General features: G+C 41.0%; 1 protein-coding gene across 1 annotated transcript; it reads left to right on the top strand.

The window, feature by feature from the left end:
- Positions 1-12,492: 12,492 nt before the first annotated feature.
- On the top strand, positions 12,493-47,734 carry LOC114284577 (uncharacterized). The gene is made up of 4 exons (XM_082914212.1): positions 12,493-12,717; positions 13,174-13,299; positions 47,111-47,276; positions 47,373-47,734. The coding sequence occupies exons 1-4, from the start codon at positions 12,508-12,510 to the stop codon at positions 47,609-47,611; spliced, it is 741 nt and encodes a 246-aa protein (XP_082770338.1). The 5' UTR covers positions 12,493-12,507; the 3' UTR covers positions 47,612-47,734.
- The last annotated feature ends 24,355 nt before the right edge of the window (positions 47,735-72,089 follow it).

Genomic DNA, 72,089 nt, shown 5'->3' with positions numbered 1-72,089 from the left:
TAACTTGGAAAGCTGTAAGCCCGTAGGGCATTTTGTTATGAGGTTATCATGTAATACTTATGTCTTGGAATTCTAATGAATGAAAGGAATGCGGTTAGTTTAAATGAAAATGCATGTCTTATCTGATGGGTTTATTGTTATTATTTAGAGGGCGTTACAGAATTACTATCATTTTGAGATCAAATTTTTTTTTTTCATCTAAAGAAGTAAATCTTTTTGGCATCAAATTATTTGGCCGCAAAAAGTGCATTTGTTATCGACATTTTCAAAATTGTCAGTAAAAGTCTTTTTTTTGACTTTTCAAGACAACCTTTTAGCGACAACTCTTGCGACGGCAGAAATTGGTGCCCTATTTTTTTTGTAACAAAAATTTTACTTTTAGGAAAAAAATTTATTCCATAAAATCCAAAAATGTTGTAGTGACCATACATTCCAGTTATGAAGATTTGTGGTCTTAGTTATAAATCATATTGGTGATTGGTTATAGAGTTTTGTGGTTACATGGACTCGGGTACGAGTATTGGATATGGGTGTATGTCTAAGCATTAGACCTTCATAAATTTAAATCTTAGAATTTTGGGATACGTATTCAAAATTGAATATGGGTGCGGGGATGCGTCATATACACATATATATTGCATATTATATAATATTCTTAGATGAAATGTTGCAAATTATATAGAAATATATGCTTGAAATTGAATAGGATTAAGAAAAATATGAATTTTTTTTATCTAATTCATTTGGGAGGCTAAAAGTATTGTTTTACTAGCAAATGTGAGTTTCTTCTTCTCATATATTGTCACAAATTAAAGGATCCGAGTGTCTAAATTGGGTACGAGTATCGGGCACATATTCCACACCCTTACCCATGTCATATCCGGTGGACATGGGTATTGTGGGGGAGATAGAAGAGCCCATGTAACATAGGTGGTGGTTGGTTATGAGACGTTTGTGGTGTTTTTGGTTATGACTCAAATTGGTTTTAGTTACAAGACTTTGTAGTGCTTGGTTGTGAACCAAAGTGGCTTTGGTTATGAGATTTTATGGTGTTTTGTTATGAACCGAAGTGGTCTTGGTTGTGAGGTTTTTGTGGTGTTTTTGTTAGAACCAATTTGGTTTATTATGATCTAAATTGGTAGAAGCTATTAACCATTGTGGCTCAAACTTCTGGTGTATACCATATGCCCTGTTTGAGGGAGTGTTTATAGTAACACTTCTCGTATGTATATCCACCAAATTGGCTTTGGTTATGAGGTTTTGTGGTGTTTTGTTATGAACCAAAGTGGTCTTGGTTATGAGGCTTTTGTGGTGTGTTTGTTACGAACCAATTTGGTTTTGTTATGATCTAAATTGGTAGAAGTTATGAACCATTGTGGTTCAAACTTTAGGTGTATACCATATGCTCCTTTTGAGGGCTGTGTATAGTAATACTTCTGGTATGTATATATATCGATATTCTCTTTAACAACTAACACTTTTACATTATAAACTGTCTACATAATTAAGTGTAACAAAGATACAATAATCCCATTCTAGCATGAATATTTTCCCAAACTCAAGATTTGCCTAAATCAACTGTGAATCTTGAAATGTTCACATAACACATCGTATAATACATTGATGGTAAAATAAAATTTGTATAGCATCGACCATTATCGTCTATAAAAATTTCAGTTGTAACTGTCCAACAATCTATACTGACAGTTCAAGATCATCTTCCATGTATTCTACCTACTAATAATGATACTAATGCACATATGCAGTTAGGTAAAATAATAACAGCTTTAGGAACCATTTATACACCTTAAAATGATATATCCATTGGACCAAAACAAGTAAATTTATCATCATTACAGTGCATGACATATGGACTTGTCAGTGTACCTATCTGCTTAGCTCTTCCAACTAATTGAAGAAATACCATGAGATATATTACAAAATAACCTTAATAGAGACAACATTGAGTATCTCAATCACAACATTATTTAGTTATGCTCTCGTGAAACCTGGTCCTTAGCTTTCTATCATAAAACTTGCTCCCACTTAACTCTTGGAAACACTATATATGTTAACATATGAAGGTAGAAGACTTCTTGTTAGTTAAATTAAAAAAAAAAAAAAACCAGACCTCCATAACTTCTCCAAGAAGTCGATACAAAATATTCTAGCCTCCCTTTGTATATATTGATTGAATACCACCTATTTAAATAGAATAACTTAGATACCTACTTAGTAAACCTACTAATATCCTAACATATACAATCAAAATTCCTAATTACTAGATAACTGCTACTAACCAACAAAATAAAAGTAAACATATTTTAAAACATAATGAATGTATCGCCACATCATGGACATGCAACACAACATAACAATACTCCATGACTTGTGTTACATACTATGGTACTCCATGACATGGCTGAACCACCTTGAATAAGATGATTTTATCCTCCATATCTGAGTATGACATTAGTCCAACAGGTTAAACACAAATGATGTACATCGTATGGATATAGAATCATAGCAATCATGCTTAGCAACGATATGCATGCATCATTTCTAAAGCATATATTCATCCAGTTATAACCAAACTAAATAAACCTTATGTTGGAATTCAATGTAAAATGAGTAATGTACTGCAACTATTTGTATATGTTAGTATTTAGGATAAATACAAGAATACAATAGATTTATGTTTGAAACTTGGGCATTTTTTTTGTTGCGTTCTTGAATAAATAGACAAAGAGAAAATATGAAAGGGTTAGGTATTGATAGTGCCACCATTATATATTTGTGGTCATTATGCTTATTTAACCTAATTGGGCTCAAAATATAGCATAAAATGGTCAACTAACGCACATTGAGTATGTATTGGTTGCTTAATTTAACTTTTTACCATCATATAGGAGTGACTATCTGCCCAATGAACCTTCCTAGTTAGATTATTATAGGTGTGTAGGGTCATGGCAGGATAAGTGTTTAAGGGCCCAATTAATTTTTTGAACCTGGGCTTGAGTTTCGTGTTTTTATGTAAGATCACCATCTTACATTTTCCCCTTCTAGATAATTATCAACCATTCTTAATAAAGACAATAAACAAATACAAACTCTCAATCTTCAAAATAACAATAATTTAACAATAAATTGATATTTAGACAACAAGCATACATACTTTTTTAAGTAACAATGACCAAATAATAAGAAAGAATTATATAAGATCTTTTATTTTAAAGCCTAAAATATTTTAAAAAGTATAACTGACCTCACCTATATAATATTCAACTATGTTTAATTTAATAAAATAGTAATAGATAATTCATGGTGTAAGTCACTTTAATCTTAAATAGCTTTAGAAGATATATTATGATTTTTCAAGGAAAAAAATGAGAAGAAAAGTTGAAAACATGTTGGGTCAGATTGAATTTGATTGGATAATATTAAAAATTCCATGATCACAAAAATAACAACAAATCATGTATATATATGGGTTATTTTGGTACTAAATGTTGTTAAAAATTGTATTATGTCATTTTCACTAAAAAGATGGAGAAAAAAATAGTCAAAAATATGTCGGACATGAGAATTTCAAGAATTGCATGAATCATAAAAAGCGAATCAAATCGTGAATCGATTGTGAATTGTGCGATTCACTATAGATTCATTTCCAAATAGATTCGCTCATAGATTTGTATCGATTTTGCAAAAATTGTGAATCGAATCGCGAATCGAATCGCGAATTGTAAGATTTTGATAACAGAGCATTAACTATAAGTTTGGGCTAGCTTAGTTTTTTTTCCCTTCTAAATAATCTAATATAATAATTTTTGTTTGTATATACTAAAAATAATTAACCTCTTGAACATGTTGAGTTCATGAGAAGAATAAAATTTTTGACTTGACCTCTCACAATGAATAAGACTTAAGTCACTAAGCAACTATAGTAGCTTCAATATAATTTTTTTTTCTATACAAATAATTTATTTGAATTATATTACATGCTTAGCAGGCAAGGCTCAGCCCCAACAAAAAGGGTTGAGCTTGGAATACAGAGTTTAGGTCCAACATGAGGTAAGATTGCTGCAATTCCATGTTCACCTTTGTCGTCATATCAACTATGTCTAAATTCCCAATTAAAATATTTGGGTCGAGGGAGTCATTTGATTTATTGTTTGTTACAATAAAAGATAGTTGTTCTGGTGTATTAAAAAAAATAATAATAATTTAGTTTTTTTTTTTTTTGATAAATAAGCAATTTTATTAAAAAAGCATCAAGACGATGCAACCAATACAAGAAAACCACTCAGCAGGCAACCCAGAAAAAACAAGAACTAACCAATCACCTCATCTAGAAAATCTAAAAACACAAATAAATCCGGATCGACATGCCCATCCAACCAACTATACAAAACGAAAAGAAGACGACTTTGTAACCAAGAAACACTATGAGAAACATCTAAGAAGGTGCGTCGATTCCTTTCTAACCAAATCAACCACATCAAGCAGAACGGAGCCAATAACCAAACGCGCCGCTGCCGCCGGCCAAGACGGACACCCCGCCAAGCCCAAAGGAAATCAAACACCCCTTGGGGCTGAACCCAAGCAAGTCCAAAGAGAGAACAGATGAAGCCCCACAAACGCAAAGCCACCGAGCAATGAAGAAACAAATGATCCACTGACTCCGTTTCTGCGCAACACATACAACACCGATTCACAAGGATGTGCCCCCGCCGCATCAAGTTATCCAAAGTAAGATTCTGACCTAAAGCTGTCGTCCACATAAAAAAGACAACCTTAGTCGGAACCCCCGAAACCCAAACACTTCTCCAAGGGAAGACCCAACTAGCATCTCCCATCAAACCCTGATAAAAAGAGGCTACTGTAAACCGCCCCCTTGCCCCTACCCTACTCCATACCAACACATCGGGGCCCACCCCAACCGTACCCAAACCATATAAAAAACCCCACAACTCCACCAACTGAGCGACTTCCCAGTCATGAATCTATCGCCGTAACTGAATATCCCAAAGTACCACACCCCCACCAACCAAATAGGAAGCCACCAATGCATCTGGATCCAATGCAATATTAAAAATCAAAGGGAAACGGGTCTCCAACACCAACTCCCCACACCACAAGTCTTTCCAAAACCGCCCCCACCTTAAACCCTATCCACTTCCAAAACTCCACCCTACCCAACCAAATTCCCTTCCATAACCCACACCCATAAGTACAGGTCACAGACCCAGAAACCCAACCCCCGCGGTCCAGCCCATATTTAGATGCCACCACCTGCTGCCACAATCTGTAAGGCTCCAAAGCAAAACGCCAGAGCCACTTCCCTAACAAAGTTCGATTAAAAGTCACCAACCGACGTACCCCCAACCCTTCAAACTGTTTTGGTTGACAGACCTTACCCTAATCGACCAAATGATACTTAAAATCATCACCACCACTCCCCCACAAAAAATCTCTCTGAAGCTTTTCCAACTGATGTGCCACTGACACTGGAATAACATGGACCGACATGAAATACGTGGGGATACTACTCAGCACACTCTTAAGCAATGTTAAACGCCCACCTTTCGAGAGATATTGGCACTTCCAACCTGCCAAACGGCGTTGCACCCATTCCACGACTCCATCCCACACCCTCTTTGCCTTAAAAGAAGCCCCTAAGGGCAAACCCAAATAGGACACTGGCAAAACTGAGACCTTACACCCCAAAACTACAGCCAGAACAGGTAACCGAGCAACTGCTCCTACTGGAATAAGCTTCGACTTCCGCAAGTTAACACGAAGGCCCGAAACCACCTCAAAACAAAGTAAGCAAATATCCAATCTGCGCAGCTTCGGCACCACAGAAGATCAAAGCGTCATCCGCATATAACAAATGCGAAACCCCCAAAGGACACCCTGCCAGTGTCCCCACAACAAAACCTTCCAAGAAGCCTTCGCGAACAGCTTTATCCAACAATCTACTCAACGCCTCCATCACTAAGATAAATAGCAAGGGGGACAAAGGATCCCCCTGCCGAAGGCCGCGATGTGTCTGAAAGAAACCCGTCGGAGTCCCATTAAGCAACACCGATATCCGCACAGTCGAGATACAGAACTTGATCCACTGACACCAAGTCGCCCCAAAGCCCATATAATCCAATACATACAAGAGGAACTCCCAATTAACATTATCATACGCCTTCTCAATATCCAATTTGAAAATCAAACCAGGGTGCCCCTGGCGAATCCGAGAATCCACATTCGATAAAACACACTCATTGGCAACCAGAACTGCATCTAAAATCTGCCTTCCCCCAACAAACGCATTCTGAGACTCGGACACCACATTCGATAAAACACCTCGTAAACGATTTGCCAATACTTTAGCAACTAACTTATACACACTCCCCAACAAACTTATAGGCCTAAAATCCCGAATATCATCAGCCCCTCATTTCTTCGGGATCAAAGCCAAAAAGGTTGCGTTGAAACTTTTCTTAAAATGCCCAGACACCAGGAAGTCCTCCATAGTTGCCATGATATCACCCTTAACCATGCTCCAACAATGCTGGAAAAAAGCCATAATGAAACCATCCGGTCCTGGGGCTTTATCCCCACTCATACCCCGCAAAGCTCCAAACACCTCCTCCTCTGTAAAAGCTCGCTCCAAAGTCTCCCGATCCTCTGCCAGAATCGTAGCAAACTGAACACCTTCTAATCCCGGCCGCCAAACCCCCTCTTGAGGCCGGAAAAAATGCTGATAATAACCCACTACCCCGTCCTTAATCTCCCTATCGGTGTGCAGCTCCCGACTATCCACCCATAACCTACTAATCTGATTAACCCTGTGATGAGCATTAGCCATTCGGTGAAAGAATTTCGTATTCCGACCACCCTCCTTTAACCACAAACATCTGGACTTTTGACGAAAACAAACCTTCTCCATACGAGATATATGAACAAAATCTTGTCTAGCCGCCTCCTTATGAGTACCGGCCTTAGGAGACAACTCACCTTGCACCTCCAGCTCATCCAAGGATTGAAGTAAAGACACCACTGCAGCTTTTTGGCCCTCTAGCCGACCAAACACCTCCTTATTCCAATTTTTTAATGCTGCTTTCAACATCTTCAATTTTTGAGCCAACACACAGCTAGGAGAACCTCGAACCTCGTAGCTATTCCACCAGCCATGAACCAAGTCGAGAAAACCCTCATGTTGCAACCACATATTCTCAAAACGAAATGGCGTAGGCCCACGTCGAATCCCCCCACTGTCCAACAAAATTGGCCAATGATCAGACACAGGTCTTGGTAACCGAAGCTGAACCACCTCAGAAAAGTGCTCCTCCCAGCCCACAGTAACCAAGAATCGATCAATGCGAGACAAACTCCGACCATTTGACCATGTGAAGCTGCCTCCTTGGATAGGTAAGTCAACCAACTGTAAATCATCAATGAAAGAACAAAAAGCCCGCATAGCTCCCGAACTCTTGGCATGCCCTGCCTTCTCCGAAGGCCAGCGAACAACATTAAAATCACCCCCTACACACCAGGGGACATCCCAGCGAAAGGCGATGTTCTCTATCTCCTCAAAAAACAAACCCCGCTCAGAATCCTGCACAGGCCTATATACCCTAGTAAAACCCCATTGAAAATTATCGTCCACACAACGGAACAAACAAGAGACAAAAAAACCTCCTATCTCCTCCTCCTCCTCCTTCACCACCACCCTTCTATCCCAACAAAGAAGAACCCCACCTGCCGTGCCCAACGAAGGCAAAATGGTCCACTCCACAAACCTCCCCCCTCCACACCTCGTGAATCAACTCCACTCCCACCTCTGCCATCTTCGTCTCTTGTAAACAAACAATGTCCGGGTTGGCACCCCGTAAGACCGCCTTCGCCGCCACCCTTTTATCCCTATCATTCAACCCTCGCACATTCCACGATACAATTTTTAACTTCATTTCAATAACAATGGGCCCCTCCGATCTCGCCTTTCACCCCGTCCTACATCCTTCAAACAATGATCATAATTCACAGAGCATTCCAAGTTCTTGAGCTCCCGATATCCTTTAGAAGGGGTCTCCAATGAACGAGACACCCTGGGACTGGGAGTCCCTTGCCTCCATGACGCCTCCACTGCCGCAAAAAGACGCATTGCCTCAGCGTCGTGGCCTTCAAAGGACAAGCCCAAACAACGACTAACTTCACTAATTCGATCCAACACCCACTGGGACACAGCTTCCGCCGAAGGAATGTCCTCCCCCGAGAAACCCCCAATATCCTCAAACCTCTGTTTTTGTTTGAAACAAGCTACCAAGTCACTATCTTGCACTGCTAAAGGTTGTAACTCCAAAACGTGGGACTGACCCACACATTCATGCTCCTTTCCTCCTTGAGCAGTCCATGTGTCATCGCGAGGCGTCTCCAACACCACTAGGGACTGACGCTCAACCATGTCTGATTCCAACGCTTGATCCTCCACCGATAGCATACCGCGAGGTAACTGAAGCTCCAACTGGGAATTGCGCTCAACCGACGCTGATCCCGCCGAAGGAGCTAAATCCGACGGCACTAGCAGTCGCGAGCCGGAGTCCTCTGCAGATGACGCCTCGCAAGAACTCACCAGCTCCACCTGGGACTGACATGCATCCAACTTCGAGGCCACCATCTGCGAAGTGCCGATATCCGACGCCTCTACCAGTCGCGGTCCAAGTTTCGCAGCAGATGGGGCATGGTGGACCACCATCTCCAAACCAGATGGCGACACCGAACCTCGCCGAGAACCCTTTACCCCAAACGAATCCACCCGACCCAACTCGCTCAGATATGGATCGCATGAAAGCCTACCACCCAAACCACCCTCAGTCCGACCCATACCCGTATCAACAGAAGGAGTGGGCTGCTCAGACAAGCCCAAAAGACCACCCCCTTTGAGGCTTAAGGAACCACCCTCCTGTAGGCCGGGTTGATTAATCACCGACGTCAGCCCCTTAACCAAACCGGCCCCCAAATGAGACCCTTTATTATTAACCCCAGCCCACCTACTATGGCCCATCACGCCATTATAAAAAACATGGGCTCGTCTCTAGCCCAGTTGCCTTGCCTTCGGACCACGTGGACAACCCAACTCAGCCCCCAAACGCTGTGTGAAAATACCCGAAGAACCCATGGATCTTCCCCCTATTCAAAATCGTTGCAAATATTCGTTGACCCCCATACTCGACCAAAAAATCTGCCCTAATTGCGCAAAATCCGTTGATACCATATTCGGTGCAGACTCCCCAGCTTTCACGTTCACCGACGACCACCGTTCCACCACCGGATCATCTTCTACCCAGATTGGCAGTGAAAATTGCCACAACCCCCAGCGAAAAGATACCCGCGACGGCGTAGCCTCGGAGCCTTGCACCTGAAGGCGAATGGAGCCTAGATCCACCGACGACTCGTCTGCCTCAATGAAGCCACCACAGCGATCACCGATGAATCGATACACCGCCTCCCTTCGGAGATAAATAGGCAGACCCATCAACTGAATCCACACACTCTTCTCAAGCCGCGACGTGTTTGCCGGAGTGCAGAAAGCTAGTGGTGACCACCACTCGAGAATTAAATAACAACCTTCCACTGTCCAACGTTGTTGCAACAACTCCTCCGCCACATCCCTACTTGACAGAACAAACAGAAAACCTTTATCCTCCACAGGTCTGACGTCCACCTTCCCCGAATCCTTCCACCGCCGGGCAACCCAATCAAAAATGGTTGCAAAACTCAGACCTTTGCCCCCCAAACCCCCCAACGTACCCACTAACGACCTATCCAAAATGAGAAACCAATTGACCTCCACCTCCGAGCAGACAACCCCGACGGACTTACAGTCGGCAGTAGAAGTGGATGCAACATTTCTCAAGCCAATGGGTCGGGAGGCCTTTGCATCACACAACCCAAAGCCATCGACAACCAACGCCACCGCGTCCCATCCATCGCCGAACGCAGATACAGGTATGTAAACTTGTTCGCGTCTCAGTCCTGTGGTAGTCACAATTTGAAAAGAGGTCCCCCCACCTTCCTCACCTCGTACCCATACCGCTGTAGTACGATTACCCCCACTGAGCCGGCCCCAAAACTTGAGACTGCTGGGCTCCTTAGATGCTAACCTCATCCTGACCACCAACCAACAAACTTCCGAAGCATTTAGCACCACCGCCCGGCGTAACCCCTCCCCTCTCTCAACAATCGACAACCTGCACTTTCCATCCGCTCCGTCGGACTCCTCAAACTCAAACGACCGGCCACCAAGAAACAAAATTCGCCAGCGTGGCCCAACTTCTTTCCTTACTGGAAACATTAGGCTCCTATAACTGCGGAGCACATATCTCTCTTCTTTTAAAAATTCAACTCACACAGGTGTTCCTTGATCAATAATAATAATTTAGTTTTAATCATAGATAAAATGAAAAATTTAGTAAATAATTGGTGTAATAATTGTGATCAGATAGAAAATACTCGTATAAATTGATAATTTTTTAAGGCTTTATTTTCACGCCAAATTTTAATACTGTATAAATATTTTTACTTTACTTCTTGTTCCCTTTTTAAGAGTGAGAAATAGAAAGAGAGAATGCTAAATATTATCTATATATGCTTCTTGTTATATAGATGCCTTTTGTCAAGTTTAATTAGAATTAATGGAATAAAAAGGAAAAACCAAATTTCATTAATTCATTAAGGGGAATTGCAAATGAGTGCTAAGTTAGCAAAATAATTGTAATTTTCATGGAACTGCAAATGGGTATGTGTCCAGTGCAACTAAAAGTTGTGGCATGGGACATCTCACTTGCACTTTCATAAAAGTAAAGTGCAATTATTTTGCTTGAAAGGTTCACAACCATTGCAAGAGGAGGCCCAATAAAAGGAACAATGCCTTGACCAACTCCTAGTGAGTTGAGGGAAGAAGGATAGGTCCACAAAGCAGCTTCTTGGAGATCGGAGGAAGAATTACAAATCTCTTTAAAAACTGATACCTGCATATGGAACACATCTCAACAAATGGTGGTTGGCAGAGACAGGTGCAACCCCAAGGAGTAAGGTACCCTCTGAGCAAATAGAGTAGGGTGCTAGGGGGCCATGATGTCATAATATAGCCATGTGGAATATGAAATAGCAGCCAACTTGTCCCCTACAAATAGTCCAACAGAATTGATATCTGGGTTACTTGACCCTATATATATATATATATATATATATGAAGAGGTTGGTTCAACGAACAGAGGTATGAATAGAACACCTTCAGACATATACCCCTGGTTATCTCTTCTTACAATTTCTGTAGGCAGTGTCAGAGTGCTCTCTGGCTGACACCACCGGCTGGGCAGCAGCACTAATGGGGTTTAGGTTCCTGCAGGGATTTCAAACTTGGGAGGTGTCATCCTACTTTCTTCACAATGCGAGGATTTTTCCCTCACACACCAACTTTCCACTAATTTGCAATAGCCCCTTAATTTATGATACCAATATTAAAAATTTTTGAAAATGCATTGTTAGATTCTAAATTAAAAAAAAAAAAATCTATCTCTCTGTAAGTAAGTACTTTCAGATGTTTCATGATTTGATAAAATGAAAAACGTTACCACATTTGTACAACTAAATGGGAGACACTCATTATGAGAGTGCACGACAAACAAATTATTGGCCACAATTTGCTTGTAATGGCTTCTAATAATTTATATATATATATATATATATATATATTATTTAGGAATGTGGGTGCTAAGATGTTCATAAACTCCATGGAAGTTGAACTATGTGAGGTGAAAACATGATCTCAGTTCTGACATTGTTGTCACTTTTGAGTCAACCAAACAGAAGCCTCCTTGGAGCAAAATGGCCCTCTTCTATCACCTCCCTGCACCTAATTCTCCTATTCCCCTTCACATTTATTTATTTAATTTGTTTACTTTGCAACTGATGGAAAAGATCATTGTAATTCACCATTGTGTCAGTGATTCAAGACTAATTTTCTAACATGTCCCCAAAAAGAAAAGAGGACTTATTTTCTATTATTTTGAGGTAAATATGAAGTCAATTTGCTTATATTAGCATTATTTCTCTCTTGATTTTTTCCCCTTAGAAATTTATAATCAAATTTCTTTCTAACAACTGTCAAAATTGATATTGTAGTTTTCTTCAAGAATTTTTTCCCTTTTAACTACAATCCCTTGCAACTTCTATATTTGCAGGAACTGACCACACCATGGAATTCATACATTCATTCCTTAGTAAATGGGTGGTACCTTGCATATATGTTAATCCAAACATGAAAAATCTCAAAAGAAAGGCGGAGTATTTGAGCGCTACAGTGGATGATTTAGAAACAAAATTTAGACTTGCAGAGTACTATCCAGCCAAAAGACCAAGGAAAAAGGCTCAACATTGGCGTAGAAATGCGCGAGAGATAATAGAATCCATTTCAAGACTTGAGGAAAAAGTAGATAGGGTTGGACAATGGATGTTTGTATCACGCTTACTTTGGGAAAGGAAGTTGAGGAGAAGATTCAAGAGGTGGTAGAACTGCAAGAGCAGCATAATTTTCCTCGTGGTGTGCTGATTGATGCTCCTCCAACTTCTGAACAGTTCATACCAACAGCAAGATTTTTTTGTGGAAGTGAAACCATAACTGCAAGGAACAACGGCAAATACTTGATGGATGATGAGGTTAGAACGAATAACACTACTAGAAAATGGGTATTTGCATTGGAAATATTTGTGACGGTGCAAATATCATTGCAAAACGTTGACCTTTTTGTCATTGTGAAAAATATTATTAGCGACCAAAATATTTGTAATGACAACGCCATCGTAAAAAGTGAGTGTTTGCTATGGCATTACCTTGCTAATGCAAAAGTGTCTACAATTTTTTGTGACAACATGTTCCATCATCCAAAAAAGTAAGCGACTATATCATTTATGCGACAATTAGAGGTTTCCATCACAAATAATAAACTTTTATGGCAGCATTGTTGTCGTAGCAAAAAAACTCGATTGCAATATGACAATGTTTTGGCTCTCTATTTTGTTTCCCCTGACTTTCCCTAAATTTTTTCCCCAAATATTTTTTTTTCTCTCTCTCTCTCTCAGCTGTCTCACTCATTCATTATCTCACTTTTGTAGCTCTCCAATGGCAACCACCAACGTTGGCAACCACCTACACCAGTAACTAATCAGTATCAACAACCACCACCTTTGAACACCTCCAAAGTCGCCACCACCGCTGTGCGCCCATGCCCAACTTCACCAGTAAGTCATCTGTGTGTGTGTTTGTGTGTAATTTTAGATCTGGATATTATGTTGAATTCTTGTTGTTGATGGTTTACGATGGTGGTAGACGGGGGATGGTGGTGGCATGTATGGATGTGGGAGGGGAAAAAGGGTGGTGGTGGAAGGGTGGGGAGGCGATGAAGGGGAAAGGGAGGGGGAGGATGGTGGTAGATATAGCGACCCCGGTCTTTTCCCATTTGATTATTGTATCCGGACATAGGTTCTGTAGATTCTGTCATTGTATAATTGTTGTTGTTGTCCCTTATTTTCTCATTTGGACTTATAGGATGTGTTAGGCAGGTTTGTTTCAGGTTGGTTGGGTTTAGAAACCAAGTGTTGCTGTCCAGAATTTTGGATCTTCGCTCGAGCGAGGAGTTTGTCGCTCGAGCGAGCTGTTGTTTTTGGTTCTTCGCTCGAGCCGGGGTTTGGTAGCTCGAGCGAGAGTTTGCGTCTGATTTGGACCTGTAGCTTTGCATTCTTGGCTCGAGCGAGCTTTTCTTCGCTCGAGCGAGTTAGTTCGTTCTTCGCTCGAGCAATAGTTCTTTCACTCGAGCGTGTGTCTGGTTACAGATCTGAGGGTTTGAGTTCTTCGCTCGATCGAGTTTTCTTTCGCTCGAGCGAGCTTTTGGGTTGTTGGCTTGAGCAAGGCTTCCTTGGCTCGAGCGTAGATTCTCTATGTCTGGTCGCTCGAGCGACCAAGTCTTCGCTCGAGCGAGCCTGTCCAGTTTATATACACAGCAGCGGGTTTTGATCAGTCTTTTTCATATTCTTTTGATTCCAAACCCTAGGTCCGACTTCTCTCTCTCCCTACTCACCTTCTTTCTTAGGTTTGATCTATTTAGAGGGTGTTTCTACCCTAGTTGCTTCATTAAAAAGATAGAGGGAGTCGAGGGCTTTCATTTAATCTGAACATTTGGCGATTTGGAGCACATTGGTATTTGGGCACTCATCTCTGTCTTCACCATTTGGGTTGTTTTCTTCGAGGTAGGGATTTCCTACTCCATTTTATAGGTTTTGTTCTAAGTTTTGGTATTTTGATATGTTGGGGATACTTTGGTAAATTTTGGGAAAAACCCTAGTTGTATTATTAAATTAATTTGTATAATTAATTCATGGAATTGGGAAAAGATGGTTAAATTCATGGAATTGGGGAATTCATTGATTAAATGGCGTAGTTGGATAATTTGAATCATTTGTCTATTGAATTGTTGACATAGTTATTTTCAGTTTAGAAATAACTGTTTTGGGCTATCGGTGGAGGATAGTCGTGCTTGTTGTAGACACTACATGTGGATTAGGGATAACTGAAACTAATCACATTGGTTGAGTCATTCATTTTGACTGCTGAATTAATACAGACACTATGTGTATTGATTGTGTGTTATATGTTATGTGTTTACATACATTGTTTTGTGTGGGAGGAGATAGGGGATGTACTCCACGGTTTAGGGGAAGATAAGGGATGGACCTCTAAACCGGATTTTGTTTGGGAGGAGATAGGGGATGGACTCCATTAGCATCACTTTTATGTGTGCTTATTTATATAGAAGTGTTTTTATTGATACAGCACTAAAATGTGTATCAATCTGGAAGTATGAAGTGTTTTGATTTGAGCTTGAGTCTCATTTGTTTGTTGACATTGGAAGAATGTGAATATGATATATATAATTCACTGTTGTAAGTTTGGCCAGGTTCTGAGCCATATTGATAAAGTTGGAAAGTAAAACGTGTCTTAGACAATAGTGTTATGAGACTGTAAAATGAAGTAATTGATTATCTTGGTTAACCATCTATTGAATGCTATTGCTTTATTCATTGCTTATATTTGGTTTAGTATATTTCTACTGGGCTGTGGCTCACCCTTTATGGGAACATCATTTTCAGGTTCAGGGGATAAGCTACCTCCAAGGACTTAGCTTGGAAGGACTTGGATTTTGAAGACTATTTTTAGTTATTTGTTTTTCATTGTTAGTACATGTAAACACTCAAGCCTAGGGCTTTATTTATATTTGAGTTAGAACTCATACTTTTGTGTCCAAGTGTTGGCTTGGAAAGATGTAAGCCGGTAGGGCATTTACTTGATGTTACATGTAATGCTTTGTTTAGTAAGACTCTGATGGATATTATAATGAATTATTAAAGTATTTTCTTTAAATAATGCATGTCAATGATATATATATATATAATGGGTTAATTCTGAGGGCGTGACAGTAGAGGGGTGGGGAAGAGTGATGAGGGTGGCAGATATGGGTTTGGGAGAGGGAGGAAGGCATTAGAGAGGTTTGGGGTGGAGGGGTGAGGGAGCCTGTTGGGGTGGCATTCACATGTGCAAAAACACATTTTATAATCGTGTTCATGATATGTGTGCTAGTGTATACAATTCTTTTTATAACTTTCATATGAATTTTACCTTGTTTCCCATGTTTGTTTTGAAGGATTAGGGGGTGGGATTGGACTATTAGTGCCACTGGACTAATAGTCCATTGTTTGTTTCATTTTTTTTGCTCCGGACTAATAGTCCCCCCGAACTATTAGTCCCACAAATATGGGACTATCCTATCCCATGGGGGGAGGTGGGATAGAAACCATGTGATTGGTATTCGATGGGATTATTTTGTGAAATGTCCATTTTACCCTCCATGCTATTACTTAGCAAACTTTTAGAAAATGATAAAATAGTCTTTTGAACATTTATAAATTATTTTTTTAGTGTTGTTAATTTAAAATTATATATTAAATAAAAAAATTAAATTATAAATTATAAATTATGGCCTTACAAATTAAATTTTTTTAGTGTTGTTAAAAAATTAAATTTACGTATTAAATTAAATTATTTTTTTAGTGTCGTTAATTTAAAATTATATATTAAATAAAAATAAAAATTATAAATTAAATTTATTTAAAAATAATAAATTATAAATTATGGCTTTATAAATTAAATTTTTTTAGTGTCGTTGACAATTTAATTTATATGTTAAATTAAATTATTTTTTATTGTCGTTAATTTAAAATTATATATTAAATAAAAATTAAAAAATATAAATTTAATTTAATTGCAAATAATAAATTAAAATAATTAAAATATTGTGCAAAAAATAAAATAAAACAAATTTTTATTTAATCTAGCTAAAAATAATTAAAATATTAAAGCTATGTTTAATATTGCTATTACTTAGTAAATAATTAAAAAGGATAAAATAGTCATTTGAGCATTTATCCTTCTCCATGATATCCCAAACAAACATTGGATAACTAAAAATAGTCCAATGCAAACATCTAATCCCATGACAAAACAAACATAGGATACAAATTTAGTCCAACCAAATAGTCCCGGGACAATGTATCCCAGGACTAATAGTCTGATAGATTACAATCCTTCCTTATCCAGTCCGTCCAAACAAACTGTAACGCCCTCAAAATAACAACATTAAACCCATCTGATAAGACATGCATTTACATATAGACTAACCACATTCCTTTATTCCTTAGAGTTCCATTACATAAGTATTACATGTTAACATCATAACAAAATGCCCTACGGGCTTACAGCTTTCCAAGTTAACACTTGGTTACAACAAAAGAGTACTAACTCGTTTACACATAAAGCCCTTGGCTTGAAGTTACATGTAATACATCAAAAGTAAAACAACAAAACATGTCCGCCTCTAGCATCCCAAGCTATGTCCTTGGAGGTGGCATGCTTCCTGCACCTGAAAATGATATTCCCATATAGGGTGAGCCACAGCCCAGTAGAAATACACTAAACCAACCATGAACAATGATTAAAAGATTAGCAATTGATAGATGGCCAACACTGATACAATCACATAAATCATATATTTATGTCAAACGACTTACAAGTCCCGATTACTTTTCATTTCCCCTTTTTCAATAGATAGGCATATAAGCACCACCCACATGCTCAACAGATATGTATAACAACAATATCCACATTCTCAGATAAGCAAATAAGCTATATCCACATTCTACAACAGATATGTATAACAACAATATCCACAGATAAGCACAAAAGCTATATCCACACATCACAAAGATAAGCATATAAGCTCTATCTTCACTTCTTTAGATAAGCATATGAGCTGTATCTACGGAGTTCATCCCCTATCTTCTCCCAACACTATCCGGTTTAGAGGTACATCCCCTATCTTCCCCTAAACCGCGGAGTACATCCCCTTTATCCTCCTCTACACATAACGTATATAAACACATTGGTTCTATATACAATCACCCAATACAACAGTTAATGTATTCTATCAATCGTCAAGTTCCATGACACATTTCATTGATTAGTTTCAGTTTGCCTAATCATCATGCATTGTCTAAAACAATCACGACTATCCTCCACCGATAGCCCAAAGCAGTTATTTCTAAACAGAAAATAAATGCACAAATGGATATTTAATCAACATTTCATTTCCTCATTTCTCGCCATTAATTATCCCAATTAATCAATAATGTAATTAGGTCATTATCCATAATTACCATTTCAACCCTTAGGTCCCATTTTCATCAATGATTTAACATTCATTCAATTTCTCTATGCCAAACATGCATCCAGGTTTATTATGAATAAAACCCCAACTTTTGTAAAATTACACAAAAGCCCCAAACTTTCACAAAATTACCAAACAAAGCCCAACATCTCAAAATACCAAAATTTAAAGACAAAATCCATAGAGAGGAGTAGGATATCCCTACCTCGAAGTTTAAGCCCAAAAGGAGATGAAGACTCGAAGATCAACTTGCTCCAAATCCAAACTTTTTCAGATTAAATCGAAGCCCTCAACACCCTCTATCTTTTTAACAAAGGCCCTAGGCTAGATTCACACTCTAGGGAGATCAAATCTTAGAGAGAGTGCAAATTTAGAGAGAGTGGGTGTCGGATTTAGGTTTTGCTCAAAGAAAGGGACTGAAAAAGTGATGTTTAAGACGCTGCTGTCCGCTGATATAAAACACTCTCGCTCGAGCGAAGACTTGGTTGCTCGAGCGACCAGACACAGAAAACTCTCGCTCGAGCCAAGAAGTTCTCGATCGAGCGAAGAAAAACCCAGACCGCTCGAGCGAAGGAAGCTCGCTCGAGCCAAGAAAGACAGCTCTCAGGTCCAGAACCAGGTGCAACCGCTCGCTCGAGCGAGCCACTCTGGCTCGAACCACCAAACACGAACCCCGCTCTCGCTCGAGCGACCAACTCCTCGCTCGAGCGAAGGTCCAAAATTCTGGGCAGCAACACTAGGCTCCCGAACACAACCAACCTGTAACAAACCTGCCTAACACATCCTATAACTTAAATATGAAGAAAAAGGAATGTAAACACGATAATAACCAACTACCAACATCCACGGACACATGTCCGGATCACTGTACAACAAGGGTAAACCCGGGATCGCTATAACCTCCCCCCCTTAAAGAATTTCGCCCCCGAAATTAAGCACAAGTTTTCAAAAACAGGTTTTCCTTCATTTTAAACAACGTTACACTTGAACATTCAACAATTCGACCCATTACCGGTCATCCCATCTCTTTAACAAGAGGCATTTCACAATATGTAAACAACATATGTACTTTTAACATGCATCAACATTATGCACTATCTTTCCAATTTCAACAATATATTCAACATATACAATGTTACATTCAACTTCCATATGAGGCAAGTTCCCAAACATAATTCCACCAAACCAAACATTTTCAATGTTTCACAACTTAAGACATATATAAAAGCTCTTAAGTTCAACAAAATGCAAAATGTAAATACAAGATTACATATCAGCAAACAAGTCCGGATATTTCTCTCGAACTTCCAACTCACGTTCCCAAGTGGCTTCCTCCACTCCGTGATGTTTCCACAAGACTTTCACCAAAGGAATGGTCTTGCCACGCAGGACCTGATCCCGCCTATCCAAGACCCGAACCGGTCTCTCCTCATACGAGGCATCCTCATCTACCTCTAAATCAGTCCAATCCAACACAAGTGATGGATCTGGCTCATACTTCCGAAGCATACTCACATGAAACACGTCATGCACTCCGGACAACTGCGGCGGTAAGGCTAACCGATAAGCAACCTCGCCAATCCTCTCAAGGATCTCAAATGGACCAATAAACCGAGGGGATAACTTCCCACTCTTCCCAAACCTCATCAGACCTCGCCTAGGTGATATCTTCAGAAAGACATGGTCACCTACCTCAAACGCCAAAGGTCTCCTCCTACGGTCGGCATAACTCTTTTGTCGACTCTGGGCTGTAACAAGCCTCCTACGGATAAGTTCAACTTTCTCCGTCGTCTCCGTAACCAACTCCGGACCCAACAAAGGTGCATCACCCACCTCGGCCCAACAAACTGGAGACCTACACGGTCGGCCATACAAGGCCTCAAACGGTGCCATACCAATGCTGGACTGAAAACTGTTGTTATAGGCAAACTCTACCAAGGGCAAGTGCCTCTCCCACGTCCCACTGAAGTCAAGGACACAACCCCGAAGCATATCCTTGAGGATCTGAATAGTACGCTCGGACTGCCCGTCAGTCTGAGGATGATAGGCCGTACTAAAGGTCAACTTAGTGCCCAAGGCACTCTGCAAACTCTGCCACAACCTAGCAGTAAAACGAGGATCTCTATCTGAGACGATCGTCACTGGGACCCCGTGCAATCTCACTACGTCCCGAATATACACATCGGCAAGATGATCTACCGAATCTCTCACGCACATAGGAATAAAGTGCGCCGACTTAGTCAACCGGTCTACAACCACCCAAATAGCATCACTACCCCGCTGAGTCCTCGGAAGACCTACAACGAAGTCCATAGTGACATGCTCCCACTTCCACTCGGCAATAGGCAAGGGTTGCAACAAACCCGCTGGCCTCTGATGCTCGGCCTTCACTTGTTGGCAAGTAAGGCACTTCGATACGAAAACAGCCACATCTCTCTTCATACCCCGCCACCAAAACTGGCGACCCAAATCCTGATACATCGTAGTACCTCCCGGATGCACCGCAAGGCACGAATGATGAAACTCTCGGAGTACTTCCTCTCGGCAAGCCTCCGGTACAAACAAACGGTCTCGGTATCTCACACTCAGGTCGGGATACACCGTCAAACCCTTCTCAACTTTCCCACTGGAGATCTTCTCTCGGAGGGATTCTACCTCAAGGTCACCTCTCTGTGCCTCTAACACTCTAATCACAAGTGTAGGCTGCGCAACAACAGAAAACAAGGCCGCAGCCTCAACAGATTCGCCCAGTAGCAAATCAAACTCGCCAAGCGTTCCCAACATCTCCCATTCCCGGATGGCTATACAAGCTACATCACTAATGGTCTTCCTACTAAGGGCATCGGCAACAACATTGGCCTTTCCCGGATGATAATGCAACTCAAAATCATAATCCTCGATGAACTCCATCCATCTCCTCTGCCTCAAATTCAAGTCTCTCTGTGTAAACAGATACTTCAAACTTTTATGATCCGAGAATACCTCGAATCTCTCACCATAAAGGTAGTGCCTCTAGATTTTCAAGGCAAAGATCACAGCCGCTAACTCTAGGTCGTGTGTGGGGTAATTCTTCTCGTGTATTTTCAACTGACGTGAGCCATAAGCTACCACTTTCCCCTCTTGCATCAACACACAACCCAAACCCTCTCGTGAGGCATCACAATAAACCGCATAACCCAACCCTCTCTCCGGAATAATCAACACCAGAGCGGTGGTCAATCTAACTTTCAACTCTTGGAACGACTTTTCACAAGTCTCACTCCACACAAACTTGACTCCCTTCCGAGTCAGTCTAGTCAACGGTGACGCTAACCTGGAGAAATCTTTCACAAACCGACGGTAATACCCAGCTAATCCCAGAAAACTGCGAATCTCAAACACACTCTTAGGCTGTGCCCAATCTTGCACTGCCTCAACCTTGGATGTATCAACAGACACCCCTTCCCCGGATACCACGTGGCCTAAGAATTTGACTTCCCTCAGCCAGAACTCACACTTCCCAAACTTGGCATACAGCCTATGGGCTCTAAGCAACTCAAGCACCACTCTCAAGTGTTCCTCGTGCTCCTCCTCTGAAGGTGAATAGATAAGGATGTCGTCCACAAAGACGACCACAAATCGGTCTAAGAACTCAAGGAAAACCCGGTTCATCAAGTCCATAAAGACTGCCGGTGCATTGGTAAGCCCGAATGGCATCACCAGAAACTCGTAATGGCCATACCGCGTATGGAATGCCGTCTTAGGAATATCTTCCTCCCTGACCCTCAACTGATGGTAACCCGATCTCAAGTCTATCTTAGAGAAACAACTGGAACCCTTCAACTGGTCAAACAAATCATCTATACGGGGCATAGGATACTTATTCTTAACCGTAGCCCGATTCAACTTCCGGTAGTCAATACACAATCTCAAGGCACCATCTTTCTTTTTAACAAAGAGGGCCGGCGCTCCCCACGGTGAAACACTAGGGCGAACAAAGCCCTTATCTAGCAATTCCTGGAGCTGAACTTTCAACTCAACCAACTCTGCTGGAGCAAAACGATATGGTACCATAGAAATCGGCGCCGTGCCGGGCACTAAATCAATAGAGAACTCTATCTCTCGGTGAGGTGGCAAACTAACAAGATCTTCGGGAAAGACATCCGAATACTCACAAACCACCCTCGGCAAAACATGCTGGGTCTCACCACTCTCACCACTCTCAAAGCTGACAAGTAGACTACTAAGCTCACTTCGCCCTCGCGAATCATACCCCGGTGGCAAAACACTACCAACCCGGTCTCCCAAGAAATGGAACCACTCCCCGCTCAAGGTACATAACGTGACCCTCTGGCGGTAGCAATCAATAACAGCCCGGTATGACGATAGCCAGTCCATACCCAAAATAACATCAAAGCCCTTCATGGGCATGACAACAAACGGAAAAGGAAGCCTATAGTCGGCGACCTCTATATCACATCCTCTAACACCCTGTTTCAGGATCAACTCACCACCCAAAGGCGATACCACACAAATAGGAGATGCTAACTGAGCTAACTCCAATTCCAAAACAAATGCAAATGCAGCAGATACAAAAGAATGAGATGCACCCGTGTCTATCAACACACTAGCAACCGAGTTGCAAAACAGAAAAGTACCTCTCACTACTGATGGAGCCGGTACTAAATCCTGCGCGGTAACAGCATACACGCGCCCCGTAGGCCCCTGGTCTACCTGCTCACCTCTCGGAGCAAAAGACTGCTGCACAGACTGGGATGACGAAACTCCCGGATTGGCCCTCGAGGCCTGCACAGACTGAGCTGGCTGAAAACCCTGCGTCTGCCTAGAACCAGACGCTCCCGAAGTGGCACTCAACTGTGGACAAAACCTCTTCAGGTGCCCAGGCTGTCCACACTGATAACAAGTCAAGGGCTGCCCCCTGCCCAAACTCTGACTCTGCGGTCTAGCTGAAGAAGAAGCAGCTTTCTGACAACCACCCTTCTGCGGGCAAACAGAAACCTTGTGACCCAGCTGGCCACACTTGTAACAAGTGAATTCCCCCTGACCACCTCTCCCGGAACCTACACTCGGCACTGGGAAGGTCGATCTAGCAACACCACCCGGCGACTGCTGAGGGTTAGGACCCCTCTACCTCCTGCCATCACTCTGACTATCCTGGCTCCTCTTGGAGCCTCTCTGCCCCTCATCCTCCTCCTGCATCATGAGCTCCATATGAGCTGCAGCATCTACCAGGTGTCTATACTCTCGGATGTAAGACCCACCAACTCTCAACTTGAGGCCCCGCCTCAACTTCCGCTCAAACTCATAGCAACGGCGTTCCTCAGACGCCACCAGTTCAGGTGCAAACCTGGACAGACTGGTAAAAGTAGCCTCAAACTCGGCCACTGACAAGCCCTGCTGATTAAGCCGGCTAAACTGATCCCTCAGCTTCTCCCTAGCTGCTGCAGACAAAAACCTCTCCTGAAAAGCATTCACAAATGCCTCCCAAGTACCACCCACACGAGCCTTCTCGTACTTCCACCATTGACCCGTATCTCCCTTCAGCTGGAAGGATGCCAAGGTCACTTTCAGTGCTCCGTCCTCGATGCCAAGCATCTCGAACGTCTTACTCATTTGCTCTAGCCACTCGTCAGCCTTCAGTGGCTCTTTCGGATCCCTGACAAACTCATCCGGATTAGACCGGAAGAACTCCCTCTTCAAGAAAGAAGGCCCTGCCTCAGCTGCCTGATTCCCAGCTCTAAGAATACCCAAAGCTCCTGCTATCTCTTTGGCCAAGGTACCCATAGCCTGCTGACCTACTGGCTCAGCCACATTGGCCTGCCCAACTCCCTCCTGCACTGCCGGAATCTCACCCGGTAACGGTACTTCCTGCCTCGCAGGTCTACCACGCCTAGCTCCTCTTCCTCGTCCTGACATCCTAATAAAGGCAACACAGAACGTTAGCACATTCATAAATGTGCCGAAACTAAACACTCACGTCCTAATGCATGGACAACTGTAATTCACTCCACATAAGCACATAAACACATAAGCACTTACGAATTTCATTTCCGGATAATGATAGTCCCGAGACGTTACTAGAGTTCCGGTTAGAAACAGCATTGATCAAGTGCTTTTCCAACAAGACTCCCAGAAACCCAAGGATCCAATCAACATCCTAGAAATTAAATCCCATACCCACATAGTCACATAAGCATGTTATCACTTAAGCACATAGCATATGATACTACATCTAAGTCTCTATCAAGCGAGACAAACCCATTGTGATACTAATCACTTCCCACGTACCCAAAGTATTCGAACCCGGTACGCTCTGATACCAAGTTGTAACGCCCTCAAAATAACAACATTAAACCCATCTGATAAGACATGCATTTACATATAGACTAACCACATTCCTTTATTCCTTAGAGTTCCATTACATAAGTATTACATGTTAACATCATAACAAAATGCCCTACGGGCTTACAGCTTTCCAAGTTAACACTTGGTTACAACAAAAGAGTACTAACTCGTTTACACATAAAGCCCTTGGCTTGAAGTTACATGTAATACATCAAAAGTAAAACAACAAAACATGTCCGCCTCTAGCATCCCAAGCTATGTCCTTGGAGGTGGCATGCTTCCTGCACCTGAAAATGATATTCCCATATAGGGTGAGCCATAGCCCAGTAGAAATACACTAAACCAACCATGAACAATGATTAAAAGATTAGCAATTGATAGATGGCCAACACTGATACAATCACATAAATCATATATTTATGTCAAACGACTTACAAGTCCCGATTACTTTTCATTTCCCCTTTTTCAATAGATAGGCATATAAGCACCACCCACATGCTCAACAGATATGTATAACAACAATATCCACATTCTCAGATAAGCAAATAAGTTATATCCACATTCTACAACAGATATGTATAACAACAATATCCACACATCACAAAGATAAGCATATAAGCTCTATCTTCACTTCTTTAGATAAGCATATGAGCTGTATCTACGGAGTTCATCCCCTATCTTCTCCCAACACTATCCGGTTTAGAGGTACATCCCCTATCTTCCCCTAAACCGCGGAGTACATCCCCTTTCTCCTCCTCTACACATAACGTATATAAACACATTGGTTCTATATACAATCACCCAATACAACAGTTAATGTATTCTATCAATCGTCAAGTTCCATGACACATTTCATTGATTAGTTTCAGTTTGCCTAATCATCATGCATTGTCTACAACAATCACGACTATCCTCCACCGATAGCCCAAAGCAGTTATTTCTAAACAGAAAATAAATGCACAAATGAATATTTAATCAACATTTCATTTCCTCATTTCTCGCCATTAATTATCCCAATTAATCAATAATGTAATTAGGTCATTATCCATAATTACCATTTCAACCCTTAGGTCCCATTTTCATCAATGATTTAACATTCATTCAATTTCTCTATGCCAAACATGCATCCAGGTTTATTATGAATAAAACCCCAACTTTTGTAAAATTACACAAAAGCCCCAAACTTTCACAAAATTACCAAACAAAGCCCAACATCTCAAAATACCAAAATTTAAAGACAAAATCCATAGAGAGGAGTAGGATATCCCTACCTCGAAGTTTAAGCCCAAAAGGAGATGAAGACTCGAAGATCAACTTGCTCCAAATCCAAACTTTTTCAGATTAAATCGAAGCCCTCAACACCCTCTATCTTTTTAACAAAGGCCCTAGGCTAGATTCACACTCTAGGGAGATCAAATCTTAGAGAGAGTGCAAATTTAGAGAGAGTGGGTGTCGGATTTAGGTTTTGCTCAAAGAAAGGGACTGAAAAAGTGATGTTTAAGACGCTGCTGTCCGCTGATATAAAACACTCTCGCTCGAGCGAAGACTTGGTTGCTCGAGCGACCAGACACAGAAAACTCTCGCTCGAGCCAAGAAGTTCTCGATCGAGCGAAGAAAAACCCAGACCGCTCGAGCGAAGGAAGCTCGCTCGAGCCAAGAAAGACAGCTCTCAGGTCCAGAACCAGGTGCAACCGCTCGCTCGAGCGAGCCACTCTGGCTCGAACCACCAAACACGAACCCCGCTCTCGCTCGAGCGACCAACTCCTCGCTCGAGCGAAGGTCCAAAATTCTGGGCAGCAACACTAGGCTCCCGAACACAACCAACCTGTAACAAACCTGCCTAACACATCCTATAACTTAAATATGAAGAAAAAGGAATGTAAACACGATAATAACCAACTACCAACATCCACGGACACATGTCCGGATCACTGTACAACAAGGGTAAACCCGGGATCGCTATAACCTCCCCCCCTTAAAGAATTTCGCCCCCGAAATTAAGCACAAGTTTTCAAAAACAGGTTTTCCTTCATTTTAAACAACGTTACACTTGAACATTCAACAATTCGACCCATTACCGGTCATCCCATCTCTTTAACAAGAGGCATTTCACAATATGTAAACAACATATGTACTTTTAACATGCATCAACATTATGCACTATCTTTCCAATTTCAACAATATATTCAACATATACAATGTTACATTCAACTTCCATATGAGGCAAGTTCCCAAACATAATTCCACCAAACCAAACATTTTCAATGTTTCACAACTTAAGACATATATAAAAGCTCTTAAGTTCAACAAAATGCAAAATGTAAATACAAGATTACATATCAGCAAACAAGTCCGGATATTTCTCTCGAACTTCCAACTCACGTTCCCAAGTGGCTTCCTCCACTCCGTGATGTTTCCACAAGACTTTCACCAAAGGAATGGTCTTGCCACGCAGGACCTGATCCCGCCTATCCAAGACCCGAACCGGTCTCTCCTCATACGAGGCATCCTCATCTACCTCTAAATCAGTCCAATCCAACACAAGTGATGGATCTGGCTCATACTTCCGAAGCATACTCACATGAAACACGTCATGCACTCCGGACAACTGCGGCGGTAAGGCTAACCGATAAGCAACCTCGCCAATCCTCTCAAGGATCTCAAATGGACCAATAAACCGAGGGGATAACTTCCCACTCTTCCCAAACCTCATCAGACCTCGCCTAGGTGATATCTTCAGAAAGACATGGTCACCTACCTCAAACGCCAAAGGTCTCCTCCTACGGTCGGCATAACTCTTTTGTCGACTCTGGGCTGTAACAAGCCTCCTACGGATAAGTTCAACTTTCTCCGTCGTCTCCGTAACCAACTCCGGACCCAACAAAGGTGCATCACCCACCTCGGCCCAACAAACTGGAGACCTACACGGTCGGCCATACAAGGCCTCAAACGGTGCCATACCAATGCTGGACTGAAAACTGTTGTTATAGGCAAACTCTACCAAGGGCAAGTGCCTCTCCCACGTCCCACTGAAGTCAAGGACACAACCCCGAAGCATATCCTTGAGGATCTGAATAGTACGCTCGGACTGCCCGTCAGTCTGAGGATGATAGGCCGTACTAAAGGTCAACTTAGTGCCCAAGGCACTCTGCAAACTCTGCCACAACCTAGCAGTAAAACGAGGATCTCTATCTGAGACGATCGTCACTGGGACCCCGTGCAATCTCACTACGTCCCGAATATACACATCGGCAAGATGATCTACCGAATCTCTCACGCACATAGGAATAAAGTGCGCCGACTTAGTCAACCGGTCTACAACCACCCAAATAGCATCACTACCCCGCTGAGTCCTCGGAAGACCTACAACGAAGTCCATAGTGACATGCTCCCACTTCCACTCGGCAATAGGCAAGGGTTGCAACAAACCCGCTGGCCTCTGATGCTCGGCCTTCACTTGTTGGCAAGTAAGGCACTTCGATACGAAAACAGCCACATCTCTCTTCATACCCCGCCACCAAAACTGGCGACCCAAATCCTGATACATCGTAGTACCTCCCGGATGCACCGCAAGGCGCGAATGATGAAACTCTCGGAGTACTTCCTCTCGGCAAGCCTCCGGTACAAACAAACGGTCTCGGTATCTCACACTCAGGTCGGGATACACCGTCAAACCCTTCTCAACTTTCCCACTGGAGATCTTCTCTCGGAGGGATTCTACCTCAAGGTCACCTCTCTGTGCCTCTAACACTCTAATCACAAGTGTAGGTTGCGCAACAACAGAAAACAAGGCCGCAGCCTCAACAGATTCGCCCAGTAGCAAATCAAACTCGCCAAGCGTTCCCAACATCTCCCATTCCCGGATGGCTATACAAGCTACATCACTAATGGTCTTCCTACTAAGGGCATCGGCCACAACATTGGCCTTTCCCGGATGATAATGCAACTCAAAATCATAATCCTCGATGAACTCCATCCATCTCCTCTGCCTCAAATTCAAGTCTCTCTGTGTAAACAGATACTTCAAACTTTTATGATCCGAGAATACCTCGAATCTCTCACCATAAAGGTAGTGCCTCTAGATTTTCAAGGCAAAGATCACAGCCGCTAACTCTAGGTCGTGTGTGGGGTAATTCTTCTCGTGTATTTTCAACTGACGTGAGCCATAAGCTACCACTTTCCCCTCTTGCATCAACACACAACCCAAACCCTCTCGTGAGGCATCACAATAAACCGCATAACCCAACCCTCTCTCCGGAATAATCAACACCAGAGCGGTGGTCAATCTAACTTTCAACTCTTGGAACGACTTTTCACAAGTCTCACTCCACACAAACTTGACTCCCTTCCGAGTCAGTCTAGTCAACGGTGACGCTAACCTGGAGAAATCTTTCACAAACCGACGGTAATACCCAGCTAATCCCAGAAAACTGCGAATCTCAAACACACTCTTAGGCTGTGCCCAATCTTGCACTGCCTCAACCTTGGATGTATCAACAGACACCCCTTCCCCGGATACCACGTGGCCTAAGAATTTGACTTCCCTCAGCCAGAACTCACACTTCCCAAACTTGGCATACAGCCTATGGGCTCTAAGCAACTCAAGCACCACTCTCAAGTGTTCCTCGTGCTCCTCCTCTGAAGGTGAATAGATAAGGATGTCGTCCACAAAGACGACCACAAATCGGTCTAAGAACTCAAGGAAAACCCGGTTCATCAAGTCCATAAAGACTGCCGGTGCATTGGTAAGCCCGAATGGCATCACCAGAAACTCGTAATGGCCATACCGCGTATGGAATGCCGTCTTAGGAATATCTTCCTCCCTGACCCTCAACTGATGGTAACCCGATCTCAAGTCTATCTTAGAGAAACAACGGGAACCCTTCAACTGGTCAAACAAATCATCTATACGGGGCATAGGATACTTATTCTTAACCGTAGCCCGATTCAACTTCCGGTAGTCAATACACAATCTCAAGGCACCATCTTTCTTTTTAACAAAGAGGGCCGGCGCTCCCCACGGTGAAACACTAGGGCGAACAAAGCCCTTATCTAGCAATTCCTGGAGCTGAACTTTCAACTCAACCAACTCTGCTGGAGCAAAACGATATGGTACCATAGAAATCGGCGCCGTGCCGGGCACTAAATCAATAGAGAACTCTATCTCTCGGTGAGGTGGCAAACTAACAAGATCTTCGGGAAAGACATCCGAATACTCACAAACCACCCTCGGCAAAACATGCTGGGTCTCACCACTCTCACCACTCTCAAAGCTGACAAGTAGACTACTAAGCTCACTTCGCCCTCGCGAATCATACCCCGGTGGCAAAACACTACCAACCCGGTCTCCCAAGAAATGGAACCACTCCCCGCTCAAGGTACATAACGTGACCCTCTGGCGGTAGCAATCAATAACAGCCCGGTATGACGATAGCCAGTCCATACCCAAAATAACATCAAAGCCCTTCATGGGCATGACAACAAACGGAAAAGGAAGCCTATAGTCGGCGACCTCTATATCACATCCTCTAACACCCTGTTTCAGGATCAACTCACCACCCAAAGGCGATACCACACAAATAGGAGATGCTAACTGAGCTAACTCCAATTCCAAAACAAATGCAAATGCAGCAGATACAAAAGAATGAGATGCACCCGTGTCTATCAACACACTAGCAACCGAGTTGCAAAACAGAAAAGTACCTCTCACTACTGATGGAGCCGGTACTAAATCCTGCGCGGTAACAGCATACACGCGCCCCGTAGGCCCCTGGTCTACCTGCTCACCTCTCGGAGCAAAAGACTGCTGCACAGACTGGGATGACGAAACTCCCGGATTGGCCCTCGAGGCCTGCACAGACTGAGCTGGCTGAAAACCCTGCGTCTGCCTAGAACCAGACGCTCCCGAAGTGGCACTCAACTGTGGACAAAACCTCTTCAGGTGCCCAGGCTGTCCACACTGATAACAAGTCAAGGGCTGCCCCCTGCCCAAACTCTGACTCTGCGGTCTAGCTGAAGAAGAAGCAGCTTTCTGACAACCACCCTTCTGCGGGCAAACAGAAACCTTGTGACCCAGCTGGCCACACTTGTAACAAGTGAATTCCCCCTGACCACCTCTCCCGGAACCTACACTCGGCACTGGGAAGGTCGATCTAGCAACACCACCCGGCGACTGCTGAGGGTTAGGACCCCTCTACCTCCTGCCATCACTCTGACTATCCTGGCTCCTCTTGGAGCCTCTCTGCCCCTCATCCTCCTCCTGCATCATGAGCTCCATATGAGCTGCAGCATCTACCAGGTGTCTATACTCTCGGATGTAAGACCCACCAACTCTCAACTTGAGGCCCCGCCTCAACTTCCGCTCAAACTCATAGCAACGGCGTTCCTCAGACGCCACCAGTTCAGGTGCAAACCTGGACAGACTGGTAAAAGTAGCCTCAAACTCGGCCACTGACAAGCCCTGCTGATTAAGCCGGCTAAACTGATCCCTCAGCTTCTCCCTAGCTGCTGCAGACAAAAACCTCTCCTGAAAAGCATTCACAAATGCCTCCCAAGTACCACCCACACGAGCCTTCTCGTACTTCCACCATTGACCCGTATCTCCCTTCAGCTGGAAGGATGCCAAGGTCACTTTCAGTGCTCCGTCCTCGATGCCAAGCATCTCGAACGTCTTACTCATTTGCTCTAGCCACTCGTCAGCCTTCAGTGGCTCTTTCGGATCCCTGACAAACTCATCCGGATTAGACCGGAAGAACTCCCTCTTCAAGAAAGAAGGCCCTGCCTCAGCTGCCTGATTCCCAGCTCTAAGAATACCCAAAGCTCCTGCTATCTCTTTGGCCAAGGTACCCATAGCCTGCTGACCTACTGGCTCAGCCACATTGGCCTGCCCAACTCCCTCCTGCACTGCCGGAATCTCACCCGGTAACGGTACTTCCTGCCTCGCAGGTCTACCACGCCTAGCTCCTCTTCCTCGTCCTGACATCCTAATAAAGGCAACACAGAACGTTAGCACATTCATAAATGTGCCGAAACTAAACACTCACGTCCTAATGCATGGACAACTGTAATTCACTCCACATAAGCACATAAACACATAAGCACTTACGAATTTCATTTCCGGATAATGATAGTCCCGAGACGTTACTAGAGTTCCGGTTAGAAACAGCATTGATCAAGTGCTTTTCCAACAAGACTCCCAGAAACCCAAGGATCCAATCAACATCCTAGAAATTAAATCCCATACCCACATAGTCACATAAGCATGTTATCACTTAAGCACATAGCATATGATACTACATCTAAGTCTCTATCAAGCGAGACAAACCCATTGTGATACTAATCACTTCCCACGTACCCAAAGTATTCGAACCCGGTACGCTCTGATACCAAGTTGTAACGCCCTCAAAATAACAACATTAAACCCATCTGATAAGACATGCATTTACATATAGACTAACCACATTCCTTTATTCCTTAGAGTTCCATTACATAAGTATTACATGTTAACATCATAACAAAATGCCCTACGGGCTTACAGCTTTCCAAGTTAACACTTGGTTACAACAAAAGAGTACTAACTCGTTTACACATAAAGCCCTTGGCTTGAAGTTACATGTAATACATCAAAAGTAAAACAACAAAACATGTCCGCCTCTAGCATCCCAAGCTATGTCCTTGGAGGTGGCATGCTTCCTGCACCTGAAAATGATATTCCCATATAGGGTGAGCCATAGCCCAGTAGAAATACACTAAACCAACCATGAACAATGATTAAAAGATTAGCAATTGATAGATGGCCAACACTGATACAATCACATAAATCATATATTTATGTCAAACGACTTACAAGTCCCGATTACTTTTCATTTCCCCTTTTTCAATAGATAGGCATATAAGCACCACCCACATGCTCAACAGATATGTATAACAACAATATCCACATTCTCAGATAAGCAAATAAGTTATATCCACATTCTACAACAGATATGTATAACAACAATATCCACACATCACAAAGATAAGCATATAAGCTCTATCTTCACTTCTTTAGATAAGCATATGAGCTGTATCTACGGAGTTCATCCCCTATCTTCTCCCAACACTATCCGGTTTAGAGGTACATCCCCTATCTTCCCCTAAACCGCGGAGTACATCCCCTTTCTCCTCCTCTACACATAACGTATATAAACACATTGGTTCTATATACAATCACCCAATACAACAGTTAATGTATTCTATCAATCGTCAAGTTCCATGACACATTTCATTGATTAGTTTCAGTTTGCCTAATCATCATGCATTGTCTACAACAATCACGACTATCCTCCACCGATAGCCCAAAGCAGTTATTTCTAAACAGAAAATAAATGCACAAATGAATATTTAATCAACATTTCATTTCCTCATTTCTCGCCATTAATTATCCCAATTAATCAATAATGTAATTAGGTCATTATCCATAATTACCATTTCAACCCTTAGGTCCCATTTTCATCAATGATTTAACATTCATTCAATTTCTCTATGCCAAACATGCATCCAGGTTTATTATGAATAAAACCCCAACTTTTGTAAAATTACACAAAAGCCCCAAACTTTCACAAAATTACCAAACAAAGCCCAACATCTCAAAATACCAAAATTTAAAGACAAAATCCATAGAGAGGAGTAGGATATCCCTACCTCGAAGTTTAAGCCCAAAAGGAGATGAAGACTCGAAGATCAACTTGCTCCAAATCCAAACTTTTTCAGATTAAATCGAAGCCCTCAACACCCTCTATCTTTTTAACAAAGGCCCTAGGCTAGATTCACACTCTAGGGAGATCAAATCTTAGAGAGAGTGCAAATTTAGAGAGAGTGGGTGTCGGATTTAGGTTTTGCTCAAAGAAAGGGACTGAAAAAGTGATGTTTAAGACGCTGCTGTCCGCTGATATAAAACACTCTCGCTCGAGCGAAGACTTGGTTGCTCGAGCGACCAGACACAGAAAACTCTCGCTCGAGCCAAGAAGTTCTCGATCGAGCGAAGAAAAACCCAGACCGCTCGAGCGAAGGAAGCTCGCTCGAGCCAAGAAAGACAGCTCTCAGGTCCAGAACCAGGTGCAACCGCTCGCTCGAGCGAGCCACTCTGGCTCGAACCACCAAACACGAACCCCGCTCTCGCTCGAGCGACCAACTCCTCGCTCGAGCGAAGGTCCAAAATTCTGGGCAGCAACACTAGGCTCCCGAACACAACCAACCTGTAACAAACCTGCCTAACACATCCTATAACTTAAATATGAAGAAAAAGGAATGTAAACACGATAATAACCAACTACCAACATCCACGGACACATGTCCGGATCACTGTACAACAAGGGTAAACCCGGGATCGCTATAACCTCCCCCCCTTAAAGAATTTCGCCCCCGAAATTAAGCACAAGTTTTCAAAAACAGGTTTTCCTTCATTTTAAACAACGTTACACTTGAACATTCAACAATTCGACCCATTACCGGTCATCCCATCTCTTTAACAAGAGGCATTTCACAATATGTAAACAACATATGTACTTTTAACATGCATCAACATTATGCACTATCTTTCCAATTTCAACAATATATTCAACATATACAATGTTACATTCAACTTCCATATGAGGCAAGTTCCCAAACATAATTCCACCAAACCAAACATTTTCAATGTTTCACAACTTAAGACATATATAAAAGCTCTTAAGTTCAACAAAATGCAAAATGTAAATACAAGATTACATATCAGCAAACAAGTCCGGATATTTCTCTCGAACTTCCAACTCACGTTCCCAAGTGGCTTCCTCCACTCCGTGATGTTTCCACAAGACTTTCACCAAAGGAATGGTCTTGCCACGCAGGACCTGATCCCGCCTATCCAAGACCCGAACCGGTCTCTCCTCATACGAGGCATCCTCATCTACCTCTAAATCAGTCCAATCCAACACAAGTGATGGATCTGGCTCATACTTCCGAAGCATACTCACATGAAACACGTCATGCACTCCGGACAACTGCGGCGGTAAGGCTAACCGATAAGCAACCTCGCCAATCCTCTCAAGGATCTCAAATGGACCAATAAACCGAGGGGATAACTTCCCACTCTTCCCAAACCTCATCAGACCTCGCCTAGGTGATATCTTCAGAAAGACATGGTCACCTACCTCAAACGCCAAAGGTCTCCTCCTACGGTCGGCATAACTCTTTTGTCGACTCTGGGCTGTAACAAGCCTCCTACGGATAAGTTCAACTTTCTCCGTCGTCTCCGTAACCAACTCCGGACCCAACAAAGGTGCATCACCCACCTCGGCCCAACAAACTGGAGACCTACACGGTCGGCCATACAAGGCCTCAAACGGTGCCATACCAATGCTGGACTGAAAACTGTTGTTATAGGCAAACTCTACCAAGGGCAAGTGCCTCTCCCACGTCCCACTGAAGTCAAGGACACAACCCCGAAGCATATCCTTGAGGATCTGAATAGTACGCTCGGACTGCCCGTCAGTCTGAGGATGATAGGCCGTACTAAAGGTCAACTTAGTGCCCAAGGCACTCTGCAAACTCTGCCACAACCTAGCAGTAAAACGAGGATCTCTATCTGAGACGATCGTCACTGGGACCCCGTGCAATCTCACTACGTCCCGAATATACACATCGGCAAGATGATCTACCGAATCTCTCACGCACATAGGAATAAAGTGCGCCGACTTAGTCAACCGGTCTACAACCACCCAAATAGCATCACTACCCCGCTGAGTCCTCGGAAGACCTACAACGAAGTCCATAGTGACATGCTCCCACTTCCACTCGGCAATAGGCAAGGGTTGCAACAAACCCGCTGGCCTCTGATGCTCGGCCTTCACTTGTTGGCAAGTAAGGCACTTCGATACGAAAACAGCCACATCTCTCTTCATACCCCGCCACCAAAACTGGCGACCCAAATCCTGATACATCGTAGTACCTCCCGGATGCACCGCAAGGCGCGAATGATGAAACTCTCGGAGTACTTCCTCTCGGCAAGCCTCCGGTACAAACAAACGGTCTCGGTATCTCACACTCAGGTCGGGATACACCGTCAAACCCTTCTCAACTTTCCCACTGGAGATCTTCTCTCGGAGGGATTCTACCTCAAGGTCACCTCTCTGTGCCTCTAACACTCTAATCACAAGTGTAGGTTGCGCAACAACAGAAAACAAGGCCGCAGCCTCAACAGATTCGCCCAGTAGCAAATCAAACTCGCCAAGCGTTCCCAACATCTCCCATTCCCGGATGGCTATACAAGCTACATCACTAATGGTCTTCCTACTAAGGGCATCGGCCACAACATTGGCCTTTCCCGGATGATAATGCAACTCAAAATCATAATCCTCGATGAACTCCATCCATCTCCTCTGCCTCAAATTCAAGTCTCTCTGTGTAAACAGATACTTCAAACTTTTATGATCCGAGAATACCTCGAATCTCTCACCATAAAGGTAGTGCCTCTAGATTTTCAAGGCAAAGATCACAGCCGCTAACTCTAGGTCGTGTGTGGGGTAATTCTTCTCGTGTATTTTCAACTGACGTGAGCCATAAGCTACCACTTTCCCCTCTTGCATCAACACACAACCCAAACCCTCTCGTGAGGCATCACAATAAACCGCATAACCCAACCCTCTCTCCGGAATAATCAACACCAGAGCGGTGGTCAATCTAACTTTCAACTCTTGGAACGACTTTTCACAAGTCTCACTCCACACAAACTTGACTCCCTTCCGAGTCAGTCTAGTCAACGGTGACGCTAACCTGGAGAAATCTTTCACAAACCGACGGTAATACCCAGCTAATCCCAGAAAACTGCGAATCTCAAACACACTCTTAGGCTGTGCCCAATCTTGCACTGCCTCAACCTTGGATGTATCAACAGACACCCCTTCCCCGGATACCACGTGGCCTAAGAATTTGACTTCCCTCAGCCAGAACTCACACTTCCCAAACTTGGCATACAGCCTATGGGCTCTAAGCAACTCAAGCACCACTCTCAAGTGTTCCTCGTGCTCCTCCTCTGAAGGTGAATAGATAAGGATGTCGTCCACAAAGACGACCACAAATCGGTCTAAGAACTCAAGGAAAACCCGGTTCATCAAGTCCATAAAGACTGCCGGTGCATTGGTAAGCCCGAATGGCATCACCAGAAACTCGTAATGGCCATACCGCGTATGGAATGCCGTCTTAGGAATATCTTCCTCCCTGACCCTCAACTGATGGTAACCCGATCTCAAGTCTATCTTAGAGAAACAACGGGAACCCTTCAACTGGTCAAACAAATCATCTATACGGGGCATAGGATACTTATTCTTAACCGTAGCCCGATTCAACTTCCGGTAGTCAATACACAATCTCAAGGCACCATCTTTCTTTTTAACAAAGAGGGCCGGCGCTCCCCACGGTGAAACACTAGGGCGAACAAAGCCCTTATCTAGCAATTCCTGGAGCTGAACTTTCAACTCAACCAACTCTGCTGGAGCAAAACGATATGGTACCATAGAAATCGGCGCCGTGCCGGGCACTAAATCAATAGAGAACTCTATCTCTCGGTGAGGTGGCAAACTAACAAGATCTTCGGGAAAGACATCCGAATACTCACAAACCACCCTCGGCAAAACATGCTGGGTCTCACCACTCTCACCACTCTCAAAGCTGACAAGTAGACTACTAAGCTCACTTCGCCCTCGCGAATCATACCCCGGTGGCAAAACACTACCAACCCGGTCTCCCAAGAAATGGAACCACTCCCCGCTCAAGGTACATAACGTGACCCTCTGGCGGTAGCAATCAATAACAGCCCGGTATGACGATAGCCAGTCCATACCCAAAATAACATCAAAGCCCTTCATGGGCATGACAACAAACGGAAAAGGAAGCCTATAGTCGGCGACCTCTATATCACATCCTCTAACACCCTGTTTCAGGATCAACTCACCACCCAAAGGCGATACCACACAAATAGGAGATGCTAACTGAGCTAACTCCAATTCCAAAACAAATGCAAATGCAGCAGATACAAAAGAATGAGATGCACCCGTGTCTATCAACACACTAGCAACCGAGTTGCAAAACAGAAAAGTACCTCTCACTACTGATGGAGCCGGTACTAAATCCTGCGCGGTAACAGCATACACGCGCCCCGTAGGCCCCTGGTCTACCTGCTCACCTCTCGGAGCAAAAGACTGCTGCACAGACTGGGATGACGAAACTCCCGGATTGGCCCTCGAGGCCTGCACAGACTGAGCTGGCTGAAAACCCTGCGTCTGCCTAGAACCAGACGCTCCCGAAGTGGCACTCAACTGTGGACAAAACCTCTTCAGGTGCCCAGGCTGTCCACACTGATAACAAGTCAAGGGCTGCCCCCTGCCCAAACTCTGACTCTGCGGTCTAGCTGAAGAAGAAGCAGCTTTCTGACAACCACCCTTCTGCGGGCAAACAGAAACCTTGTGACCCAGCTGGCCACACTTGTAACAAGTGAATTCCCCCTGACCACCTCTCCCGGAACCTACACTCGGCACTGGGAAGGTCGATCTAGCAACACCACCCGGCGACTGCTGAGGGTTAGGACCCCTCTACCTCCTGCCATCACTCTGACTATCCTGGCTCCTCTTGGAGCCTCTCTGCCCCTCATCCTCCTCCTGCATCATGAGCTCCATATGAGCTGCAACATCTACCAGGTGTCTATACTCTCGGATGTAAGACCCACCAACTCTCAACTTGAGGCCCCGCCTCAACTTCCGCTCAAACTCATAGCAACGATGTTCCTCAGACGCCACCAGTTCAGGTGCAAACCTGGACAGACTGGTAAAAGTAGCCTCAAACTCGGCCACTGACAAGCCCTGCTGATTAAGCCGGCTAAACTGATCCCTCAGCTTCTCCCTAGCTGCTGCAGACAAAAACCTCTCCTGAAAAGCATTCACAAATGCCTCCCAAGTACCACCCACACGAGCCTTCTCGTACTTCCACCATTGACCCGTATCTCCCTTCAGCTGGAAGGATGCCAAGGTCACTTTCAGTGCTCCGTCCTCGATGCCAAGCATCTCGAACGTCTTACTCATTTGCTCTAGCCACTCATCAGCCTTCAGTGGCTCTTTCGGATCCCTGACAAACTCATCCGGATTAGACCGGAAGAACTCCCTCTTCAAGAAAGAAGGCCCTGCCTCAGCTGCCTGATTCCCAGCTCTAAGAATACCCAAAGCTCCTGCTATCTCTTTGGCCAAGGTACCCATAGCCTGCTGACCTACTGGCTCAGCCACATTGGCCTGCCCAACTCCCTCCTGCACTGCCGGAATCTCACCCGGTAACGGTACTTCCTGCCTCGCAGGTCTAGCACGCCTAGCTCCTCTTCCTTGTCCTGACATCCTAATAAAGGCAACACAGAACGTTAGCACATTCATAAATGTGCCGAAACTAAACACTCACGTCCTAATGCATGGACAACTGTAATTCACTCCACATAAGCACATAAACACATAAGCACTTACGAATTTCATTTCCGGATAATGATAGTCCCGAGACGTTACTAGAGTTCCGGTTAGAAACAGCATTGATCAAGTGCTTTTCCAACAAGACTCCCAGAAACCCAAGGATCCAATCAACATCCTAGAAATTAAATCCCATACCCACATAGTCACATAAGCATGTTATCACTTAAGCACATAGCATATGATACTACATCTAAGTCTCTATCAAGCGAGACAAACCCATTGTGATACTAATCACTTCCCACGTACCCAAAGTATTCGAACCCGGTACGCTCTGATACCAAGTTGTAACGCCCTCAAAATAACAACATTAAACCCATCTGATAAGACATGCATTTACATATAGACTAACCACATTCCTTTATTCCTTAGAGTTCCATTACATAAGTATTACATGTTAACATCATAACAAAATGCCCTACGGGCTTACAGCTTTCCAAGTTAACACTTGGTTACAACAAAAGAGTACTAACTCGTTTACACATAAAGCCCTTGGCTTGAAGTTACATGTAATACATCAAAAGTAAAACAACAAAACATGTCCGCCTCTAGCATCCCAAGCTATGTCCTTGGAGGTGGCATGCTTCCTGCACCTGAAAATGATATTCCCATATAGGGTGAGCCACAGCCCAGTAGAAATATACTAAACCAACCATGAACAATGACTAAAAGATTAGCAATTGATAGATGGCCAACACTGATACAATCACATAAATCATATATTTATGTCAAACGACTTACAAGTCCCAATTACTTTTCATTTCCCCTTTTTCAATAGATAGGCATATAAGCACCACCCACATGCTCAACAGATATGTATAACAACAATATCCACATTCTCAGATAAGCAAATAAGCTATATCCACATTCTACAACAGATATGTATAACAACAATATCCACAGATAAGCACAAAAGCTATATCCACACATCACAAAGATAAGCATATAAGCTCTATCTTCACTTCTTTAGATAAGCATATGAGCTGTATCTACGGAGTTCATCCCCTATCTTCTCCCAACACTATCCGGTTTAGAGGTACATCCCCTATCTTCCCCTAAACTGCGGAGTACATCCCCTTTCTCCTCCTCTACACATAACGTATATAAACACATTGGTTCTATATACAATCACCCAATACAACAGTTAATGTATTCTATCAATCGTCAAGTTCCATGACACATTTCATTGATTAGTTTCAGTTTGCCTAATCATCATGCATTGTCTACAACAATCACGACTATCCTCCACCGATAGCCCAAAGCAGTTATTTCTAAACAGAAAATAAATGCACAAATGAATATTTAATCAACATTTCATTTCCTCATTTCTCGCCATTAATTATCCCAATTAATCAATAATGTAATTAGGTCATTATCCATAATTACCATTTCAACCCTTAGGTCCCATTTTCATCAATGATTTAACATTCATTCAATTTCTCTATGCCAAACATGCATCCAGGTTTATTATGAATAAAACCCCAACTTTTGTAAAATTACACAAAAGCCCCAAACTTTCACAAAATTACCAAACAAAGCCCAACATCTCAAAATACCAAAATTTAAAGACAAAATCCATAGAGAGGAGTAGGATATCCCTACCTCGAAGTTTAAGCCCAAAAGGAGATGAAGACTCGAAGATCAACTTGCTCCAAATCCAAACTTTTTCAGATTAAATCGAAGCCCTCAACACCCTCTATCTTTTTAACAAAGGCCCTAGGCTAGATTCACACTCTAGGGAGATCAAATCTTAGAGAGAGTGCAAGTTTAGAGAGAGTGGGTGTCGGATTTAGGTTTTGCTCAAAGAAAGGGACTGAAAAAGTGATGTTTAAGACGCTGCTGTCCGCTGATATAAAACACTCTCGCTCGAGCGAAGACTTGGTCGCTCGAGCGACCAGACACAGAAAACTCTCGCTCAAGCCAAGAAGTTCTCGATCGAGCGAAGAAAAACCCAGACCGCTCGAGCGAAGGAAGCTCGCTCGAGCCAAGAAAGACAGCTCTCAGGTCCAGAACCAGGTGCAACCGCTCGCTCGAGCGAGCCACTCTGGCTTGACCCACCAAACACGAACCCCGCTCTCGCTCGAGCGACCAACTCCTCGCTCGAGCGAAGGCCCAAAATTCTAGGCAGCAACACTAGGCTCCCGAACACAACCAACCTGTAACAAACCTGCCTAACACATCCTATAACTTAAATATGAAGAAAAAGGAATGTAAACACGATAATAACCAACTACCAACATCCACGGACACATGTCCGGATCACTGTACAACAAGGGTAAACCCGGGATCGCTATACAAACGCACCCTAATTGTAATAATTAAGTCCTCAAACTGCAACTCTTGTTTCAATGTGATTATCTCATCACTCTTCATTAAAAATTTGAAACATAAATGACCAAAGTGGAATTTGAGTTCAAGTTGAAAGGTAAAAAATGTAATTTACGCTATAATTTCTATCTTCCAAAAAATGTGTAGTGTTTTTCATACAAAATTTTGACATTGAGTGATGGGTGGACCACATTGAAACATAAGGTCAAGTTTGACAACTTAATTGTTGTAATTAGAAGGTAGTATATCAAATTTATTATGGTGATAGTTGGAGGTTGAAAGAGTAATTTACCCATTCTTTGGTACATCGAGGGCCATAGTGTAGGGATGAGGAGTATTTCTTTGACAAGACTTGAACCCTTAATGTCTTAGTGAGGTGTAAGGGTTTTAGTGATGGTGAACATGGAAAGAAGAAATCCGGAATTTCACATAAAGTACGTTTAAGTCATCAAGGATTGAAGTTTTGGAATATTTTGAGTCTATATATATTTATTTTAAGTTATTGCGCTGTTGGACAAATTTATGTCATTATAATAGGTTTTAGTACTAAGGGTATTATGGTAATTTTAATAATTGTTGGACCTACGTTTTAGGAGTTGCCCATTGGTTTTATTTTGGGCCAAGTTATTAGATGGGTTCTACGTTACATGGACTCGGGTGTGGGTATTGAGTGCAGATGCATATTTAGGGGTCAGACACTTCAAAACTAAAAATTGAGGATACATGGATATGGATCCAAATTTGGATGCGGTTATAAGGATATGTTAAATAGTTAATTTTTTAAATATATTTATTATTTTTATTGATAATATTTTTAATTTATCTATATAATTTACTTTTTTTTACTTTTAATTGACATATATATTATAAATAACAAAAATATTATAAATAAGGAATAACAAATTATGTTAAAATAAATAAAAAATAGATAATGTATTTTATAGATTTTATTAGATTTTTTATTTATTTTTATTATATATGATTTAATTAGATTTATTATATTATAATTGATAGGTGGATGCTAGTTGTTTTGACTTTGACTGGTAGGTGAAAAGGTGAAAGTTTATTAGCTTGTTGGTGACTACTTTCAAGAGCCAGTACACTTTTTCTTAGAAGACAAAATGAGTTGCTCTCATTATATTATTTATGATATATTATATATGATAAATTAAATTATATATATTATTTATGATAAACACCAATTAAAAAGAAGAGGGAGAGAGCAGAGAACAGAAGACGGATTGAGAGTGAGAGAAGAAAACAGAGAGATGGGAGAGAAGAAAAGAGAGAAAGGAGAGACGAAGTTGATCGAAATATAGAGACGAAGATGATCGAGAGTGAGAGTGAGAGAAGAAGACAGACTGAGAGAAGAAGATTGAAGCCCTAATTGGGGGATCGATGCCCTAATCTCCATTTTCATAGCCTTAATTGCAGGAATGCCATCTTTCTTCTTATTTCCGTATGCCGTGTCCACTTCTTCCATTAAATTGTTACGCTCTGACTTGGGTGGGAAATATTTTAAAATTGAGTTCTGTGAGTATTTGGTCAATTTGGATACTATTCACCAAACTTCTTGTACTGATACACCAGCTCATAAATGGTTGAGCCGAGTGTAAACATCGCTATCTCCTTGAGACAACTAGGTCTCTTCTTCTCTCTGCCTTAGTACCAGCTTCGTTTTGGGGTGAGACAGTTCTTACTGCTGCTTTTCTTCTTAACCACATACCTACTCCCCTTCTTTCTGGTTGGTCTCCTTATGAGGCTCTGTTCTCTCAACTTCCTAATTACTCCCTCCTTCGTGTGTTTGGGTCTGCTTGTTTTGTCCTTCTTCCCCGTAAAGATCGCACCAAACTTACTGTCCGGTTTGTCCTATGTGCCTTTTTGGGTTATAGTCTCACTCGGAAAGGCTATTGGTGTTACAACCCTATTTCCCGTCGTCTTTATGTCTCCCATTATGTTTCTTTTCTTGAACGTTTGCATTACTTTTAGCTTTCTCCTATCACTGTTCAAAGAGGATTTGGTTCACATTGATCCATTTCCTTTTGAGGTCCCTCTTGATGAGTACATCTCTACTGTTCCCCATGACCTTACTCCATTTTCTCCTCCATCTCCCCATCTTGCTCCTTCTCCTCCTCCTCCTCCTCCTCTATTGTTAGTTTATTCGCGTCGTCAGGGCTCTTCCTCCACCAGTTGTCTCTGCTCCTACTACTACTCCTCCTGCTTCTGATGACTCCGATCCTGCTGCACACCGATATCCTACTCGAGCACGTCATCCTACAAACAGGTTGGGTTGGTGTAATACATGTTTTTCTGTTTTCTATTGTACGTTTTTTTTTGTCTATTATTCATTCTTTTTCAGAACCTAAGTCTTACAAGGAGGCCTGTTAGGATCCTTATTGGATTCAAGTTATGGAGGATGAGTTATCTACTTTACAGAAAACTAGTACTTGAGAGTTGGTTCCTTTGCCTGGGGGTAAGAATCTAATTGGTTGCAAATGGGTCTACAAAGTCAAAACTCATTTTGATAGTTCCTTGAGTGCTACAAAGCTTGTCTGGTTGCCAAAGGTTTCTCACATGAGTATGGTAGTGATTATGAGGAGACCTTTGCTCCTGTTGTCAAGATGACTACTGTCCGTACTTTCATCTTTGTCACTGCTATTCGTTCTTGGCCTCTTTATCAAATGGATGTTAAGAATGCTTTTCTTAATGGCCATCTCACCGAGGAGGTTTACATGCGTCCTTCCCTTGGCCTTCACCATTCCTTTGGACAGGTTTGTCGCCTTCGGCGTGCTCTGTATGGTCTGAAGTGGTCTCCTCGTACTTGATATGATTGTTTTCAGACTACCGTTATTGCGGTTGGGTTTCATCCTTGTGCTCAGGACTCTGCTTTATTTCTTCAGGACTCTGCTTTATGTCTTCTCCACACCTCTGCTGGATTTGTATATGGATGATATGATCATCACTGGTTCTGACTCTTCTGCTATCTTTGAGGTCAAGTAGCATCTTTTCCGCACTTTTGAAATGAAGGATCTAGGCTCCTTGCAGTATTTTCTTGGTATTGAGGTGGTTTCTTCTCCCAACTCTCAGGCCAAGTATGCCAATGAGGTTATTCATCGTGCTGGTCTTACTGACACAAAGATTCCTATACCCCCATTGAGCTTAATGTGAAGCTCACCCCTATTGATGCGGTTCTTCTAGATGATGCTACTTTATATCGAGAGCTCGTGGATTGCTTAGTTTATTTGACGGTTACTCGCCTTGATCTTGCCTATTCTGTTCATGTGGTTAGTCATTTCGTTTATGCTTCTTGTTCTACACATTGGGCTGCTTTGGTTTGGATTCTTCGCTATCTCCGGAGTACTATATTTCAGGGTTTACTGTTGTCTTCTACTTTCTCTTTGGACTTGGTAGTTTATGCTGATTGTGATTGGGTTGGTGATGTCATCAATTGCAAGTCTACTTCTGGCTTTTGCATGTTTCTTGGTAATTCATTGATTTCTTGGAAGAGCAAGAAACAAACTGTTGTTGCGTGCTCCACTGCTAAGGTTGAGTATCGTTCTATGGCTCATGCTACTACTGAAATTGTTTGGCTTTGTTGTCTTTTGACTGATTTAGGTGTCCCTCAGTCTTCTCTGACCTCCCTTTACTATGACAACCGCAATGCTATTCAGATTGCACATAACACCGTCTTTCATGAGCGAACGAAGCACATTGAGATTGATTGTCATTTTGTACGTCAGCATCTGGAGTCTGGTTCCATGGTTCCATCTCGCTTCCTTTTGTCTCTTCGGCATTGCAACTTGTTGATTTCTTTACGAAGACTTACATTACTGCTCGATTTCAGTTTCTTGGCATACTCTCAGTGTTTTCTGCTAAAACACCTAGAAAACACCTTGAGTTTGAGTGGGGGTGTGAGAATATTATGTAATTATGGAAATATGTCAATTCAATTGATTCTGGATTGATTGTATAGGGTTATTTTCTATTATAGATAAGGTTTAGGATTGCTATAGATATTGGTTGTAATCTTTGTATTACGTACAAGTTGAATATACAGATCATTCAGAAAAACTTACAGTGTCGTGTCGACATGGGTACTTCGCCAAAACTGACGAGTTTGTGTAATGTAGCTAAAGGTTACTTGATGGAAGATTATATAAATTTTTCTGCACAATAACTCATGATGTGGAAAACTAAATGTAATTGACTATTGAGAAACTATGATGGTGTTGATAATGTGGATTGTGCTATTGGGAAGACCATAATTTTTTTATCTAGATAAATAATGCATGGGTATAACCCCGAGGGGTTGGTGCTAACTCAAGGATCAAAACCTCTTAGGTGTTAACAATTTTTTAGGGCCATCGGATTGGGAAAACTCCTGAATTAACCGTGGTGCACTTGCGGGAAACTCGTTGCCGAGGGCCTGTGCACCCTTGGGGATTAGTCGGGTTTTGATCCGAACACCCTGGTGTCAATAAAAAAATAAAAAAATAATGCATGGGTGAAAACTCATTGGTGTGAACATATAGTAAGCTATCTCATGAACCCAATCTTGATAATTTTTATATTCAAATGTATATGATATTTACATATTTGGGTAAATTATACTTTAACCCTTTGGGGTTAGGCCAAAAAATGTAGTGTCCTGTTGAAATTTGATTTGTGACATTTAACCCCCTGGAGTTGATAACAAAGTGAAAAGTGATGTTTTTCATCCAAACTAACAGCGTGTAGGTCTGACACCCCAAAAATAGATATTTTATTTTATTTTATTTTAAATTATATTATTAAAATTTTATAGTGAAATTAATGCCACTAAAGTAAATTTCCCTTTTTCCTTCTTTATTTTTCTTTTTGTGTTCTCTCAACTCTCTCCATCTTTCTTCCTCAGTCTTCCCTTTTGCCAAAGTTTACAGATTTGGTTTCGATTTGGTTGGGGAGTGAGGATGGGGGTGGGGATGAGGGATGTGAGGGATTACGATGATGGGGTGGGAGAGGGAAGGCGCTATGCCAATGGGAGAGGAGGAGGCAAGGGGTACTAGAAGTTCTTTCCTTTGATTTCTGAGAACCCACCATTCACTAATGATGCAACTGCTATCAGCAACATGGCTGCGATGAACAAAAAAAGTGGTTGTGAGTATATATCACAACAATGTAAACCTCATCATGTTCTCCTCTCTCTCTTTCTATATATATATGGTGGTGGTGGTGGTGGTGGTGGAGGTGGGTGGTAGTGGTGATTTTAGGTGGTGGTTATGGTTAATAGTGGTGGGATGAGAGAGAAGAAAAAGAAAAGAGAGAATGGAGGGAAATAAAATAGTTATTTTTGTAATTTGAAATTTTTTTTGTTATAAGCTATTCATTTTTCATTTAGGTATTGACACCATGGGGTTTAGTGTCAAATCAAACTTCAAGAGGCATATCATTTTTTGGCTTAACCTCTAGGAAGTCGATTGTTATTTACCCTATACATATCTTTCAAGCTACAAAACAAAAACCTTGAAGTAATTAAGAGCAAAATGTCTTGTGTCGACATTCATCAGATTTGACATGAACATTTCAAAACTTTCTACACCTAGATCAAGGAACATGTTTGTCTTTAAATCTATAGATTCCAACCAACATATAACTTTATTCTGAATTTACATGTTTGTTTTGAATGAGTCTTTGTGGACAACAAATAATATCATATTTTCTGAAGAAATCAATAGATTGTCAGATGGTTCTCAACTTGGCAAAGAAGTTTTAAAACTATATAATCAATGAGTTTTGTTTTTGTGTAAAGGCCAGGATGATCGTTGAGCCACACAATATTGTGATGTATGACTTTAAAGGCAAATACTGTGAGTTATGCTAGTGTACTACAATACATATTTGACTATCATTATTGAAATGTAATACAATCATGATCGCAAGTATATCTTGTTTTAGTGTGATGGGATTGAATTATTACTTAAATTAATGAGATGTAACATATTTTCTATTTATGTCCATATCATGTATTATCAATTCAATTGATGAGCTGTTACTCTCAGCTAACTAATTATGGCCATATCTTGAATTTATCAATTCTATTTCTTATAGATTACTATGTCAAAGGAAAGCTGCAATCATCTTGCTCGTTCAGATTACACTCACACCTCTACCTCACAGCCATCATCCCAGAAGCCTAGATCACGGCCACCATTATTGGCACCTTCATCATCACTTGCAACCACATCACTACCATCATCGTCACATCCCACCTCAGGTATGTACATCTTTCATAATTTTACATTAATTGCCATGTTAAATCATGCCATACTTTGTTTATCTCTAACTTGTTCATTATCATTGTTTCTCTCAGGCCTAGCGACTTCTAACTCTACCTTGACTAGGTGTGGTCAAGGCTATGTTAGGGGCATCAAGGAGTGGAATACTGGTGCTAGGATGGGCATCCAATTTGACAGTACATTCCAGCCGGTAGGGGATCAAGATGCCTCCTTGAATGGCCAACTTGGACAGGTAGTGCGTAACGGCACCAAATTCCCCTCACATATGGTAATTGTAAATTGGCGGGTTATTGGAGCAATAATTCGACAGTAGTGGTTTATTAGTGAAAATTAATTTCTAAAAGTTTAAATATCACTTTAAATGTTTAGCTAATATTATAAATGTGGAACTAATGCTACAGGAGATATTGACTCAAAACTCCTGCAATTGGGAGCTTCGTGGCCCACCTCTTACGGTGGGGCAGACACACTTCTCGCAGATACAACACCAAGTATTGTGTTTTTCTTCTTTTTTAATTTTTCCACCATCGTAATTTTTTTTTGTCATTGTGTACTTGTGTTTTTAAAATGTAGGACGGGTATAATTGGCAACTCTTTGACGAGCCTGAGTCCCTCCAGGCGACACAACTTGGGTATTTTCAGACATATGGGGGGGATGCGCCTCAGAGTGCGGTGTACAGACATGGTGTGGGCCCATCACTTGCATCCCAAGCCTTAACGATGGTCGAGATCACTCAACAAGTTCGGGAGAAGTTAATGCAGGAGCAGGCCTCAATGATTGTCCGAAACACAAAACAAATGTGTGAGAAGCTCAAAACGGAGCTCAGGGAAGAACTCACTACACATATCAAGCAAATGATGAATTAATTTCAAGCGAAGAAGGGAGTTCAGATGCCTTCTAGGTTCAATACAATTTTTTTTTTACTTACTATATTTTAATTTTAATTTTAAAAAAAATTCTATTCGTATGCCTAATGAATTATACTTTAATGTTGTAGGTTCTGGATGCATCTAAGTGGCCATTGTGCATTTAGGGAATGCATAGAACGTAGGACCCTACTGTTGCAGCCTAGTTCTACACCGCTACCACCTCATACACGACACGATCATCAAGTATATTCTTTACATAAACACACGCATATATCTATATTTTCAAATAAACGATTTAGGTTAAAAGTGAGCCTATTAAAAACCCTTAGTGGTGTTGTGAAGTTAAGATTGATCTTAATGAAAATTTCAGATATTTTGTTCCATTTGTTGAATGGTTTGGTTGTAGAGGTTACTCAGAACCTAACTATATTGGTGTATTTATTATTACTAGAAGTTGTGTTACAAGTTATACGTGTATGGTAATACATCAAATAAATATAATTTACTAAAATAAAAACCAAAATTCTAAATTAAAATCACGGGATAGATGACACTAACAAAAAAGTCAGTTTATTTTTCTATCTTAATTTCTGTTTGACAAACTGAAGAATATAGTACTGTTTTTTTTTTCCCTTCTCCAATTAAGGAGAGAAAAAACTTGATAAGAACACAATCAAATCTAGGATAAGTGTCATGTCATTTCGGATTTGTGTAAGAAATATCTCAATATTGACTCAACATTGTTGTGCGGGTGGGGGAGAGCTGGGTAGTGGTTGGAGGTCGAAGGGTGGTGGCTGTGGCGGTTGGATCACAATTTCATTGTTGGTTGAGAGTTCCTTGATTCAAAGCGTTGATTGACGAAGGAAATCAAAGAAGCTGTAATTTTGCACAACACTTGTGAGATCTGAGAGGAGTTGGGAGTGAGATTCGAATTATGAGAAGTGATCATGTAGCAATAGCGCTGTTGATTAGAAAACCAATTCAATCTCATTCCATAAAATAATCATGGTAATCAAAGAGATAAAATCAGTGAGTAATCCCCTTTAATTCACAGTACGAATCATGATAATCATGTAAACACCACAAAATAATATATATATAAAGAATCATGATACTGTTATCCTGACTTTTGACGTGGTAGCTTTAAACTTCTTCAAGTAAGCTCACTATGCATGTAGTTAACTTGAAAGAAGATAAAGCTAAAACAAAATTACTTAATCAAAGTGTAAATGAAGTTGTTATTTAGTCTATTGATATATATATATATATATATATATCACAAAAAATACTATTCAAGGTGGCAAAATATAGCGATCCCGGGTTTACCCTTGTTGTACAGTGATCCGGACATGTGTCCGTGGATGTTGGTAGTTGGTTATTATCGTGTTTACATTCCTTTTTCTTCATATTTGAGTTATAGGATGTGTTCGGCAGGTTTATTACAGGTTGGTTGTGTTCGGGAGCCTAGTGTTGCTGCCCAGAATTTTGGACCTTCGCTCGAGCGAGGAGTTGGTCGCTCAAGCGAGAGTGGGGTTCGTGTTTGGTGGGTTGAGCCAGAGTGGCTCGCTCGAGCGAGCGGTTGCACCTGGTTCTGGACCTGAGAGCTGTCTTTCTTGGCTCGAGCGAGCTTCCTTCGCTCGAGCGGTCTGGGTTTTTCTTCGCTCGATCGAGAACTTCTTGGCTCGAGCGAGAGTTTTCTGTGTCTGGTCGCTCGAGCGACCAAGCCTTCGCTCGAGCGAGCGTGTTTTATATCAGCGGACAGTAGCGATTTTAAACATCACTTTTTCACTTCATTCTTCTTTCAAACCCTTGATCCGACACACTCTCTCTCTACACTTATATTCTCTCTAAGATTTGATCTCCCTAGAGTGTGAATCTAGCCTAGGGCCTTTGTTAAAAAGATAGAGGGTGTTGAGAGCTTCGATTTAATCTGAAAAAGTTTGGATTTGGAGCAAGTTGATCTTCGAGTCTTCATCTCCTTTTTGGCTAAAACTTCAAGGTAGGGATATCCTACTCCTCTCTATGGATTTTGTCTTTAAATTTTGGTATTTTGAGATGTTGGGCTTGGTTTGGTAATTTTGTGAAAGTTTGGGGCTTTTGTGTAATTTTACAAAAGTTGGGGTTTTATTCATAATAAACCTGGATGCATGTTTGGCATAGAGAAATTGGATGAATGTTAAATCATTGATGAAAATGGGACCTAAGGGTTGAAATGGTAATTATGGATAATGACCTAATTACATTATTGATTAATTGGGATAATTAATGGCGAGAAATGAGGAAATGAAATGTTGATTGAATATCCATTTGTGCATTTATTTTCTGTTTAGAAATAACTGCTTTGGGCTATCGGTGGAGGATAGTCGTGATTGTTGTAGACAATGCATGATGATTAGGCAAACTGAAACTAATCAATGAAGTATGTCATGGAACTTGACGGTTGATAGAATACATTAACTGTATGTATTGGGTGATTGTATATAGAACCATTGTGTTTGTATACGTTATGTGTAGAGGAGGAGATAGGGGATGTACTCCGCGGTTTAGGGGAAGATAGGGGATGTACCTCTAAACCGAATAGTGATGGGAGAAGATAGGGGATGAACTCCGTAGATACAGCTCATATGCTTGTCTAAAGAAGTGAAGATAGAGCTTATATGCTTATCTTTGTGATGTGTGGAGATAGCTTTTATGCTTATCTGTGGATATTGTTGTTATACATATCTGTTGTAGAATGTGGATATAGCTTATTTGCTTATCTGAGAATGTGGATATTGTTGTTATACATATCTGTTGAGCATACGGGTAGTGCTTATATGCCTATCTGTTGAAAAAGGGGAAATGAAAAGTAATTGGGACTTGTAAGTCGTTTGACATAAATATATGATTTATGTGATTGTATCAGTGTTGGCCATCTATCAATTGCTAATCTTTTAGTCATTGTTCATGGTTGGTTTAGTATATTTCTACTGGGCTGTGGCTCACCCTATATGTGAATATCATTTTCAGGTACTGGTAGCATGCCACCTCCAAGGACATAGCTGGGAGGCTAGAGGCGGGCATACTTTTGTTGCTTAACTTTTGATGTATTACATGTAACTTCAAGCCAAGGGCTTAATGTGTAAACGAGTTAGTACTCTTTTGTTGTAACCAAGTGTTAACTTGGAAAGCTGTAAGCCCGTAGGGCATTTTGTTATGATGTTAACATGCAATACTTATGTAATGGAACTCTAAGGAATAAAGGAATGTGGTTAGTTTATATGTAAATGCATGTCTTATCAGATGGGTTTAATGTTGTTATTTTGAGGGCGTTACACAAAAACACGGAGTACAGAACTTCATAAAATTGAAATGATGCAGACTTGAAAGATTGAAACAATTTATTGCATGTCTTTGTAGATGAATACACACAAATACATTAGTTACCTCAACTATTACAAAGTTGCAGAGCGTTGTGTATGAAATGGAAAGTAAATAAATTTAAACAAGCAAATATAATTCAATAAAAAATTGAACCAAAAGAAGATAATAACACTTCGCCTAAGCCACTTTCCTTGTGCAACACTTGGGTACGCGGATGTTGTGAAAATTTGGCTCCTTTGGAATGGTTAAAGGCCTTTTTCCCCAGAGCTAGAAGCAGAAGAAGTAGCAGCTTTATTTTCATGGCTAATATCACTATGGCTTAGATCTCCTGCTTCCTTGGACCTTGAAGCTGTTGATGATATTTCCTTTATGACAGTGAGTTGTTTACCACAAGCCATTGCCTTCTTTGTTGAAGCAACCCTGAAAAAGTGTATAGCTAAATCAGTCTTATGGAGAATTTTTCATAAATCAAGGATGAGATAATACTAAACCAAGAGTAGTACTCACCCTTTGGGACTAATAAACTGTTCATGTTGTGAAGATGACTTCGTCTTTCTTAAGCTGTTTTATGATTTTTGACTATTAACATCCTTGCCATACTCAAGTCTGGAGGTTATTGGTTTAGGTTTTTGCTGTGTTGATTTGGAACATCTCTGTGGGGATATGTTTGGATATGCTTGTCGTTCTAAAACTGTTCGACTCTGTTTCTCCAAATTACAAGATAAATAATTTTTTCAGGAAATCTCAAACTTTTGAACCTTAAAATAACAGAGAGGAATTTAAAAGTGTATAAATAAGTAAACAACTATATAAATAAGTAAACAACTGAAAATAAAGATGACTTACGGGTTCATCCTTTTTATAATTTTTCTGTAATTCATTTCCACGGCTTTCATTTGTATCGTGATTGCACTTTCTTTGTTCGAGGCACTTGTCATTTCTCTGCGATCAAATGCAAATTATCTGGCTTCAGTATTATTCATTCCATGATAAATACAAGAAATAATCCCCACAAGAAAATGCTCACTTGGATTTCATTCCCATGCTTTTTTGTGTAAACTTCTGCTTGGGAGCATTGTGGCTGCTGCAATTTCCTTATGAGGAACTAGTGCTTGCATTTTCCTCTCCAATTTTGCTTCCTTAAGAATTCCTCACTCCTAAAAATCATCAGTTCTATTAGATGTGACAAGCAAGAACATATTTTTTTGTACATATTTAATTTGGGAAAGACACGGCTTACATCAGTCCTTAGCTTGAAAGGCTTGGAATTTGTGGGTTTTGGTTTTTTATACTTCACCCCTTGAGCACCAGTGGCATCTACAGTGAGCCCTTATTTCAAATTTTTGTCATGTGTTTGTTTAACCTACATTAATTTCAAAAGTACAAGATAATCAAAATAATGAGATGATGCAACCATCTAATATGAAACAGAAAATTGTATGTGATAAAGTTCTTGTTGTTCTAAAACACAAGAGAAATAGAACCTTTTTAGTAATTTCATTTGTCTCCTGCTTGCGGAATATTTTTCTAACAGAACTAGCCTCACACCTGTTACCGTCAGAGGCCAAAACATTTTCTTTGTCATCGCTGTCCATGGCTTCACCTTCATGTCCTTTTACTCCTAAATTTTCAGGTTCGGTTTTGTGGTCTTTTGGGCATTTTCTCTTCTCTAAACTTGCTTTTGTTTTTCCTTCCTCGTCAATTCCTTCATTGCTCTCATTGCCCCTTTCAGAGTTTTCTTCAAATTTGGGTAAATCATTTTCTTCCAAACTCCCTTCTTCAGAGTTTGATGAGGTGTTCATTTCGCCTCTTGAGGCATCTAACAACACCATATCTGAATTCTTTGTTAGTGGCACTACCTCTAAGCAAGTAACGGCTTCTTCTCGAGTAGAATTTATGGTATCCAAATTTCTTGATGTTTTCTCAGTTGACAACCATTCCGCACATACATTTCCTTCAGTAATACTAGAACTACCTAATACCGAGCTATCCCTTGATTTCATGTCAATCTCTATTCTGCTTAAGTCATTTTTGACCGTTTCCTTGGGCATAGAGTTGCAAGGTTTATTTCCCTTCTCGATACATCTTAAAGATTTATTTCCCTTCTCCTTGAAATTTGGAGGCCTAAACAGTTCCTTGGCCTTGCTTTTGTCCTCGTAGGCACCTAGTTTTCTTCTTGAGGGATCCAAAGGTAATGATTTATCAGGATTGCGTTTAATGTCCTTTGATGACTTGTTAGAATACCCCAATATATGCTTCCTTTGACTGCTTATCTCAAGCCTCTTCATCCTTCACAAATCTTCGTTAAAGGAGTACGCAATTCCGATGAAGTTTTTATGCTAATGAATTTCTTTGGGGACTGGAAAACAAAAGCCTTTGCTACTGTTTTATTCTTTGGTTCTGCAATGCTTGTTGGCTTCAGGTTCTGAACACTTCGAAAGGAGTTTGGACTAGGAAGGCAATTTTTGTTCCTGGAAGTAGTTAAGTAGTTGGCTGCAACTTGCTTGACCTTGGGATTTGGGGTTGAACTAAGCTTGCATCACCCATTTTCTGAGAAAATGAAGAAATCACTGCTAATCTTGATATTCTAGACTTTGAAGGTTTTGCTGGAACTGAAAGTGGGCATTCCTCATTCACACTAAAAGACCAAGTGTTATTGAAAATTAAAATTACATAGACCACAGGAAAAAAAAATGATAAAAATTTGAATTCATCTATTTAAAAGCTTTTTTTTAGTACTTAGAAGCCTTTTTGTTTAGTGCTTTGTGAAGTCAAATATTGGGACTTCTGGCTGCCATGACCTTTTTGAATCAATGTGTCAAACTCTGGATTAACCTATCAACTACACCATTTAACAAAAAGGACAATAACCAACCCGAAGAACAAAATTTTTGGAAATTGCTTCAGGGTCCATTTCCTCTTCATACTTTTGATCACATCCTGAGACATAATTGAAGAGATGAGTCACACGAGGTATTAAAGATTGTTTATTTGGAAAATAGTAGATGCATATCCAAGCCAACGGTTGATATTTTCAGACTACAGAGAACATATAGAGGTTAATTGGCACATTTTAGCTTGAAAATCCAAATTTTAGATAATGAAGGAAATGCAACAAGAAAGATCAAACATTGTAACTTTTACACATACATACCACAAGAAAAAAAATGGGTAATCAGACCTATCCATAAGCTTTTGGAATAATATATATGTGTGTGTGTGTCTAGATCTAGAACAGAAAAGTAAATGCAACACCTCATTAACCAATTTCCCTCTTTCTTTAATTTTCTCGACAACCAAATAGTCTACTAAATATATATATATATATATTTAAAAAAATGACAAAAAAAGAAAAGAAAAGAGAGAGTTAAAAAATAAATAATAAAAAGTTCAAGGGTGATGAGAACCAGGTTCTTCACAGTGTGTTTGGATCACAAATTCAGATAAGAATTTGGAAAGGAAAAGGAAAAACAGAGTTATATGTAACCTAAATTTATCCATGATCCAAATACAGTCTAATAGAAGCTCAAATTCATAACCCTAGTGCAGATTGGTAAGGGAAAGTGAAAATCAAAGAAAAAGAAAGCCCATTTCTTTTATGGTGGAGGATTCCCTCCAATTCAGCTGTTTGAGTCCCCTTTTTTAATAATTTAAACTGTTCATTTTGTCGGACACTTCATATATTTCATCTACGCAAAAAATTGGATCGATTTAATAACTGCAACTTGTTCACTTTATTATTTTTGTCATAAAAAAGGGCAAATTACATTGACACCCCCTGAGGTTTATGTTTATTACAGTTCCCCCCTCACCTTTTGGAAATTACATCTTCCTCCCTCAGGTTTAAAGTTTCATTACAGATTGCTCCCTCCAATAATTTAATTTTTTAAATAACAATTTTGCCCACATTGGGTAAATTACATTGACACCCCTTGAGGTTTATGTTTATTACAGCTCCCCCCTCACATTTTGGAAATTACATCCCCCTCCATGAGGTTTAAAGTTTCATTACAGATTGTTTCCTCCAACAATTTAATTTTTTTAAATACCAATTTTGCCCTCACTGGGTAAATTACATTGACACCCCTCACATTTTAGAAATTACAATTCCCTCCCCAAGGTTTAAAGTAGCATTACCAATTGCCCCATCGGTTAGTATTAGTTGGAAAAAAAAAATTCATTGAAAAAAAAATTATTTGAAAAAACATTTTGTTAGTCAAAATTTTAAATTTCTGTTTAAAAACCAACGTAAACTCATTTTTTGAATTTATGTTGTTTCCTCAAATTTACAAACTGAGACAACCATTTATAAACCAAAAAAATTATCAAACAAGTTTTTATGACAGTTATTTAAATTTTTGTAAATATAAATTGAAAACTGAAAACAAAATGGTTACGTTGGTTTTTATATAATTTTTATCTTACGTTGGAGTGCAACACAGTGTAATTTTGATAATTTTTCTGGTTTATAAATGGTTGTCTCAGTTTGTAAATTTGAGGAAACAACGTAAATTCAAAAAATGAGTTTACGTTGGTTTTTAAACAGAAATTTAAAAATTTGACTGACAAATTTTTTTTTCAAATAATTTTTTTTGAACTAATACTAACCAAGGGGGCAATTGGTAATGTTACTTTAAACTTTGGGGAGGGGATTGTTATTTCTAAAATGTGAGGGGTGTCAATGTAATTTACCCAGTGAAGGAAAAATTGGTATTTAAAAAAATTAAATTGCTGCAGGGAGCAATCTGTAATGAAACTTTAAACCTGACGGTGGAGGATGTAATTTCCAAAAAGTGAGGGGGGAACTGTAATAAACATAAACCTCAGGGGATGTCTATGTAATTTATCCTAGAAAATGTATAGTTTATTTTTTAAAGGGTAAATTACATTGACACCCCTTGAGGTTTGGTCTAATTACTACCCACCCCCTGACATTTTGGAAATTACATTCCCACCCCTATGGTTAATAGTCTTATTTCACAAACCCCCTACTTATATAAAAGGTAGCAACTCCTAGTAGAAAAATAGAGGAAATTACATTAAAAAATAAAAATAAAGGAAAGGGGAAAAAAAGAGAAAGTAAAACAAAGCCAAAAAAGAGAGAGTGCGTGAGTTCAATGTCTTCATTCCGTCTAAATAATTACAATGACAGGGAGGTTAATGTAATTTCCCAAACGTCAGGGGGTGATATGTATTAAACCCAAACCTCAAGGGGTGTAAGTGTAATTTACCCTTTTTTTAAAAATACAATTGTCATCTATTTTTTTAGCGAAAAGTATAGTTCTAGTTATCAGATCGACTTAAATTTCTTTTTTGTAAATGAAATACACGAAATGCTCAACAAAATGAACGGTTTAGATCATCAAATGAGCTCTATGGACCAAATAGCCCCTCCAGTGCAGATTTTGGACAGAAGGGAATCCTCATATTAAGATAAAATCAAAGCTAACTAAACAAAAGAATGATTAACTAAACAAACAAACCAATCAGTAGACATGAAAGCAGAGTACATAGTTAGTACATACACACATGAATCAAAATCAAACCCTCAACATGAAAAACACAAAAGCAAAAAAAAAAGAAAAAGGAAAAGGAAATCAAGTGAATGATGTGGGTGGGGATGAGAAAACAAACACGTACCGACACGCAGACATAACCAGTAAAGATCGTCGAGAGGGTAGGGATCGGAGGAGGCTGTGAAGTCCACGAACTTGGGTGCTTCGATCTTCTCGTAGAACTCCTCCTCCTCCTCCCCACCACCTCTATCTTCTTCAATATTGATGATCGACAATTGGGGTTTTTCCTCAATTTCTTCCGATGTGAGAGAGAGAGAGAGAATTTTAAACACCTGACTTGACTGTCTCTGTAAGTAACCATTACAAAGTTCTCTTATCTTCAGAAGGAACTTGTAGATAACGGAATCCAGGGCATATTTGTAATTTCACTTTTTCACTAAAGCTAGTAAAGCTGGGAAATTCTATTTCCGCACACCTACCTACCTCTGTGCACACACTTAATGATTTAGGGTGATTCTACTTACACCACTCTTTTGGAAAATTCTATTTCCACACACTACTTTCTCTCTTTCCACATCTTTTCTCAATACACACTAAATAAATTTAAATTATCAACTTTCACTCAATACACATCCTACCATACCAAAAATATCCTTACCGTCATCATCATCCAAACCCTAGCCCTAACAAGCCACCACTGTTGTTGCCGCCGCCAGCAGCACATCTTCCCCTCCCTTTCACTTCTAGTTGTTACCCCCATCCCTCCCTCCACCCACCGGTGCCACTTCTGCAACCTCCATCGCCGAAATTGATCTTGGTCTTTATTTGATTTTCATCTTTGTATTTGTATTGTTTGATTTTCATCAATAAAGATTTTTTTTGGCTATTTAAAAAAAAAGGGTGCAAGACACGGAGCGGATTTGTCGACTAAAGTTTTTCCATTTCATTCTATTATTTTATTTTATTTTATTTTATTTTCTCATTTTTACTTTATTTATTTTTTTCATATTTTAACTGTAATTGAACAAAATATCCTTCTACAACAAATGTTTGAGTCATCACACACAAATTAAGATCATCATAAAAAAAGAAAGATTTTGAAGAAGTGTCCAGTACAAAACGTGCAATTAATTAATTTACTAAATTTAAGGTTGTGCTCATGAATATATGCTTGCATTGGTCCAAGATAGACAGCTTCTTGATCACTAAGAACATTAGATTTGCTCTTCTGCCACTCTTTAACATTGATTTCCATATAAGAAACATCAGATAATGAATAAAGTTTAAAGTTTAGGTTGAAATTTAAAAAGAAAAAAAAAGAGTGAAATGTAAATGGGACTTGTATTTTTAATATTTTTTCTGTATTTGAATTCTTGATATGTTACATTACTTGTGGATCAATGAAGGAAGGGAGGCTAGAGATAAGAAACACCTTTTTGGTTGAGGATGGATGAAGAAAGCACCAACTTGATAATGATGACGACGACAAATGATTTGATTTTGGTAGCGGGAAGAGACGAAGGTAGAGGAAGATCGCGGTGGTGGGCAATGAAGGCGAAGGGAGATTGCAGTGGTGCACCGATATTTTTCTTAGGCAAAGGGGGGTCGTAGTGGTGGAGAAGAGGCGAAGGGAAGAGTGGAGAAGGGGAGAGGCGGCGGCCATGGATGGTGATGATGGAAACTGATGGTTTGAAAGAGTTAGAGTTAGGGTTTTGAGAAAGGGATATTTTGGTAATTTAATTTTAAGACAAAAATGTAATACAAAAAAAATATGAAGTGTGTGGAAAGAGAGGAAGCAGTGTGTGCAAACAGAATTACCCCACTCTTTTACCTCTTTACATCCTCCATATGAGATTTTTTTTTCTTCCAAATTTATCCATGTGTGAAATTACTTAAAAGGACAAAACACTAAAATTAAATATATTTGATTATCTCCTTACACCCCTTGATCTTCAACCCCTACTTCTCTTTTTCCTTTCTCAACTTTTCTTTTCTCTTGCACATCTCTTTTGAAAAAGTGATAATCATAGTGTTTGATTATCAAAAAAAGCAATGGATGAAGAAACGGTGTTGAAAAACCATCAAAAAAGTGAAATGGTGAGTTTTTTTATTAGTTTGGCAGGTTTTTGTTTCAATTTTCTGGGTTGGTCTGCGCCTTTTGTTTGGTATTTCAAAATCGAACAAAATAACATAGTCCGGCATCACAGTGCTGAACAAAAAATATAAGTCTGGTATCAAATTGCCGAATAAAAGATACATTTTCGGTAATATAAAGCAGAATTTTTAAATTTGTTCGGCTACTCATTGCCATGTATTTTCAGTATAATTTTTTTTTTTTTTGCTTGGAAGGATTATACTTACTCATTGCAACAACGCAAGTATTTCATTATTAGTGGACTCCAGTCATGAATTCATTACAGACGAGGTTTGTTAAGTTTTTTTAAGAACACAATTTTTTCTTATTTTTAATTCGTATTGAGTTTTATTAATAATTTGACGTACAAATGTATTTATTATGTTTAGATTTTTAGTAGTCGTCAAGCATTAATTAAATGGGCTTCTGACGTTGGGAGGAAGATTGGATTTGTCATTGTTATAAAGACATCAGATGCGAGAGGTAGTGGCAAAAAACCAAGACTTACCCTTGCTTGTGAAAGAAGTGGTTGTTATAGAGATAACAGGAAGATCAAGGGGGAATGATTGAGGTTGACAAGTTCTGAAAAGTGTGGATGTCCATTTCTATTAAGGGGGGGAAAAATTACCTACAAATGATGAGTGGATGTTGCATGTCTTATGCGGAGTGCACAATCATCCGTCTGCTGAACATCTTGAAGGGCACTCATTTGCTGGCAGATAATCTAAGGAGGAAACATCGTTATTAGTTGACATATCAAAGAGTATGGTGCAACAAAAAGAGAAATTGGTTACATTGAAACAAAGGGATGCCTTTAATGAGACAACAATGAAGACAATCTACAATGCACGTCATCGATATCAAGTAGTACAGAGTGCGGGAAGATCATAGATGCAACAACTATTGGTGCAATTGTCGATTCAAAATTATGTTGAGTGGCATCGATGTGATGATAGAGAGATGGTGACTGACTTGTTTTGGGCATACCTAGTTAGTTTGGAGTTGTTACATGCATTTCCACATGTGTTGATTATGGATTGCACATACAAGACTAATAGGTATCGACTGCCTCTCTTAGAGATTGTTGGGGTAACATCAACGGACTTGACTTTTTCAATTGTTTTTGCTTATCTTGGTCATCAACGAGAGGACAACTATACATGGGCTTTAGGCGTATTGCGTACTATTATGGAGAATACTGCTTTTCCAAAAGTCATTATTACAGATAGAGAGTTGGCTTTGATGCAAGGAATATCAAAAGTTCTACCTGTGGTCACTAATCTTTTATGTAGATAGCATATTAGCAAGAATGTTTTTATGAAGTGCAAGAAGGTTTTTGAAACGAAAGATAAATGGGATAAGTTCATGCATAGTTGGAGTGCTTTGGTATTGGTTAGAACAGAAACAGAATTCAATGAACAATTTTCCAATCTGAAGACTGAATTTAGTTCGTATCCTGAAGCTATTAAGTATGTTACTACCAATTGGTTAGAGCCATACAAGGAAAAATTTGTTGCAGCTTGGACAGACAGTAGTATGCATTTCAGAAATGCTACTACAAATAGGTAAATTATGGTCATTGCATTTATGAATTGCTATAATTCTTTGATTTTTATATTAAATACCAAAATATACAAACTTGTAGGGTGGAAAGTTCTCATGATAAATTAAAGAGGCAACTTGGATCAAGTCAAGGCAGTTTTGAGAAATCTTGGACCAAAATACACAATTTGTTAGAATTGCAACATGCAGACATTAACGCCTCATTCAGTAGAGTTTGATTGTAGTCCACCACAACTACACACCTACTGAGTTCACTGAGTTATGTGCTTTTATTTGAATTTGTAGTTTGGACAAAATATTGGTAGAGTCAAAGAGATCAAATAGTGTGAGAATAGATGTTGCTGCATGTTGAGACATACACATGGGTTGCCATGTGCACATGAAATAGCTGAGTATTTTCAACAAGGTCGACCAATTCCCCTCTCGTGCGTAAATTCTCATTAGAGGAAGTTAGATATGCTTCCAGTTTTAGAAAGTGCTTTTGTGGAGTTGGATTGCAAAACAGAGACTGATTTTTTTATTGAGAAATTCCAAACGATTGACGAGACGCAATAAGTGATCCTTCTAAAGAAGTTGAGGGAGTTAATTAGTCCAGACAGTACATTTTTGATGGAAGTTGAACTCAAGACTGACATGCGAGGGAGGGGCCGAGGTCGCAGCCGAGGTCGCGGTCGTGGTCAATTCAAAATCGATACATCTACTAAACGTGAGCCATCTGCGTTTGAGTTTGTACTATCTGGGGAAGATAGTTATTCACAGGGTGTTACCATCTCAATTGCACCAGTTCATAAGCAAGTACAATGGAAGAAGGCAAAAAAAGATAATGTATGTAATTACATAAAACTTGTAACTATGTACAAAATATATTTTAATAGTTTTTCAGCCTCATTTTAATTATTTAATATATCCATTACTGTATATTTATGGTGTAGGTTTGTATGACGCAGTCAACAAATCGTATCTCTTATTTCGAACAATTTTTGGAGAAGTTAAGACCATATATCCGTCACATAAAAGATGTACAAGCAGATGGCAATTGTGGTTTCAAGGCAATAGCTGGATTTATTGGTTTAGGTGAAGATGATTGGCAACAAGTTAGGCATCCACAAAAACTATGCCATTAGGGAAAAGTATATCCCAAATTCTGTATGGGCTAGGCATTCACAAAAACTATGTCATAAAAAAAAACTAGCTCTCAAATTCTGTACGGGGCTAGGCATTCATAAAAACTGTACAGGCACACTAAGAGCGTTAATGGACAACACATGATTCTCCCATTGTGCCATTGATACATGATTCTGTATTGTCTTGGTTTACTGCCTCGTGTAGCTCGAACATGAGATAATGGTACTGGTGGGATGGTTTGGACTTTACCAAACTGTCACACGCAAAAGCCTATTGGGGTGATAGGGTTCAACAATATCAAAGCATTTCAAACATCTAGTATAATATGCAACCTCATAAAGTGGATGGTGTGTCCTACATAAAAGGTATGGATCCCACTCGATCTACAAATAGGCAATGCATAATGTTAGTTATGAAATCTTATTATTATTATTATTTTTTTACAATATGACACTATTATAAAATGTCTAACCTCATTAGCACGTAACATGTCAAGCTACTCTCGTAATGTCTACAAGTGGTCTTCTGTAAAACCTCCATCTCTCTGTGGACTCCAACGACATACACGAGGTTATTCATCAGAATAGGACAAATTTGGATGCCTTTCTAAACGAAAATGCTCATAAATCCATGCTTCCAATAGCTTCAAGTAACTAGCAATCTGCTTAACACCAGCCCTACTAGCAAGTCCTAATTGTCTATACAGAAATGCCAAAGCTGCAACACCCCATGCATATGAGCTAATAGCATCAATGTCAGTTAACATGTGCAGGTAAGCAACGGGTACTCGAGTCCCACTCTTGTCAGCGAAGAAGGTACAACCTAATAAATATAGCAAGTAAGCTCTCTGTAGACACCCCATTTTTGACCTTCCTCAACACTTGGACGTCATCGTTTGTGCACTCGATGATTGTGTTTGTTTGTGTTCGTTTTGAGCTCCCGAAGTCCTCGGCAGAACGCCTTGTCTTTGAGCCTCCAAACCTTGCTTGTTTTGTGCATGTTTTTAGACCAAGAGCATGCTGTCTCTTGCCTGGAGAGGAGGGTGACCTGTCGGCCAACCCTTGACTTTGTCGGCCATGGCTTGTGCCTGTCGGCTACCAGTGATGGCTGACGGCCATTGGTCTCTTTTTTCAAATATTTGTTTGATAGTTGTGCTAGCTGTTGTTCACTGAACTACATCTTCACACACGTGTATAGTGGGATGAATTCAAGCTCAAACCTTGATTTTCTATATACAGGGGGTGTCCTCCCCCATTTTGGAGGGTTAGAATTTTTGGACCAAAAATCTCTCTCTCTCTCTCTCTCTTTATTTTGTGCCTTAAAGTCTAGTTTCTCTACACTTTTGCACATCAACCCTTGATCAAACTTGACCACCTTGGAGCTGAGATCTCTTGAGGCCCTCTTTGAGCTCTAGAAGAGGATTTTGGCTTGATTTAGCTTATTTGTTGCTCTAACTTGCATCTTTTCTTCAAGAGGTATAGTATTTGTATTTTAAGCTTGTTTTAAATACTTGTTTTGCCATCTTTTTACGCTATTTTGGGCTGGTTTTGGACTCCAAAAAACTCTATTTTTATGGTTTAAAAATAGTGGTTTGAGGCTATCTGGTGTTAAGGGACAGTCCACCCTTCTTGTTGCTTAATTGTTTAGCTTTTTGTGCCATCTTTCATCACCTTCAAATCAAAAATTTTGGGCCTTCAAACCATTGGAATTTAGAGGATTTTCAGTGACAAAACCTACTTTTGAAGTCCAAAATTGTAGAGGATAGCCTCCCCTCCTTGTGTCTTGTTTGCGTTCCTAGTTAGCTTCATATGTTAGCATATTTTTGTAGCTTAACTTAGCTTATGTCCAGCATGTTCTTGCCTCTGATTTGTGCTACTTTGGCTCTGTTTTGGGCTGTTTGTATTGTATGAGTAGTCTTTTGCATAGTTGTAGTGTAAAGGGCTTCACGAGTTTAGTGTTTTAGGCCTTTAAACATGAATTGTTTGAGTTGCTTACATGTTGTGAAGCTGTTTTGCATGTAATTTCAGCATCATAAACTCTGTCACATACTCCTTTGTTTCACTCTTTTATTTGCTTTTGAGAGTGGTTTCAAGTTTGGGATCTTTTAAGCTTGAGATTGAGTTAATTGCTTAATGGTTTAATCCTCTTTGAGGGTTTAGTATCAATGGCATGAACTCTCTCTTGCCTTAAATCATCCCTTGGTTGACACTTCTTTCGCTTTAGAGGACACTCACTTTTGGACTAATCAATTAAAGAATGGATTGGTAAGCTAAAAATGAGTAAACAAAACATGGCAAGTAAAGAGGCAAGATTAAGCATCTTTTGTATTGCATTGCATGTGTTTGGATCAGAAGTTAATTCGAACACAAGGAAAATGGGACATTTCATACTTGAAGTGATGAAATGTGTCATTTTTCTTGGTCGCCATCACCCTTGATCATGCATGATAAGGTGGTGGTTGTTTTGGTCTTGTTTGTGCACTCATTAAGCTTGTACAAGCTTGGTTCCTTAGCCATCATGCATGGAAAATGCTTGGTTGATGGTTTGAGGGCCAAGAGTTACACTCCTTTGAGCTTGTGTGATGATAAGGAGAGTAACAATACACACAAAGATTGAGAATACACTGCTTTGCCTATGTTTGCTATTTGTTGCAGGAAAAAAGGAAGTTCAGGGAAGGGGTGGCCGATCGGCCACCAGTAGTAGCCGACGGCCACCAGTAGCTACCGACTGGCCACCAATGAAGAAGGTTGCTCTGTGTGCTCCTGAAGGAGATCGGAGGTGTTCTGGAAGTTGGCACAATTTTTAGTGGTCAAATGTGTGCAAATAGAGGCGTTCAATGGCAAGGTAGTGGCATTTTCGGGTGGAGAAGCCAAGCATGCATGCATCCCTCGTCCCTTGAGGCCATTTAACTACTTTATTTAGTTAATTAGTAGTAGCTAATTTACTTACTTTGTAATTATTAGTTAAAGTATTTAGCTAATTAATTCGTTTTGTAATATTTAATTAGCTTAGAATAAGTTAGTTAAATTCATTTCAATTCTTGTATTACCTTAGCTTAATTAGCGTAGCTAGTTAGCTTATTCATTCAGACCCTCCTTCGCGAGGGCGTAATGTTGTAATCAGTGTGCGTGCGTGTGTGCATGTCTTCCAACTCCACGTCTTTCTCCCTTTTATTTAATCACTTTCGATGGTTAGATTAGGGACATTTTTGATTAGCATATCGCATGCTTGCATCCATTCATCTTGTCTTGCATGCACCGAGGCTCGGCGCATCATTCAAACTGCATTGCACTTTCAATACTTCTTTGAATAAGTGTTTATCGCATGTTATTCAAATCGATCATATTAGTAGTCGAGCCTATTAATTTCATATTGCATGTGTTGCATTAGACATCATGTATAGTTAGGATCATGCATCGTTCTAACTAGCTTCTGTTTTGGCTCGGAGTACTCGGTAAGTTTTTATGCTTTAGCATACTTGCATGAGTGTGATTGCCATATTCCCATGATTAGTATGCTTGTCATGAGGCTATGTGCTTAAATGCTAAACTGCATGAATGCCTGTGGATGATGGCTTGTTGTTTGAATTTGGAATGATTCGAAAAATGTGAGTTTTAAGCCCACTTTGTTGTGGCAAAATCATGTTTTAAGCCCACTATGTTTGGTGGCAAATCCGTATTTTTAAGCCCACTTGAGGGTGGTAAATTCAAACCATTTTCACAAAACAAACATGAGTTGAATTGTTCCAAGTCTTACAATTTTAGTCTATACTTGCTTGTGTGTGTCACATAGTAATGTTAGCTAATAATCGGAATAAGAGCACATACTGTTTATAAAAAGCATATCATGATTAGTAGAGGCCGATCTTTGATCGGGCTAGCAAGGGTGCTCATTTCAGGACCTTCTCCTCTTGTACCCAAGTTCCCGAGCCAAGGCAACTTTGGTGATGACGGACATGTGGCCTTTGGTACGAGTCAGGGTTTCCTAAATTTTCCCAAAAACAAAATATTTAGGTGGCGATTCTGTATCTGGCAAAGCAGTCCAATTTTGGCATTATTTGATCTAAAATCGATTTTCCAAAAAGGTTTGCCGGATTTGGACTCTTTGGTGTTTATCAGTTTCACATTGCACTTGTGAGACTAGATTCAGAACCGCGGGAGTCCGAACTGTGAGGCCTTCTTTTCAAACCCTTTTCGAAAGGCGAGGTGCGGAAAAAGGCGAGTCCACAGTTTCTGGCAACTCTGCTGGGGATTTAGAGAACTTGACGCGAACTTATGATATGTTATTTTATCTACACTTATGTGTTTCTTTGCATTTGTATTTGCATTGGTGTGCCTAAGTCACTGTGTTTGCCATCTGCTATTCCTAAGCGGTTTGTCGGAGGCTTGCTTAGAAAAGCTTGCCATAAGGCTGACTGGTTGTGGGCTCTGCCATGATGGGAACATAACCCTTGGATCTGGACTACCGCTGTACGGTTTGATCCTCCTTTCACTTCTCGGTGTTAGGTGTGAGAGGTATATTAAGTAGTCTTGCTGAGGTACCCTTTTTGACCAATTGACCTAGTTGTATATCGGAAGCCATAGAGACTGTTCCAAACTAGGACAGGTTGCTCACCAGAATGCAGGATTGTTTGAAACCGCTTGTTTGCGTAGTGAACCCCTGGTTCCTAATGAAATTAGGATAGGGTAACCCTACCCCATCATAGGGGTGTTTTGGCTCACACTTGCTTGATATGTGTTTTTAGAGTGAAGCTCTGCAGGAATGTATGTATCAGTTGCAAGTCTGGGAATCAGTTTGAGGGTATCAGTTTTGAGGCAGAAAGTTGGGGCAGAAATTAGTGTTTGAGTACAGTTATCTAGCTTATGATTGCAACTGTGCGTTGTTTCTGTCTGAGCCGAGGTGTTGTGCGGTTTCTGATTTTTTGTTTCTTTTTGCTTTATTTACTTTTTGCAAGGTAGTCTTTCACCATTGCTTCAGATGAGTCTATTACCCCCCAAGCACTCTGGACCCGAGTAAGGCGACTTTACCTGTAACAACCCACATTCATGTCTTATTCATGCTTGCGTGCATTTATATAATTTGTCTTGCTAAGTTTGCATTCATGAATCTTGCCTTGTTTTGCCTAAGTGTGTTGCATGTTTTGTTCCTTCCTTGCTGTCCCTAAGCCTAAGTCATGTCAAGACGAGGTCACCCTAAGCCTAGAACTAACTTGGAACCACTTTGATTGACCTCCACCTTCATCCTAACATATTGGCTGAGATGATTATCATCTAGGCCGAGGTGTGTATCACCAAGGCCGAGATGTGTATTATCTAGGCCGAGATGTTATCCTTGAACCCAAGTGATCTTGTTCCTGGACAGGTATGACCTAGACCGAGGTGTGGCACATCTAGGCCAAGGTGTGGCACAGCTAGGTCAAGTGTTGTCCTTCCTAGCTGAGATCATTGTTCCCTTACTTGCTGAAGCCTTGTCCTTTGCCGAAGTCATTACTTGCCGGAGTGCCTTGCCGCCGAGCTTATTGTATACACTTTGTCATAGTCTTGTCTTGTCTTTCAACCACCTTTTTGAAGAAAACCAACCCGGTAGTGCCACGTGTCCTAGCTGAGTGTTAAGTCAGCCGGTAGACCTAGAAAATGTATCATTTGTTGTATGTCTTTGTTCTTGAAGAGAGAGAAGCTCTAGGAAGAGGGAAGAAGAGTTATTGAGTGAGAGTAGATTCCAAGCTTGATCTTCACACCTTGAGCCGTTAGATTCGTGTTTTGAGGTTAGATTCTTGATCTGCTCTTGCTGTTCTTATTGTTCATCTAGCTGCATTGCATGATCTAGCATGTTTTGAAAGCCATGCATTTGCTTTGAAGTTCGGTTTTAGAAAGAGAATATGATATTCATGTGTTCTTGAGGAAAAGCCATGATTTGATCTGAAAGCTTGCATTAAGATCCATGTTTTTGTGTTTGTTTTCATAAGATCTTCAAGTATAGGTACCCAGGTCCATGTTTTCGAACTCATAGCATGAAATCCCAGATTTTGTATAAACAAGTTATGATTTTAGCATTCATGTTCCTCATGTTCTTCATGTTCTTCAACCCAGATTTCCAGACTTCACTTCCCGAAGTGTAGTCGTCGAGACCACTCTTGCCTAGACCTCACACTTAGGCCAAGCATCGTATCTCACCTTGGCCTACCTTGCATGATCACTTGCACCTTAGTTTGTCTTGCATGATTACCTCGGCAAGTAGCCGCACGCCGAAGCCTTGGTAACCACACCTCGGCCAAGAGGTGTGGGACCTCGGCAAAGACCTGGTTGGTACCCAGCATGTCTTCTTGACATGTAAAATAGTGTTTTGACTTCCAGCATGTTTTCCCGAGATCATTTGCATACATATAAGGCTTGTTTTGAGAAGTGCATTAAGTAGACTTTACCATGTGTTTGTAGGACTTGGACCTTTGCTTTGATCCCAACCTCCCAAGAACTATGTGAGTGGTATTTTTAATAAAGCTATGTTATTTGTTTTAATAAAGGCTTTGCTTTGCTTTGTTTTGAAAGTATTTGTTAAGCATGAATGATTACCCCTATTTTGTGTATCAAGTAATTAGCTTTGTTTTGGATGACATTCTCAGGAAGTCCGTGCGTGCCAAGGGACTTTAAGTGCTTGTGGCACTAGTCCGTGCGTGCCAAGGGACTTTAAGCACTTGTGGCACCAGTCCGTACGTGCCAAGGGACTTTAAGTGCTTGTGGCATCTGTCCGTACGTGCCAAGGGACTTTAAGCACTTGTGGCACCAATGAGATCTCGGCCATCGACGGTCTGTGAGCGGATGGCCCCCACCAACAGTCTATGAAGGGATGGGCTTGTTTTGAAAGTCCGTACGTGCCAGGGGACTTTAAGCATGTGTGGCACAAGTCCGTACATGCCAGGGGACTTTAAGCATGTATGGCACCTTTGTTTGTTTTGTCCAGAATGTTATCACCCCAAGTATATGTTGACGTTTTAACATCCAAGAAGCTTTGAAAGTTTTGATTGATAAACTTGAATCATCCCATGCTTTGTTTTGAACAAGTTATGATATATGTATTGTTTTGACAAGGACCTCAGGAATCATTCATTAAACCCCTTTATTACTTATACCATTCACTGAGTATCCAAGCTCACCCTCTCTATGTATATATGTAGGTAACAAGCTAGAAGGCGGTGACGCCGAGATGTGTGTTTTGCAAGATGTTTTGGAATGCATGTTATGTCGGCATCTTGTTTGGATTCATGTTACGTCGGCATCATAAGGATTATACTTCTTGACCTTGTAATTTCATGTATTTTGTTATGTCGGCTTGAGAAGCCTTTTGACCAAGATGTAATATGTATTTTATTCTATTTGTATTCAAGTTGTAAAGTCATATTAAGATGTATTCCATTTCATTTAACTTATGCACAGCTCTTATGGACTACTTAGATTCTATATATTACTTCCACACTTGTAAGTCCCATATATTATACTCTGATTGTGTGTGTGAACTTTGAAAATTGGCCTTTGATAATCTCGGATTACTGGCCATCACGGCACCGATCTACTAAGGGCGGATTGGGGTCGTGACATTACCGATCTGGGGATCTTGTGAGAGGACAGCTAGTGTTTGCTTCACTCCCGCCGGTTACTAGACAGAGGAGGGTTAGGCATAACTCACTGATTCAGCAGTCACCGTTTACCTCGCCTGTGCCCAGTCAGGCCTGATCATCCACTTCTACTCCAGACAGAGAGTATTCACCCGTTCTGGTAGTTCAAAGTCCTTCAGTCAACATGGAAGACATGCTGCATCAACTCCAGCAGACTATTGAGAACATGCAACTAGATGCTACCAGACAAGCTGAGACCACAGCTCGCCAAGCCGAGGTTATAGCCTGCCAAGCAGAGGTAATAGAAAGGCTTTAACAACATCAGCCACAACCTACAGTAGCCTCAGCATCCCATGCACCCCCAATAGGAATTCTAGCACCCCGGGTCACAATTAATATCTAGGAAAATGTGGGCATCCAGGCGGATCCTATTCCACCTTAGACCTCCAAGGCACCGGCATACCAAACAGAGGCGTCGTTTGAATTCGAGGTCGACCCTACTGCACTGAAAGTTAGCAAGCTTGAGAAGCTTTTTAAACGGACGCATGGTGTGAACTCGATCCCTGATATAGAGGATGGCTATACGGAGTCAACAGTGACTTTGCCGGACAGGTTCAAGATGCCCCATATAGACCGCTTTAATGGCTCAGGTGATCCCATGGTCTACTTACGGCTATTCTTAGACATTTTACGACCCATGGGTCTCACTAAACTACAGAAGCTGTTGCTCTTTGGTTGGACCCTGTCGGGTATAGCGGCCATCTGGTACGCCAAACTTGAAGAATCTATGAATAGAAACTGGGAGGAAATGGCCAAGACCTTCATAGCATAGTACTCCTACAATACTCAGATCGAGGTCACTACTTGTGATCTCGAAGCAACTCTTCGAGAGTCGAATGAGGGCTTCTCCGACTTTGTGACCCAGTGGAGGGCCAAGGCCTCTATGATGACTGTTCGGCCGGCTGAAAAGGACCAGATCAGAATGGTGGTTCGTAACCTGCAACCAAGACTATTACAGAAGATGATAGTCATACATTTGTTTACTTTTGCTGACCTCCATGAAATAGGGGTGCAGATAGAGGATACAATGAAGTAGGGTTTGATAGACCACGAGAAAGAGCAGCCGAAGAGGTCTTTCACACGTAGTTCTAATGCGACTACGAGTAGTAGTGCAATTGCAAGGCCTTCTGATGTGGGTATGGTCACCATCACATCGAAAAATGCAAACCCCTTTGCCGGAACATCCGATACAACCTCACAAACTGCGAAGCACTAACCCTGAGGCCAAAAGGTCTTCTCCCATCTATACATGTCCTTATCCAAAGCCTTAGGGGTCTTGATAAAAAATGGGCTCCTTAAGCCACTAGAGCCTCGCCCTCTACCCAATCCTCTTCTCTCGAAACACAACCTGGCCAAATACTGTGCTTTTCCTCAATAGCATGGTCAAGACACTGACCTATGCTTTAGATTATGTCATGAGATTCAAGATCTCATTGATAATAAGGTGATAGCGCCTCCTCAAAATCCTAACGTCACTACAAATCCCCTCCCACCACATAACTAGGTCCCTCCACCTCGGCAAGTAAACCTCCTCCATACACTGGCCGTCCCTTACGACCCTAGTATATACATCGCCCCTATCCACCTACCTATGCCGGCGTTGTTCATCCAAGAGAGCACAAACTTGTGCATGATGAGCGCGTCCATACCCCAACCCAAACTTGTGGTGGTGACTGCGGTAGATGAAGGCAGGTTAGCCTTGGTGAAGAATGAGAATGTCAATTCAGTGCCTGAGGACTCCATGGACTTATCTGAGGAGGAATACAACCCGTGCCGCTACATTGTGCCAACCAATCAGTCCAGGCCAGATGTAGAGTTGCTGACGGGGATGGAGGTTAATGTAGTCTGGGAGGATGGACCAAGCCTGGGATTGGATAACTTAGCCAACCTTGAGGAGGACATCAACAATCTGTAGTTCTACGATGAGCAAGATCTGGGGAATGTACAGATTGATTGGTTCGATCTAAATGGGTCGACAGACAACTCGGGGTGGCTCAGTGATGAACCTGATGTGGATGAGGGATTTCAACCAAAGCTGGAACAGCCAGAAGCAGGAACTGCTACAAGGGCCAGAATGGCTGATGACAAGGAAAAGTTGTTAGAGGGCACCGGTATTAAGAACTCTGCTCAGGAGTCGTGCATTGTTAGTACTGTTAATACAGACCAAGAAGCCGCACTGAAGCGACTTGAACAGGAAAGAGATGAGAATAGTCAGAAGACTGGAAAAGCCAAAGGCCCTATGAGGGATGTCTGTGATGTTGATGTGGGAATACTTACAATGGAACCGGACAATTGCCTGTCGGTTGCCAGAGGAATATGGTGGAAAGATGATAATCTGCACCTTACCCACACTGATGAAGATTGGGGACAAAATCTGCCAGACGATACTTGGTATTTTGAGGAAGTGGATCACATGACTAGAAGCGGGTGGTACTTTAAGCCCCCACACTTGGACCAACCAGAAGCATCCGGAAAGGACAAAGAGGCTAAAAAACAGAAGGACAAACTATTAGAGGAGGAGGCTATATTGAAGCAGTTGAAGAAGATCCAA

This window comes from Camellia sinensis, chromosome 2 (genome assembly GCF_055761805.1).
Source record: "Camellia sinensis isolate YWXY chromosome 2, ASM5576180v1, whole genome shotgun sequence".
Classification (NCBI taxonomy): domain Eukaryota; kingdom Viridiplantae; phylum Streptophyta; class Magnoliopsida; order Ericales; family Theaceae; genus Camellia; species Camellia sinensis.
This window is presented reverse-complemented; position numbering and strand designations above follow the sequence as displayed.

Coding starts and splice junctions, on each gene's coding strand:
- LOC114284577 (XM_082914212.1), top strand. CDS start 12,508: ATGGATGTTTGTATCACGCTTACTTTGGGAAAGGAAGTTGAGGAGAAG. Junction 12,718..13,173: donor AATACTTGATGGATGATGAG/GTTAGAACGAAT, acceptor TCACTTTTGTAG/CTCTCCAATGGCAACCACCA. Junction 13,300..47,110: donor GCCCATGCCCAACTTCACCA/GTAAGTCATCTG, acceptor TATTTCTTATAG/ATTACTATGTCAAAGGAAAG.